Below are 72,089 nucleotides of genomic sequence, written 5' to 3' on the forward strand. Positions count from 1 at the left end.
CTGGGAGCCATTTGAGTTTCTTGAGTGCTGGGGAGATGTGATCCGATTTTTTGATGCCGGTAATCATTCTAGCTGCAGCATGTAGTGTTGTTTTGATCGGTGCCAAGTTCGATTTCGGGATGCCTGTTAGTATTGCGTTCCCATAGTCTAGTCTTAATAGTACCAGAGATTGAATGGCCAGTTTGAGATCCTTGTTGGGAATGTAGGGTTTGATCTTATTCAACAGTCTGAGGTTAAAGAAAGCACCTTTGGCTGCATTCTTGATGTGTTTTACCATGTTTAGTTTGGGGTCTATGATGATGCCAAGAGATTTAACGGAGTCGGCTAGAGTAAGATTTCCTTTAAGCGCATCGATTGCTTTTAGCCATTTGGTGATTTGAGGGTTGTCTTCCTTGTTCGAGATGAGGAGTGTCTCAGTTTTGTCTGGATTCAGAACATAATAGGTGTATAATATCAGATTATTCAAGAGCATGGGCACTGGGTACAACAGATCATGTACATCACTGGCAGCACGTGAGAGGGCAGAATGCAGTATCAGAACAGCAACAGGGCATTGTGGACAACAGAGCAGGCACATCAGAGGCAGCAAATGAGAGGGGCTAAGTGCATCAACAATCCATTGCACAGAACAGCTACATCATTGGCATCATATGAGAGGGGCTAAGTGCATCAGCAGTCCATTGCACAGAACAGCTACATCATTGGCAGCACATGAGAGGGCAGAATGCAGTATCAGAACAGCAACAGGGCATTGTGGCCAACAGAGCAGGTACATCAGAGGCAGCAAATGAGAGGGGCTAAGTGCATCAACAGTCCATTGCACAGAACAGCTACATCAGAGGCAGCGTATGAGATGGGCTAAGTGCATCAGCAGTCCATTGCACAGAACAGGTACATCAGAGGCAGCATATGAGATGGGCTAAGTGCATCAACAGTCCATTGCACAGAACAGCCACATCATTGGCAGCACATGAGAGGGCAGAATGCAGTATCAGAACAGCAACAGGGCATTGTGGACAACAGAGCAGATACATCAGAGGCAGCAAATGAGAGGGGCTAAGTGCATCAACAGTCCATTGCACAGAACAGCTACATCATTGGCATCATATGAGAGGGGCTAAGTGCATTAGCAGTCCATTGCACAGAACAGCTACATCATTGGCAGCACGTGAGAGGGCAGAATGCAGTATCAGAACAGCAACAGGGCATTGTGGACAACAGAGCAGGTACATCAGAGGCAGCAAATGAGAGGGGCTAAGTGCATCAACAGTCCATGGTACAGAACAGCTACATCAGAGGCATCATATGAGAGGGGCTAAGTGCATCAGCAATCCATTGCACAGAAGAGCTACATCATTGGCAGCACATGAGAGGGCAGAATGCAGTATCAGGACAGCAACAGGGCACTGTAGACAACAGAGCAGGTACATCAGAGGCAGCACATGAGAGGGGCTAAGTGCATCAACAGTCCATTGAACACAACAGCTACATCAGAGGCAGCATATGAGATGGGCTAAGTGCATCAGCAGTCCATTGCACACAACAGGTACATCAGAGGCAGCATATGAGATGGGATAAGTGCATCAACAGTCCATTGCACAGAACAGCCACATCATTGGCAGCACATGAGAGGGCAGAATGCAGTATCAGAACAGCAACAGGGCATTGTGGACAACAGAGCAGGTACATCAGAGGCAGCAAATGAGAGGGGTTACGTGCATCAACAGTCCATTGCACAGAACAGCTACATCATTGGCATCATATGAGAGGGGCCAAGTGCATTAGCAGTCCATTGCACAGAACAGCTACATCATTGGCAGCATGTGAGAGGGCAGAATGCAGTATCAGAACAGCAACAGGGCATTGTGGACAACAGAGCAGGTACATCAGAGGCAGCAAATGAGAGGGGCTAAGTGCATCAACAGTCCATTGCACAGAACAGCTACATCAGAGGCAGCGTATGAGATGGGCTAAGTGCATCAGCAGTCCATTTCACAGAACAGGTACATCAGAGGCAGCATATGAGATGGGCTAAGTGCATCAACAGTCCATTGCACAGAACAGCTACATCATTGGCATCATATAGAGGGGCTAAGTGCATTAGCAGTCCATTGCACAGAACAGCTACATCATTGGCAGCACGTGAGAGGGCAGAATGCAGTATCAGAACAGCATCAGGGCATTGTGGACAACAGAGCAGCTACATCAGAGGCAGCGTATGAGATGGGCTAAGTGCATCAACAGTCCATTGCACAGAACAGCTACATCATTGGCATCATATAGAGGGGCTAAGTGCATTAGCAGTCCATTGCACAGAAGAGCTACATCATTGGCAGCACGTGAGAGGGCAGAATGCAGTATCAGAACAGCATCAGGGCATTGTGGACAACAGAGCAGGTACATCAGAGGCAGCAAATGAGAGGGGCTAAGTGCATCAACAGTCCATTGCACAGAACAGCTACATCAGAGGCATCATATGAGACGGGCTAAGTGCATCAGCAGTCCATTGCACAGAACAGCTACATCATTGGCAGCACATGAGAGGGCAGAATGCAGTATCAGAACAGCAACAGGGCATTGTGGACAACAGAGCAGGTACATCAGAGGCAGCAAATGAGAGGGGCTAAGTGCATCAACAGTCCATTGCACAGAACAGCTACATCAGAGGCGGCATATGAGATGGGCTAAGTGCATCAGCAGTCCATTGCACAGAACAGGTACATCAGAGGCAGCATATGAGATGGGCTAAGTGCATCAACAGTCCATTGCACCGAACAGCCACGTCATTGGCAGCACATGAGAGGGCAGAATGCAGTATCAGAACAGCAACAGGGCATTGTGGACAACAGAGCAGGTATATCAGAGGCAGCAAATGAGAGGGGCTAAGTGCATCAACAGTCCATTGCACAGAACAGCTACATCATTGGCATCATATGAGAGCAGAGGGGCTAAGTGCATCAGCAGTCCATTGCACAGAACAGCTACATCATTGGAAGCACGTGAGAGGGCAGAATGCTGTATCAGAACAACAACAGGGCATTGTGGACAACAGAGCAGGTACAACAGAGGCAGCAAATGAGAGGGGCTAAGTGCATCAACAGTCCATTGCACAGAACAGCTACATCAGAGGCAGCATATGAGAGGGGCTAAGTGCATCAGCAGTCCATTGCACAGAACAGCTACATCAGAGGCAGCATATGAGATGGGCTAAGTGCATCAACAGTCCATTGCACAGAACAGCCACATCATTGGCAGCACATGAGAGGGCAGAATGTAGTATCAGAACAGCAACAGGGCATTGTGGACAACAGAGCAGGTACATCAGAGGCAGCAAATGAGAGGGGCTAAGTGCATCAACAGTCCATGGTACAGAACAGCTACATAAGAGGCATCATATGAGAGGGGCTAAGTGCATCAGCAATCCATTGCACAGAAGAGCTACATCATTGGCAGCACATGAGAGGGCAGAATGCAGTATCAGGACAGCAACAGGGCACTGTAGACAACAGAGCAGGTACATCAGAGGCAGCACATGAGAGGGGCTAAGTGCATCAACAGTCCATTGCACACAACAGCTACATCAGAGGCAGCATATGAGATGGGCTAAGTGCATCAGCAGTCCATTGCACACAACAGGTACATCAGAGGCAGCATATGAGATGGGATAAGTGCATCAACAGTCCATTGCACAGAACAGCCACATCATTGGCAGCACATGAGAGGGCAGAATGCAGTATCAGAACAGCAACAGGGCATTGTGGACAACAGAGCAGGTACATCAGAGGCAGCAAATGAGAGGGGTTACGTGCATCAACAGTCCATTGCACAGAACAGCTACATCATTGGCATCATATGAGAGGGGCCAAGTGCATTAGCAGTCCATTGCACAGAACAGCTACATCATTGGCAGCATGTGAGAGGGCAGAATGCAGTATCAGAACAGCAACAGGGCATTGTGGACAACAGAGCAGGTACATCAGAGGCAGCAAATGAGAGGGGCTAAGTGCATCAACAGTCCATTGCACAGAACAGCTACATCAGAGGCAGCGTATGAGATGGGCTAAGTGCATCAGCAGTCCATTTCACAGAACAGGTACATCAGAGGCAGCATATGAGATGGGCTAAGTGCATCAACAGTCCATTGCACAGAACAGCCACATCATTGGCAGCACATGAGAGGGCAGAATGCAGTATCAGAACAGCAACAGGGCATTGTGGACAACAGAGCAGCTACATCAGAGGCAGCGTATGAGATGGGCTAAGTGCATCAACAGTCCATTGCACAGAACAGCTACATCATTGGCATCATATAGAGGGGCTAAGTGCATTAGCAGTCCATTGCACAGAACAGCTACATCATTGGCAGCACGTGAGAGGGCAGAATGCAGTATCAGAACAGCATCAGGGCATTGTGGACAACAGAGCAGGTACATCAGAGGCAGCAAATGAGAGGGGCTAAGTGCATCAACAGTCCATTGCACAGAACAGCTACATCAGAGGCATCATATGAGACGGGCTAAGTGCATCAGCAGTCCATTGCACAGAACAGCTACATCATTGGCAGCACATGAGAGGGCAGAATGCAGTATCAGAACAGCAACAGGGCATTGTGGACAGCAGAGCAGGTACATCAGAGGCAGCAAATGAGAGGGGCTAAGTGCATCAACAGTCCATTGCACAGAACAGCTACATCAGAGGCGGCATATGAGATGGGCTAAGTGCATCAGCAGTCCATTGCACAGAACAGGTACATCAGAGGCAGCATATGAGATGGGCTAAGTGCATCAACAGTCCATTGCACCGAACAGCCACGTCATTGGCAGCACATGAGAGGGCAGAATGCAGTATCAGAACAGCAACAGGGCATTGTGGACAACAGAGCAGGTATATCAGAGGCAGCAAATGAGAGGGGCTAAGTGCATCAACAGTCCATTGCACAGAACAGCTACATCATTGGCATCATATGAGAGCAGAGGGGCTAAGTGCATCAGCAGTCCATTGCACAGAACAGCTACATCATTGGCAGCACGTGAGAGGGCAGAATGCAGTATCAGAACAACAACAGGGCATTGTGGACAACAGAGCAGGTACAACAGAGGCAGCAAATGAGAGGGGCTAAGTGCATCAACAGTCCATTGCACAGAACAGCTACATCAGAGGCAGCATATGAGAGGGGCTAAGTGCATCAGCAGTCCATTGCACAGAACAGCTACATCAGAGGCAGCATATGAGATGGGCTAAGTGCATCAACAGTCCATTGCACAGAACAGCCACATCATTGGCAGCACATGAGAGGGCAGAATGCAGTATCAGAACAGCAACAGAGCATTGTGGACAACAGAGCAGGTACATCAGAGGCAGCAAATGAGAGGGGCTAAGTGCATCAACAGTCCATTGCACAGAACAGCTACATCATTGGCATCATATGAGAGGGGCTAAGTGCATCAGCAGTCCATTGCACAGAACAGCTACATCATTGGCAGCACGTGAGAGGGCAGAATGCTGTATCAGAACAGCAACAGGGCATTGTGGACAACAGAGCAGGTACATCACTGGCTACCCAAGTACGTGTGTCAAGCGACCCGTCACAAGGACAATAATAATGTCAGGGTGGTTACATTCGTCAATCTACACACAAAGTAAAATGACATGTGAGTGATGGCAACTAAACCTCACACCACAGAATCAGGTGGACTGCTTGAACTACTCGCCTCGGACACACCGCCAGCACCAGCAACAGGAGTGTGAGACACACAGCCACCGATCTACTGACTGACACATGAGCCATAGACCCAGACACACCGCCAGCACCAGAAACATGAGTGTGAGACACAGCCACCGATCTACTGACTGACACATGAGCCATAGACCCAGACACACCGCCAGCACCAGAAACAGGAATGTGAGACACAGCCACCGATTTACTGACTGACACATGAGCCATAGACCCAGACACACCGCCAGCACCAGAAACAGGAGTGTGAGACACAGCCACAGCTGTAGTGACTGACACATGAGCCCTAGACCCAGACACACCGCCAGCACCAGAAACAGGAATGTGAGACACAGCCACCGATTTACTGACTGACACATGAGCCATAGACCCAGACACACCGCCAGCACCAGAAACAGGAGTGTGAGACACAGCCACAGCTGTAGTGACTGACACATGAGCCATAGACCCAGACACACCGCCAGCACCAGAAACAGGAATGTGAGACACAGCCACCGATTTACTGACTGACACATGAGCCATAGACCCAGACACACCGCCAGCACCAGAAACAGGAATGTGAGACACAGCCACCGATTTACTGACTGACACATGAGCCATAGACCCAGACACACCGCCAGCACCAGAAACAGGAGTGTGAGACACAGCCACAGCTGTAGTGACTGACACATGAGCCCTAGACCCAGACACACCGCCAGCACCAGAAACAGGAGTGTGAGACACAGCCACAGATCTACTGACTGACACATGAGCCATAGACCCAGACACAGTGCCAGGACATGTCCCTGTACACTGACCAACAAATACCATGCCTGCATCTGACACATGAGAATGGCGGACAGACACAGTGCCAGTACCTGCAACAGGAGAGGGCATAACTGACACAGTGCTACTACATGATGCATGACAGCGTACAATAGACACAGTGCCACTATCTGACGCATGAGAGTGAACTGCAGCTGACTCACTAGGACCACTGAAATGATGAGCCGCAGGGCTGTATGGGCCAGGAGGCAGTGTGGCCCTGGGAGCTGGGGAAACCTGTACTGGAGCGACATCTGGGTGGTCATGTGTCACTGGTGTGTGCCTCCGTTTTTTTGTGAAATGTTGGGCCACCCAGGACCTGACTGGACTGGTAAGTGGAGTGGCATCATCAGATATCAAAGGTGTATCATGTGCTTGTGGTGGTCTGCTCTCTGGGGACGCGCTGGGCCCTGCCTGCCGTTTGCTGTGGGCCTGCCTTCTGCCCTCTGCATCATGTGTAATGGGGGATGCAACAACAGTGTACTCCTTCCTCTGCTTCTGCGGGGCATGGATGGGAGTAGAGGTATGGGGGGACTCCACCGCTGATACATGTGTTGTACGTTCCTTAAACATCATCCTCAGTGCAGCCAGGGGTGAAATATGCCTGTCCTTGATGGTGCTCGTGTCCATGGGAGAACCCTTGGCCATGGGATGTGCCTTGGACGTAGGAGGTTTCCTGTCCCTGGAATGTTCCTGATCCCTTGGCGGTGCCCTGTCCCTGGGTGCAGACTTGTCCATTGTAGTGTCCCTCTCCTTGGAAGTGTCCTTGCCCTTGGGAGTGTCCCTGCTCTTGGGAGGTGCCCTTTCCTTGGAAGTGTCCTTGGGAGTGTCCCTGCTCTTGGGAGGTGCCCTTTGCTTGGAAGTGTCCTTGTCCTTGGGAGTGTCCCTGCTCTTGGGAGGTGCCCTTTCCTTGGAAGTGTCCTTGTCCATGGGAGTGTCCCTGCTCTTGGGAGGTGCCCTTTCCTTGGAAGTGTCCTTGTCCTTGGGAGTGTCCCTGCTCTTGGGAGGTGCCCTTTCCTTGAAAGTGTCCTTGTCCTTGGGAGTGTCCCTGCTCTTGGGAGGTGCCCTTTCCTTGGAAGTGTCCTTGTCCTTGGGAGTGTCCCTGCTCTTGGGAGGTGCCCTTTCCTTGGAAGTGTCCTTGTCCTTGGGAGTGTCCTTGCTCTTGGGAGGTGCCCTTTCCTTGGAAGTGTCCTTGTCCTTGGGAGTGTCCCTGCTCTTGGGATTTGCCCTTTCCTTGGAAGTGTCCTTGTCCGTGGGAGTGTCCCTGCTCTTGGGAGGTGCCCTTGGCTTGGGAGTCCCTTTTGTGGGGGACGCCTGTGTAGCATGTGAATCCATTTCCCCCAACACCCCTTGATGATCATGTGTGTCAACTGCAGTGTTGCTCACGTTGTCTTCGGAGAAAGATATACCAGTCCTAGGGGATGGTGTCTGTGCCTTCCGTGCCCTGCCTTGCTGCCTGTGGCTGCTCCTAGTGTAATAACCTGAATAAGAGGCCTGGTCTGACGACTCACTCTCCCCTGTAACATCAAGTGGTGTGGATGGTGGTACAGAAGTAGCACCCTGTCTATGCGACTGTACGATGGCTGAGGACACAGTGTTTGCCAATGACTGAACTGTTCTGTGGAGACCAGCAACATCGCCATGCATCCCCTCTATGAATGCCACCACCTGCCCCAACTTCCTATCGTGGTCTTGGAATGCATTGATCATGTTGGTCTGCCCTACACACATCTGTCGCAGCAGATCAACAGCCTCAGCACAAAGTGCACTTTGTGTCACAGGGGCAGGCTCTGCGGTGCCTGCACCAAAGGCAACTCTGCTCCCCCTCCTCTGGCGAGCACGAGCAGTACATGTTGCAGTGGGTGGCAGTGTGAGCCCTGTGTGCTGTGTCCCGACTGAAGGTGTCGATTGCCCACTCCCTGTCTGTGACAACGGTTCTGACTCACCAACACTGTCTGAGGATGAGGACGATGGTGTCTCCACATGTGAGGCCTCAGGGACGGTTCTGTCCCCCTCTCCGTGGCTGCTCTCTTTAGTCTCAGTCTGCGTCTGTGTCATCTCGGATCCGGATGCATTGCCACCACTCATCTCCATTGTCTGTGTCTCAGTGCCCTCGGCCAAAGCTGGAAGAGAGAGGGAAGAGATGTTAACCTAAGTGACACACTCACGTACTGAAGGTTTAAAAGTCACACCGTTTCTTACAGTCAATTGACATGTAGCACCCATCCTGTACACGAACCACCCCTACCACACATCCTCACATCATAGATCCGTGGGTGTCTGAGAAACATGTACATCATACAAACAGGGCAAGTGCATGCAGACCACCACACATGTCATGCCATGGGACACCAGACCTCAACGGCATGTCCTGGAACCCTCAAATACAAATCAACTGGTATGTCCACCTGGCGGACATGGGTGCTACCGCTCACTCCGCTAATGACACCAACATGCAATATATGCAAATGATAAGCCCCACGGATGTCACTACTGTGTCTGAGCACGGAAACATGCATTCACTCACAAGTTACAGACACATACAGTCTGCTTATAGCTAGTTTGCTGTTGATCCCCTCTCAGCCGGGTGGACAGGTCAGGATGCGTCACAACAATTATGCGGTGCATTAGAGGTGTCATGGTCCGTCGGGCAAGGCGGACTGTTCTCGGAATGATCCCCAGTGTCATCTCCGCAATGTTCTTGCTGAGCCTGGATATGTCGTCCCAGCGCTTGTGGCAGTGTGTGTGTCATCTATTGCACACCCCCACTGCCCGTACATCGCGTGCTATGGTCCTCCATACGGCCTTGCGAAGGTGCAGCTTCACCTACCAGGATGGGAGACAAGAGGGTAACGTCAGTGGACTGTTTCACAATAATATACATTGCAGAAACACGTATCTTCATGCAGCTATGCGCAGTACAACACATGTGAAGGTCCCGCAGCACACCGCCAAACTTGCAGAAGCAAGGAGACAGTGACCACCTCATGCCCACCAACATGTTACCCACTTCACTTACCACCTGTCCGGGGGCACCGTAGAGCCGTTCATAGTGGCTGAGCACACCGTCCACAAGGACATCCAGCTCCGCTGCGGTGAAGGGACGAGACCGGATCTCTCGCACTCTCGACATGGCAAGGTCCAGGACTGTGGCACTACAGAAGCAGTTGTTGGATAGCTCAGAAGCAGCAGGTGGCGGTGACGGTCGCAGGCAGCAGTTCTTGGATAGCTCAGGAGCAGCAGGTGGTGGTGACGGTCGCAGGCAGCAGTTGTTGGATAGCTCAGGAGCAGCAGGTGGAGGTGACGGTCGCAGGCAGCAGTTTTTGGATAGCTTAGGAGCAGCAGGTGGAGGTGACGGTCGCAGGCAGCAGTTGTTGGATAGTTCAGGAGCAGCAGGTGGAGGTGACGGTCGCAGGCAGCAGTTGTTGGATAGCTCAGGAGCAGCAGGTAGAGGTGACGGTGGCAGGCAGCAGTTGTTGGATAGCTCAGGAGCAGCAGGTGGAGGTGACGGTCGCAGGCAGCAGTGGCTGGAAGCAGTGAATGTGTGCAGGAAATCTTTACACATATATAGGGCCCTGAGCTCATATCAGTGGCACACGTCAGCAGCAATTGGTTTTCCCTGGATGCTTCATTCAAAAAGAGCCAATGACTCACATTGTTGTGGCGGTGCATGTCTTCCTCAATTTTTGAATGCGCTTACGCGCAACGCGTAATCTGTTCCCATTGGCTACATGTGCACGGACCGTCACGTTCACACACCGGCTACCGCATGTGCGCGCTACCGCGACGGTGCATCATTTGAAAATTATTCACTCACTGGTGCCACTATGGCGGTGCACGCTTTCCGCGGGGGAGGTGCAGGCCAACACATACATTTGATGATGCAATCTGGAATGGCAGTTGAGAAACACCCTTACAGTGTTATTGCAGCACCCAGTGCCAGTCCAGGCCGGTCACCCACCGCCAGTCCAGCCCGGTCACCCACCGCCAGTCCAGCCTGGTCACCCACCGCCAGTCCAGGCCGGTCACCCACTGCCAGTCCAGGCCGGTCACACACCGCCAATCCAGGCAGGGCACCCTCCGCCAGGACTGGGCGGTGCCTGGACTGACGGTGGGTGACCGGCCTGGACTGGCGGAGGGTGACCGGGCTGGACTGGCGGTGGGTGACCTGGCGGAGGGTGCCCTGCCTGGATTGGCGGTGGGTGACAGGACTGGACTGGCGGTGTGTGACCGGCCTGGACTGACGGTGTGTGACCGGCCTGGACTGGCGGTGTGTGACCGGGCTTGACTGGTGATGGGTGACCGCCCAGTCCTGGCGGAGGGTGCCCCGCCTGGATTGGCGGTGGGTGACCGGCCTGGACTGACGGTGTGTGACCGGCCTGGATTGGCGGTGTGTGACCGGCCTGGACTGGCGGTGGTTGACCGGGCTGGAGTGGCGGTGGGTGACCGGGCTGGACTGGCAGTGGGTGACCGCCCAGTCCTGGCGGAGGGTGCCCTGCCTGGATTGGCAGTGGGTGACTGGCCTTTACTGGCGGTGTGTGACCGGCCTGGTTTGACAGTGTGTGACCGGCCTGGACTGGCGGTGTGTGACCGGGCTTGACTGGCGGTGGGTGACCACCCAGTCCTGGCGGAGGGTGCCCTGCCTGGATTGGCAGTGGGTGACCGGCCTTGACTGACGGTGTGTGACCGGCCTGGACTGGCGGTGGGTGACCGCCCAGTCCTGGCGGAGGGTGCCCGGCCTGGACTGGCGGTGTGTGAGCGGCCTGGACTGGCGGTGGGTGCCGCAATAACACTGTAAGGGTGTTTCTCAACTGCCATTCCAGATTGCATCATCAAATGTATGTGTTTGCCTGCACCGCCACCGCGGAAGGCGTGCACCGCCATAGCGGCACCAGTGACTGAATGATTTCAAATGATGCACCGTCGCGGTAGTGCGCACATGCATTTAGTGGGGTGCAACCGGGATGGTCATTGACCATACAGCATATGTCATGCTTAATTGCTGTGTAATCGGTCATCTCCTGTGTTGGTGGAAGGCTCCCCAGATGACATATGTACACACACTGCATGTCTCCGCACACATGTAATCTTATTAGTTCTACGTGTGTGTCAGGACATGTCCGGAATGCTGTAAGATTTTTGATGTGTAGTCTATGGACCATGTCCACGTGCGACATTCATGTCCATTTGTTGCATGTGTGCTCAGACTGTAGACTTTGCCAGTGGTTAACAAAGACTAGTGTTGTGGGCCAAAGTTGCGTCAGATGTGCATTGCGAAGTGTTGACGTATTGGTCTTGTGGACACACGTGTTCATTTCTACACATCTACACAGTACCGCAAGGGTGTGTACACACATTCATTAGCTTTTGTGAGTGTGTGGTTTGTGTGTGCAAGTAACAATGATGTGTGTGTACATGTATCTGTGTATGCTTGTCTGTTGTTGTGTGCCCATGCATGTCAGCTGAGGGGGCATTGTATGTGTGTTCATGGGTGCATGAACACAAGTAGGGTGTGTTCCTATATCATGTTGTTTGTGCACGTACATGTGTGTCTGTGTGGACGCTTACCCACATATGGGCCCTCAGTCATGTGTTGCTGCAAGATGTTTTAACATGTGTGCACGTTAAATTGTACATGTTAGCCCACAGGATGTTCTTTGTGGCTGTACATTGTGTGTGTAGTTAGCTGCCTTATATATTGTTCCGGTCACACATATCATCACTGTCTGCAACATGTATTATTAGCATTGTGGTGCTCAAGATGTGATAGTGTTGCACAGCTATGCGTTGTTGGTCATTTGACATCTGCTGCCATCTACTCCCACACAGGAGGGCTCCAAATGTACATCGACCATACACTGTGCTGGAGGACATGGTTGACGAGGAGGTGATCCGCAAATACCGGCTTGACCGACTAAGATTGCAGGAGCTTGTCACACAACTGTCACCTCATCTACAACCACGCAGGACATATCCTGGAGCTTTCACACCCACAGTAAAGGTGATGGCGGCACTTCATTTCTTTGAGACTGGCACTTTCCAGTACACAGTTGGTCATGCGGGAGGGATGTCACAAACCATGTTCAGCATGGTTCTGCGGGATGTCCTGAATGCCATGATGCTTTACAAGGATGATTACATCCATTTTCCACGTCAGGCACAGTTGGCAGCAGTCAAAGGGGACTTCTATGCCCTGGCCCAGTTACCACACGTAGTGGGTTCAATTGATGGGACACATATTGGTCTCATACCACCCCAGGCACGTGAAGCTGTATATAGGAATCGGAAGCACTACCATTCGATCAACGTGCAAGTGGTGTGCCTGGCTGACAACATCATCTTGCATGTGTGTGCCAGATTTCCCGGTTCCGCCCATGACTCCTCCCACATCATGCGGAGCAGCATTGTCCCCCAACTGATGGCTAATTTGCGTCCAGAACGTGCGTGGCTTGTAGGTGAGTGTGCTGAAAGGACAATTGTGTTGTCAGTGTGTTGTGAGGACAATTGTGTTGTATGTGTGGCATGGTGTTTCCACAAATCCTGGTGATAAAATTTGTGTCTGTCATCACCCCACCTAGGCGACTCTGCGTACCCAAACAGGCCATGGCTGCTGAGCCCCATCAGGAATCCTACTACCCCTGGTGAATTGCGTTATAATGATGCCCATGGGAGGACACGTCGAGTGATAGAATGCACTTTTGGACTGCTGAAGTCTAGGTTTCACTGCCTTAACAAAACCGGAGGGGCCCTGCCATACTCACCAGGCAAAGTATGCAAAATCGTGATTGCCTGCTGCATGCTCCACAACCTGGCCTTGCGCAATAACATTGAACTGATCATGGACCCTGAAGACCAACAGGTTGCTCGGCCTCCCATCCCACCCATGTCGACTGATGAGGATAGTGGTGAGGAAGAAGGTGTGGACCAGAGGCGTCGGCTCATTGATCGCTATTTCCCTTGAATGTGAGTAACTACCGCTTGTACAGCCAGACAATGCGTGATGTATGTTTGGTGGTGGAGTGTGGATGTGGTGTGTCTATGCTGCCTGTTCTGGTATGTTCTGTTTGCAAATGTGTGTGTTAGATGGGGTACATGCTATGCTCCCTGATGTGTGTCCTGTGATCCACTTACTTGGTGATGAGTGTGGTTTGTGGGATGTTGCAGTACAGTGTGTTGTGATGGGTGTGAATCTCTTTCCTGACCTGTGTTTGTTGTTCTCTCATTATCCCTAGGTCACTCCCACAGAGGCATGATTCTCAACAACATTGATCCCTGCACCTGGTAACTTTACATTCTAAGACAATCATGTGATTAAAACATGGAGGCCACACATCATTGAGTGTTTACGTGATGTTTATTTACAGGTTGAGGATTGATGTTGGTGCATATTTACAAAGAAGTGTTGGTGGGGGAGTGAGAGTTGAAGGTCATGGCAGATGAAAACACCGTGGGGACACCACAATGTGTTATGTCCAGCTAGTCCAACAGACGTGTGGCAATGGTTGGCATTGTGGGACAGGATAGTTTTCAGGGTGAATGGCAGGCTTAGACAAGGGTGAAGTCATTGGCGCCGCCTCTTAGAGCGGGTAGATGGAGCAACACCACTGCTCTCACCTGCATCCAGCCTCGGACGGCCCCTCCGTCTTGTAGCCGGAGCGGAGACAGCTGTGGGGGCAGGTTGGTCAGGGGCCACCTCCCTGTCCGTGGGCTCAGGTGTGGGTGGTGGTGGTGTTGGGGAGCGGTCCCGCTGGGCACTAGGGTGAGGGGGTGGTGGTGTGGCGCGGGATAGCCAGTCCCTCCACAGAGCAGTTGCTTGGCCCATGATGTCCACAATTTGGCCTAAGCGGGTATCAATTGACCGCAACAGATGACTGCTCTCTTGTGAGTCTTGGTGGGCCCGATCAGACTGTTCCTGCGCCCGCTGATAGGAGGCATTGACTTTTGCGATGGCTTCCAGGGTTTCCGCGGCAGGATGGGGTGGGTGTCCTTCCCCACCTCGACGGACAACTGCACTCCTGGTTGTGTGCTGTGCCCTCACCTGTGTCCTCTCACATCCACTCTCCCTGCTTGCCTGGGATGTTGATGGTCCATCATCGGCTGATGGATCAGGCAGGGTGGCACAGGCAGGAGTGGTGGTGGTGGTGGTGGCTGCACAGCTCACTATGGCAGGTGATGGTGTGGTGACACAGGCCGAGGTGGTGGAGGCAGTGATGTCCTGGGAGCCTGATGGCCCTGGAAGTCTGCTTGGTCCCGCATCGTCCTCTGCGTCTGAGCTGGCAATGGGCTCGTCCCCAGAGAGTCCGTGCTGTGAGGGGGGCAACTGGTGCTGCCGGTTGCTGCTGTCGCCAGTCAAGTTGCAATCACCTGAGGGACAAGATTATCATGATCAATGCTGTGGATATGACATGTTTTTGGTAACAACATTACAAATCAATTACCTCTCTCACACACCCCACGCACTTCCACCCCACCCACCGCCATCCCTCCCTGGGGACATGGGGGCCTGTTGGGCGTTGTAGTGCTGGTCTCTCACACCCCCCACCCACCGCCATCCCTCCCTGTGGACATGGGGGCCTGTTGGGAGTTGTAGTGCTGGTCTCTCACACACCCCACCCACCGCCACCCTCCCTGTGGACATGGGGGCCTGTTGGGAGTTGTAGTGCTGGTCTCTCACACCCCCCACCCACCGCCATCCCTCCCTGTGGACATGGGGGCCTGTTGGGAGTTGTAGTGCTGGTCTCTCACACCCCCCACCCACCGCCATCCCTCCCTGTGGACATGGGGGCCTGTTGGGAGTTGTAGTGCTGGTCTCACACACACCCCGCCCACCGCCATCCCTCCCTGTGGACATGGGGGCCTGTTGGGAGTTGTAGTGCTGGTCTCTCATACCCCCCACCCACCGCCATCCCTCCCTGTGGACATGGGGGCCTGTTGGGAGTTGTAGTGCTGGTCTCTCACACACCCCACCCACCGCCACCCTCCCTGTGGACATGGGGGCCTGTTGGGAGTTGTAATGCTGGTCTGTCACACCCCCCACCCACCGCCATCCCTCCCTGTGGACATGGGGGCCTGTTGGGAGTTGTAGTGCTGGTCTCTCACACACCCCACACACCTCTCGCACTCCCCCCTACCCACCGCCATCCCTCCCTGTGGACATGGGGGCCTGTTGGGAGTTGTAGTGCTGGTCTCTCACACACCCCACACACCTCTCACACTCCCCCCCCACCCACCACCATCCCTCCCTGTGGACATGGGGGCCTGTTGGGAGTTGTAGTTCTGGTCTCTTACACCCCCCACCCACCGCCACCCTCCCTGTGGACATGGGGGCCTGTTGGGAGTTGTAGTGCTGGTCTCTCACACCCCCCACCCACCACCATCCCTCCCTGTGGACATGGGGGCCTGTTGGGAGTTGTAGTGCTGGTCTCTCACACACCCCACACACCTCTCGCACTCCCCCCCACCCACCGCCATCCCTCCCTGTGGACATGGGGCCTGTTGGGAGTTGTTGTGCTGGTCTCTCTCACCCCCCACCCACCGCCATCCCTCCCTGTGGACATGGGGGCCTGTTGGGAGTTGTAGTGCTGGACTTTCACACACCCCACACACCTCTCGCACTCCCCCCACCTACCGCCATCCCTCCCTGTGGACATGGGGGCCTGTTGGGAGTCGTAGTGCTGGTCTCTCACACCCCCCACCCACCACCATCCCTCCCTGTGGACATGGGGGCCTGTTGGGAGTTGTGGTACTGGCTGCTGTGACAACATGCAAGGCTGGGAAGGTAGGAGGCAACATTTGTGTTTGGTCATGGTGGGTGATTTTGTGGCCAGGACATCACATTTGGGTGACTGTGTGGTCCACATGCATGGATTGGGGCCAGGGAGATGTGTGTTGGCAGTTGTGCATGGCAGACCATAGCAGTGTGATCGTGGTCATTTGTTTGTACTTACCAGCCTCTTCTCCCTCCTCGATTCCTTCCAGGCTCTCAGGGTGCAGTATGCCCAGCACCTTCTCCTCCCATTCAGCAAATGGTAAGGGCTCCGGGGGAGTACCGCCGCCAGTGTGGTGTGCCCGTAGGTGGTTCTTCGCCCTGATGCCTTTCACCCTTGCCTTGAGGTCGTGCCAGCGCCTCTGGATGTCGTGTTTGGTGCGTGGCACAGTCCCTGACGCATTCACTCTGGTCACTATCCTGTCCCACATGTGGTTTTTGGTTGCCAAGGTTGTCTGCTGGACTAGGTTGCCGAAGAGCTGTGGTTCCACACGGATGATTTCATCCACCATGACCTTCAACTCAGTGTCAGTGAATTTTGGATTTTTCTTTGGTGCCATGGTGTGTGATGTGCAAGGCGTTGGTGTGGTGGGGTGGGATGTGCAGGTGTGTGGTGTGTAGGGATGGTGTTGTGTTGATTTGTGTGGTGTGTGTGTTTGTGAGCAGGTTGTATGTGTGTTTGTGTGTGTCTGCTGTTCGTGGTAATGTGGCTCTTGCTTGCAGCTATGCTGTGATGCAAAGGACTGTGGTAGTGGGAGGGATTAATTTTATACTCTGTGTGGTGGTGGTGTCCCAATGGTTGTTGGCAATCAGGTGTTCTGTGGGTGTGGTGATTTAGGTGCATTTTTCGGAGCTTGGGGGGGTGTCATTGGGGCGTGTAGTTGCTGGGGGTGGGTATTTCAGGTGGTTGGGTGTTCTGTTTAATGTATTTTCTATTTACTTCCGTCTGCCATTTTGTAATCGGTTTGACGGCAGGGATGGTGTTTGTGTGGTCCTTCCGCAGTCATGGTCCGTTATTGGAGGTATTGTTTCCGCGGCGGTGGAGGACGGCGGGGAGTTCCGTTGGAATGGCGGCATTATCCTAATCGCGCGGACGGACCCTCCACAGGTATAGCGGCGGTTGGGCCTGTTCCCGCGGTCATGTCCGCCCGGACGGTGTTTGATGTGATCCGTCCGCCGCGGTCGGAGTTTTTTTACATGAATATCCTAATCGTAACCGCGGATTCTCCGCGGTGCGGGCGGGAGTGATTTTGCCGCGTCCATGGCGGACGGTACCCGTTTCCCTTCACCATCCTAATGAGCCCCCTAATTCAAAGTAGTGACATTTCATTGGTTACTTTATTGCACATTGGTTCAGAGACCAAAACAAGGATAACAATTTATTCAAAGATCATTACAAAAACGATACTGCTAAATTGTAAAAGTTTGCAATGCAAAGTTATTGATGTTTTTCCGGTGTTTGAAGAAATAAGCGGGTGGGATGAAGGTTTGGTTCAACAGCAAAGAAATGGGGGGGGGGGTTAACTCATCTTATTCCGGTAACAGTGAACCAACCCCTGGTACATTTCTAGGGGCTGAAAGCCCACTTTGGAATTGAATGGGGGACCGGTGTCATTCAGGCAATTTGTTAATACTTATGATGAATGCACAAAAGATGAAATTAAAAAATGTAGCTGGTTACAGAGTGTTCTAAATAGAGCACTCACGCCTAGTTTTTCCTTGATGCCCCATAATTAGCAATGAGCTAAAGCCCTCTCCTTGAATGTAGTGGGAATAAAAGATACTAGAGCGAAACTGCATTTTCTATGTTCGTTAAATAAGACATGATTTGCCTCCAGGAGACTTAGGGGCCCATTAGGATGGGGGTGGATCGCCCCTGCCAGGCTGGCGGTAGCCACCGCCGACCTGGCGGGGGCGATCCGCCCACTATCCGTCCCGGAGTGACTCCCCGCCATATTAGTATGGCTGGGAGGTCCGCGGCGGACGGAAAGACCGTCTGCCACTTTCCCGCCCCGGTCGGAAAGGGTTTCTATGGTGGCGGTGTCTATAAGACACCGCCAGTCATATTAGGATGGGCTTTTTTAAATGCCTTTCCATGGCGGCATGCGGAGTCTGCATTGGGGGCCCGATGCAGGCCCCCATGGACTCCGGGAGAGTGGGGGGGTGCACATGGGCAGCAGTTCCATGCACAGCATGGCAGGCACCGCGTGGTGCCTGCCATGCTGTGCATGGAAGTGCACTGCATGCCTTCCTGCGATTGTGGCAGGCGGTGCTGAGTGCACCGCCCGCCACAATGATAGGAATGGAGGATGCGCACACCACTGTGGCTGGCGCATCCTAATGCCAGGCATGGGACCCCCGCCCTTATGGCGGGCGGTTCCTGGTACCGTGAGGATTGCAGGCGGGCAAAGTCCGCCCGCCATCCTAATGGGGGCCTGAGTGTGATGCGGAGTTTCAAGGAGTTTCAATGTGAAGATTTTTTCATCTTACACTGAAAAGCTAGGCCATGAAGGATCACACAAAAGAGGGGGTCGAGATTCTTCTGACTAAAAAGATCAACTGAAAATATGCGTGCTCCAGAGGTCCCTCTAATCTCTTTTTGGCAGCAACATTGTTCCATTCCGGTGGGGAGATAGGATCATTAACCCTTTTATTGGTAAATGTCTATATTCCACCTAATGCCTCCTATTACTCGTTTGTGCATAAGGTATTTACATTTATCAAAAATTTCCTATATTAGGAACAGACCTCACACGTAATATTGGTAGGAGACTTAAACTACAAAATGTCCAATCATGCTCTAAATCAATTGTGTGATGTTGAAAAAGAGGAAGCATAGCGCATATCTCCATAGCATTCCAGACTAATGTAAGAGCTGATCAATTGAGCAGCAATGAATGCTAATTGCCAATGGGAGATTACCATCCAATCCCCAGCAAGGAATACGCATAAATCTCCGAGGAGGGAGGTGATTTTGAATTATGTGGCTCTTGTATGCTTCTCATTCTTTTTGTTGGGTGACCTAAAAATGATTGAGTTCATTCTTAGCAACCATCACTTGTTGGCCTTTTCCCTGGGAATAGACACATCCCCCATTTGTCCTTGGACGTTCGATGGAGCGTCCTCTAAATTTGATTTAAAAAAACAGGGAGAACCCAGTGGGACCCCAGAATGATTTCTATTCTAAAAGCCCTGTATTTAAAGGAATCCCCAGGGTATGGACCTGGAGTCTTTTTTAGTTTTGTGTCCTAACAATTTAGATACTTGGGTGGGTGATGTATTGAATGGTTTTAGCATGATGGACAGAATGCAGAACAATGTCATACATTCACCCCAGTACAGAGTTCTGGGCCTAAATCCATCTTTTTTTTGCTCACCACACCAACCCAGATCAGACATGGCCATATGCAAATCAGCCTTGACCCTGTGCCTCATGGGAACAGTCCAGCCCGAACTGCCAAGCCAGACGACCGCAAGATTGACGAGACGCTGTCACTTCGTTCTCGGCTTTTATATAAACTAAATTCCTAAAAATCATAAGGGAAACTTGGATGACAAACTGATTTTTTGAAAATACTCAAGTACGAAGTTAGAAAACCACTATGAAGTTCTGTTAAATAGAGATTTCTAACAAGCCCTGAAGAAGTCCGCTAACGGACGAAACGCGTTGGCTATTGGTTTTAAAGTATTTCTTATGAATAAAGAATCTTTTCTACTGAAGAAACCTGACTTTGGAATCCTTGGGAGAATGTTTGGAGAGACAATGGAACAGCTTGTAAAATGTTATTGATACTGTAATAATCACTGTTGATGTGTGCGGGGTCACTTTGCTTTTTTGAACTGCCAAGCCATGTCTTCCCTGGACCGGAATCAAGCATCCTAGGACCGGTTTCTGACTATCAGCCGTCATCAGCCAGGATAGCTTGACTCCAATGGTGTGGAGAGCACAGGACTCACGTCTGAGCATACCCGTCCCACTCGGGGTGACAAATGCAAAAACAACAGTTGATGGACAGAATGCAGAACAATGCCATACATTCACACAAGTACAGCAATCTGGGCCTAAATCCATCGTTTTTTTGCTCACCACACCAGCCCAGTTCAGACATGGCCATATGCAAATCAGCATTGTAAATGCGGTGCATCCATGGTGGCGCAAGGAGTTTCAAATGTCACGCACGGCAAGAAAAAAACACACACATGTAAAATTTCTTTGGCATCTAGGTGCCCAAAAAATAAGAAGTTGTGAAGTCCTACACCCTATTGGGGAAAACAATGTGCTGTAATTTGAGGGACACGGATTATGTTGAGAACAACATGTGAAAAGCGCAGTCTCAGGCCACGGGTTTGGGAGCTCTCTATAGGGTGACAGGCAGAACACGTTTTCCCTATCTTTTAGAGGTCTATTGAGCTAGAATATCTGCCTCACTGCTTTATGCATGGGAGCTTATAGATGTTCCTTAATGGGGTGTTTTAAATAAAATAGAAGGGCAACGGTTAAGAAACCTTACCTCTTGAAATACTTTGATTTCAGCGACAGCATTAAGGTAGAAATGTGAGTAAAACGCTCCTTTGCTCAGGGTCCGGAAGGGATGGTTTGCTGGGTGGATAGCCTGGAGAGGATTGAAAAGGACACACTAAGGTACTTTCTGAAAAAATAATTCTTGTAGATAAAAAGAAAAAGACATTAGTCAACAACAATATTGTATATGCTGCACCCCAGCTTGGACTAGATCCAAACTTGGCCGTTTCACTACCTGTGTCACAGCTAAAGGCTAGTCTAAAACCGGTCTCATGGGCCTTAAGCTTTTGCTGGGATAGTAGGTGCGCCTTAAAAAGAGGCGATATCAAAAAATAAAAGATTCAATTTTAATGAATAGAGTACAACCTTATGTAAAATTATATTTGTCCCACTGAGTGAGGCGATTTTGGAGTTTTTTGCGGCTAGGCATGTTCCCTCTGAATTGTCTTACAGCTAAATGGTATGGAACCTCTACAGAATGTAATTTATGCCAGAATGGGACTCTAGACTTGAATAATGTCTTATTTGTCTGCCTGGCTCCTTTATTGTATTGTAGAAAATGTCTGAAACCTATATTCTTGAAGTTGTCTATGCGAACATCCTCTGAAGTTTTGCAGTCACTTTATGAACCCCAATGACATTTTTTGTTATAGAATTTTTAACTTTTTAAATAGTTTTTTAAATTTGTACTGATTTTACTGTATATTCAGGATTGTTGTCTTGATCTGGATGGCCTTAAAATAATTGTATGAATTTGAAGGTTTTAGAGAATCCGAACCTGTACTTTTTAGATATAATTTTTTTTGAATGTTGTCTTTTTATGAGGATCTCTTTAGTGTATCGTAACATGATTAAAATAAAACTTGAACATTTTAAACTTGAGTTAAAGGTTCCTATTTAAAATTTGATCCCTTATACTCTTTGAAACAATCAGGTGTCAGGTTGTTCGATTCAGAGAAGAACTTACCTTTATGGTTAAGAAACAGTATTTATTTTTCCATTTCCATTTGCAGAGAATCTGTTAATTTCTCAAAAACCTCCAAGATATTCTTTGCCAATTTCTAAAATCACTTGCAGAATTCTTATCCCTTTTGTTTATGATTTTGTACCCAAAAGAGACGTTTAATCTCACCAATTTGGTATAAGAAGATATCAAATTTACTTATAGGACTTATTTTTTAAATATATGGAGAAATAGGAACATTCAAAGGATCCACCAACTCTTTCATGCAAACACTGTTATTTCCTTTCTACAGTTACAACTTAACGACACCTTTCACAATTCTTGTTTACTGCAGTATGAAAAATTTACAAAGGCTTTAAATTATTCCCAGAATTTTCCACTAATACCGAAGATGCTATTCCTGCTATTAATTCAGAGTAGTATCAGAGTCTGTCTCCCCTTAAAACATCAAAGACTTAGCTATCTGTCACGCCCGGGCGGCATACTATGCCTCTGAGTTTTCAAACAGCCCCAACCCATCAAAATTAATATTCAAGGTGCTCAAAGATCTGATGGGTAAATGGGCCACCTCGCTAGCTATCTGCACGGACTCCCACTGTGAAAGCTTGGCATCCTTTTTTGTGGAGAAGGTGCAGGTAATCTACCGAGGGTTCATGCCATCTATGCAAGGTGACGAGCCCGGGGCTGTAAGAATTCCGGACTGCGAACCTTTGTCCTCCTTACCTGCTTTGTCGGCTGAGGCGTTTGATACTCTGAGCCTTAAAATCAAATCTGGCTCTCCTCTAGACCCTTTGAAGCCAGAGCTTATTACTCTTCTCCCGCCCCTATGCCGTGAGCCTATATTGGACCTGATCAATCGCTCACTAGCTGAGGGCGTGGTTCCGGCCTCGTGGAAGCAAGCAGTGGTCAGCCCCATTCTGAAGAAACCTAGTCTCGACCCTCTGTTACCTGAGAACTACCGCCCCATCTCCCTCCTGCCCTGGACCGCCAAGGTCACTGAGGCACACGTGAATTCCATCCTGTCTGCCCATCTCTCTCGCAATAATATTCTTGACGAGAGCCAGAATGGTTTTCGCGCTCAACACAGCACCGAAACTGCGCTGCTCTTTATGAGCGAACATCTGCGTTCGGTGCTGGATGCGGGGCAGACAGCGGCGCTCCTCTTGTTAGACCTGAGCGCCGCGTTCGACACGGTGTCTCATGACATTTTGTTGCGGAGGCTGGAGGAAGTGGGACTTGAGGGGAAAGCTCTTCACTGGTTCCGCTCTTTCCTCTCGGACCGGTTTTTTAAAGTAGCCATTCCACCTGGTCAGTCCTCTTTCAATCCTTTGGGACTAGGAGTACCTCAGGGCTCTGCGCTGAGCCCCACTTTGTTTAACCTGTATGTGAAACCGCTGGCTGCTGTCGTCAGACAAAGTGGCTTAACCATGACATCGTACGCCGACGACACGCAGCTGGCGGTGACACTCAGTGGGGACCCTGAGGTGACTGCCCCCAGGTTTCGCGCAGGGCTCTTAGCCGTGGCGAATTGGATGCGTATTAACTGTTTACAGTTAAACGCTAAGAAAACCGAAGTCCTGATCTTAGGAAAGCAAGCGGAACTGTGGGGAGATCAATGGTGGCCTCCTGAATTGGGGGTGACTCCCATCCCAGCGGCCGAAGTGAAGAACTTGGGGGTCTGGCTGGACTCCAACCTCTCCTTCACCAGCCATACTAAGAAGATCGCAGCTACCTGCTATGGTATTCTGCGAGGACTGAGACCAGTCCTCAAATTTTTCGACCCCCCTACTCGGCAACTGGTGGTCCAAGCCGCTATTCTTTCTCGGCTGGACTATGGGAGTGCTCTGCTGCTTGGTGTTAATCAGGCCGAGGCCACCAGACTGCAGAGGGTGCAGAATGCCGCTGCGCGGGCCATTGTGGGCCTCCCGAGGCGGTGCTCTGTATCTGCAGTTTTAACCTCCCTTCACTGGCTGCCGGTCAGACAGAGAATCAAATTCAAGGCGCTCTGTCTGACATTCAAGATCCTGAAATTCTCGTCACCTCCTGCCCTGACGGGTCTTGTTTCCCCGTATGTCCCCAGGCGGTCTCTCAGGTCGGAATCTCTCTATTTAGCGAACACGCCTAGATTCAGACTGAGTAGAATGGGCGGCCGTTCATTTCGAGTTATGGCGGCCGGATTATGGAATTCCCTTCCTGTCCATATCCGTGCCCTTGATAGCCTGACTCTCTTCAGACGTGCGATGAAAACCTATCTGTTCACCTCTACTGACTGATCCTCCTTCTTTTCAGCGGTGCTTTGTTGTGTTGTGATACTGGATCAGGCGCCAGGACGCCCCTTCGCTGGGGCAGCTGTGCGCTGAATAAAAGTTATTAACATAACATAACATAACAATTTCTCCTTGAATGGTTTTCTTATATCGAAGTCTAAGTGTAAACTAAGTTGAAAGTTGGATTCGAAGGTTGAATTGTCTATAAATGAATGGATGGCAAATGTGAAAACATTTTAAGCATGTCTAGATAAGCTACCATAAAAAGAGTTTAACTTCCTTTCCTAATAAAGGTTTTACTACCCTATTTTTTTAAACAAGATGAGTGCTTCAAACTCCAATTAGTGTTGGTTGGGAAATTTGAAAGATGGCTCATTGCTGCTTTTTGATTGTTCTAAAGTGAAACGATTTTGGTCAATGTTATGGAAGAACATTACTTGTATGTTTAATAAGCAAGTTCATTATTATGTTTCAAATTTTTTACTAGGTAGTCTTATTGATTATTACCATACTTTACCAGATAGGAGGAAATGTGTTGACGTTTTTATTTCATTTCCCATTCACCAAATAGCTACAAATTGGACAACAATTCCATTCATTCTTTTGATGCATGGGGGTATGGTATCTCTTTTAACTATAAACTCGATACTTCAGAAACCTTCTACTACAGGATTTCTTTTACTGATTATCTTCCTAGTGCCTGTAGTTATTCATCTTGAACCATATGATTAAACAGGAAATTTCAAAATCTCCATGAATTATTATTATTGCTAAAATTAATATGCTTCTAAATTTAACAATGCATTAAATATGATTCGCATTTTTATTTTCTTGCAGTGTTTTTGACTTTATCTTTATGATATAGAAATGACATCAGTGTAGGATTTTGTTCAAGTAAATCTTTATTACATCTTTATTATAAGTAACTGATTCATTCAAGCTGTATTGTAATACTTTTTTCAACATGTTTCTTATTCTTCAAAGTTTTATCTTTTTCTGTAGCTTATTGCTGTGTTAATCAATTTAATGGCATTTTTTCAAACATAAAAAAGATAATGTGACTATATGTGACATGGTCCTTGGCCTTTACTTCAATTTCAAGAACTCCATTGACACACCTTGTTGTTTATTATGGTCTATGTATACTGAGCCAAATACTTTCCTATACTGTATATATTTTCCTTAGTTCTGGATAGTTAGTTGATTTCTTCTTCTAGCATTCTGTCGGCATCTACACTATGCTCTAAAGGTGATGTAAACATTTTCTAGCTTTGCAGTTCCTTAACATATTGTAATGGGCAGTGTGGTCTAGATTGTGTCAGTTAGCTTTGAGTGTGTACTCTTACACCCTGGAGAGCCTCACAGTGCTATTATGTAAGCTTTAACATATGAGATCTGTCTAGAGGAAGTGGGCAAAACATTGATTAAAGACCCAGATGTTACCAGCTTCCTAAATTACAATGGTTTGCTTTCTAATGTATATTTGAATACAACAGGCGCGGTGCGTCCATTGGGGCGTGGGGGCGTAGCCCCCCTGCCCGCAGGAGACGCAGGAGACGCCGAGGGAGAACTGACAATGCATGCCAGTTGACTGACATGACATGGGGCAGCAGGCAGCGAGTGCGCATGAGTGGGGACGGAGGGCGAATTTTCGCACCGTGCCCACTCATGCGCACTTGTGTTTTTACTTGTTAGCGCATGCCCATTAGGAGTCCCTTGGTCTCCTAATGGGCAGGCAGCGGGCGAGGAGTAACCGTGCCCTAAGCCACTCCTGGCGCTGCAGCAGCGCCAGGATTGGCTTAGGGGTTGCCACTCCAGTGGGATGTACGTTGTTACAACGCGGGTTGTAACAACGCATACCTTTAGCACGCGGCCGCTACAACGCAAGTCATTACCACGACTTGCGTTGGAGGGCGCGGATTTAGGGTTTTTATAATTTTATATTCCAACACCAGTCCCCGTGGATACTAGGGAAGGTGTTGGAATATAAATTTATTAAATTCCTTATCCCACAGCGCCCTCCAGCGCAAGTCGTTGTAAGGGCCACCTGGTAAAGGTACCGCGTTGTCAAAACTTCGTGGTAAACGTTGTTTACCACTCCAGTGCTGCTGTTCCTGTTTCTTTTTGAAGACGTGGCGCCAACGCGGACCAGGAGCAGAGGCGGTCAGGTAAGTTTTCTAAATTTTATCCTCCCTCGGCACCTCACCCGCGACCAACCCCCCTCCCCGCGCGAGTACTGCGAGCCGTGACTGCCTGTCACAAAACGCTCACCTGAATTGTTAATGTTTCCCTATACCGACTCTCAGCCCTCTCTTGTATGGAGGGAGCGTGAGCGGGCCCCGTGATCCCTGCTATCTGGAGCACTCTCTGAGAGTGTTCCAATAAAGATAAAAGCTTTTAGAGGCCAGGAAGAAAGAAACGTTAGTCTCTATCTATCTATTTTTCTCAGTTGTTTCAGCTGTCCTGGCATAAGTCTAAGTCTTTTTGGCCACAACAAATCATCACTTACATTCATCATCTCCCCCCTCTTTTTAGTTGTGTTATGGTCTTTTTTAAGCAAGTTCACGGTTTATAGGTGGAGGATAACAATTGTTGCAACTAGTGGTAGAAAGCTTATAATTCTTATGGATATTTTGCTTTCTTATGCACTTTTAGAGCGGGGCCTCATATTCCCGAGCGGTTGCCGGGTGAGGTGAGGTCCACTTCCTTGCAAAGCTTGGTGAGTATTTACAGACATAAGAAGTGTGTTCTGTGAATGAGTAAGTAGACTCTACCGTTGGACGGGATATCTCTTGATCCCGTTTTTGGTGTGGTATACACATGTTTTGCTATGAATTTGTGGTATATATTTGTAATGCACATAATCTTGTTTATATTTTCAGGATTGTGAAAGGAAAATACTTTCTACATATGGACATTGGGGCTCCAAGTTCATGGTAGCTAATTGCATTTTATTTATGTTTTCACTTCACTTTGTTATAAATCACTTTTTGTGGCAGTAGCTCTAATTCTTTGGTCCTGACGAAAGCCTGACGACACGTCCATTGGGCTGAAACATGTTGACCACCTGCACAGCGCCATAGTGTAGTCATTAGCTTCAACTACCTGGCGTGTTTTTAACTTTAACACTCGGACTCTCTTTATTAAATGTGTTCTTGTCTGAGTCGCTAATTTTAACAATTTCTCACCACAGCACTGCACATACACTTTCATCACCACTCTATGAGTGTAAGTTTGGCACGAGTGTAAGATCTTCATCCACTCCCGCACCATCAGTTGATGGCTTGGGCGGTAGAGTCGGGTGCTCCTACAAATATCCCATATGATGAAACTCCGCCAAGTTAGGGTGGTTTGATGGGAATATCTCGGCCAACTGCCACTCTATTATCCACTTCTTTTGTAGTTGCCTTGTGTTACCACACGTTCTAGACCTTTTCATCCTCCTTGGTATATAAGTGACTGTTGTTGGAGAGGGGATGATAGGTCTTTAAATATATCTCCTTTGACCCTTCTCAAATTTTTTTGGTTCTTGGTTGTGGAGCAACTATGTTGCGGGTCGCTACAGTGGTGTGATTTGAATCTACCTCATACCTTTTTGCTCTTCCCACCTATTTTTGTGACTTGTTGGCTTGACCATGGCCGACTTCATGGGGCTGGCTTTTGATGATGAAGCGATGAATTCTATCCTAGAGAACAACCCGAGTCTGCTGGACTCTCTACCTGATATAACGGTCGCAAAAAAAGACGACTGGACAACGTTATTAAACCTAAAGAAAAATCTCTCCCGTATTTCCATACATGGTATAATCATGGCAGAGTATCTCCGTGGGAAATTCTCGCCGACAGGCTTGATTGTGACTAATACCCCACGCCTTTTCTTGACAAATAAAGACTTTCTGCGCGACTGGTCGCTCATCGCATGGCGATGTACGCGAGACTGGCTAATCTTGATAATAAACACGGCCAAAAAAACAGCTGACAGTATCCTCATTGAAATACAATTGCTTGAGGGACAGATCAAGACCACACTTACGTCCCCCATTTTCAAAAAACAACTAGATGAGACTAACAAGGTCAGCAAGGACTATAATGATAACATTCTTTTTTCAAAACTTGAAAAATGCAAGAAAGATCTTGCACGGTTCTCTATGACCAAAATCTTCCCCTACACCAGTGATGATTGGGTAGCTCCTGACTTCAATAACAAAGGGAGGAGGTACGGGTCTAATTATTCCTCCTCAGCTTCAGATCCTGATTCCGATTCTGACAATACAGGGGCGGGAACTACTCAGTTCAAGAGAGGGGGACAATATCGAGGGCCAAATAGAAGGAAAGGCAACAGAGGGTTCTATCAGAATCAAGTACAGTGGTGGCCACCCAACCCATGGGGTTTCCAACCACCTTTCACTCATCCCATGCCTACTTTTCCATCACATCCCCAATTCTATCAAGACCAGTCTTTTTTAGGACAGGGACGAGGTCGCAACTACGGGAGGAGGAGAGGACCACAACAGGTCAATTGGGAGTCAGACCAAACCTTCCCTCAAACCAGGAGTCGCAGAGCGGCCCAGGCAGCACAAGTAACACCCACAACATCAGGAACGTAATAGTTAACCTGAGTTCGAGAGACCTTGTACCAGATGAAATATCTGTACTAGAAAGGGGTCTAGGTTTCGTCCCCACTAATAAGGGAGATGCCTTTGAGACACGTTGTGAACTTGCTAAGTTCTTTAGAAAGGTGCGGCTGCACTTTTTCTTTAATAAAGATGGCACTGACACAACTGAGCGATTGGAGCCGTTGACCAACACTGGCCTACGTCCTAAGTCTGTTTTTACACCTTTGGGACACCAGGTTCCTTCCAAGGTTTCTACATTTGAACAGGCCGTGACTCATGATGTCATGGCTCTGTTTCAGAGTGAACACCGGTGCTTTCAGAATTTGTCTAAAAATGAGAAGATTGCCATGGCCCGCCTTGCAGCCGACCAAAAGATCATCATTAAGCCGGCAGACAAGGGCGGAGCTATCGTCATTTTAGATACTACCTCTTACCAGCAGGAGTGCTTGAGGCAACTTACCAACAGTGATTCATACCAACGCGTTGCTGTGGACCCTACTCCTCGTCTACTCACTGAAATTAAGAGCATGGTGGAGGAAGCGAGTACTGAAGGGTGGATAACACCACATGAGGCCAGATTTCTAGTAACAGACAAACCTGTTATGCCTGCTTTCTACTGTCTACCCAAGATTCATAAACCGATACGGCCTCCCCCGGGCCGTCCCATCATCTCCGGTATAGGCTCTATTCTGGAGCCCTTGTCTACCTTCGTAGACTTCTTCTTACAACCCCTTGTAAAAGAGATGCCCACCTATTTGCAGGACACGGCTGATGTCCTTAGATTACTGCCAGAGGTGAGGTTTGACATCGACGCTGACCTACTGGTCAGCTTTGATGTCGAGTCTCTTTATACTTGTATCCCACAGGTAGAGACCCTTGAAGCTATCAGATCTCTCCTTGAGAGACGTGATTTGCAGAGCATCACTCCTGTCAGTTTTATCATGGAGTGTGCGAGGATAGCTATGATGGAAAACCACTTCAGATTTGAGGACCAGATCTACCTACAGACCTCTGGTACCTCCATGGGCAGCATTTTTGCCCCCAGCCTCGCCAACCTATATATGCACCTCTTCGAGCAGAACATCGTGCTCAACCACAGCAACCCGTTTTTCCACCAGGTGTTGCTGTGGAAACGGTATATAGATGACATCCTTGTGGTGTGGGGAGGCACTGTTTTAGAAGTGGAGGCTTTCCATGAGTGGTTGAACCATCAGAACCAATACCTCAGGTTCACCATAGAGTGGAGCAAACAACAGTTGCCCTTTCTGGACATCCTGATTTTTCCGCAAGATGGCCATCTGGGATGTGAGCTCTACAAAAAACCAATGGCGAAGAACTCACTCCTGTCCTACAACAGCCATCATCCGCGCGCCTTGCGGGACAATCTCCCTGTGGGACAGTTCCTCAGGGTTCGCAGGAACTGCTCATCAAGAGCAGCATTTGACAAACATGCTCGGATTTTATCCAGGAACTTAGAGGACAGGCAGTATCCACGCCATCTGGTACGTTGAGCTTGGAAGCGGGCCTCTAATAACAACAGGGACGCCCTACTGGAAACCAAAACTGCCAAAGAACCTTTGGATAGACTTACGTTTGTGAGCACCTTCAGTGTCTTGTCAAACCGAATACAGAAAACTGTGCAGAAACACTGGGCTATTCTCAACACCGCTGATACCACTATTACTCCACCATTGTTTTCTTTCAAACGAGCTCGCAGTATAAGAGACAGCTTGGTGCATACTAGACCAGTCATGAAGAAAGTTGAACATCACAACACACTCTGGAACACCCAGCCAGTGCGTGGGCATTTTCCGTGTGGTTCTTGTAGTGCCTGTCCACAGACCTATAAAACAGACCAGGTCGACATAGGCACAGGGACACCCTGGATACTCCGCAAACACACGAACTGTAACACAGAAGGTGTTATATATCTGATCACTTGTCCGTGTTCCCTACAGTACATAGGACACACTACTAGGAAAATGAAAGTACGAATAAGTGAGCATAAGAGTACTATTCGCTGCCACAAGCAATCGACTGGCCTCACTAACCACTTTCTTGAAAAGAAACACAGAGTAGAAGATCTAAAGTGGGTGATTTTAGAACATCCTTATATTCCACCCCACATTAATGATAAATCCAAATTCCTGTTTGTGAAGGAGCAGAAGTGGGTGTTCAGGCTCCGTAGTGACAGCAAAGGGTTGAATGATCCCATTCCGTGGACCTCTATTTGATGAGGGATCTTAACATCATTCATTCCACTATTAACTAGAATTTTCTAGTAGTTATGTATTTTGTATAGGAATATTTGCAGTCTGGCTGGTTCATCCAGTCTGTCACACACTGACCAGTTCCAGGTGGTGAGACAGTTATTAATAATATTTTCTCTAGCATGCCTCTCTATGAGTTTGTTGCACATACACTCATTGGTTGCAGGAAGGATGGTTAGCTTTCACCCTGTATATATCCTCTTCCTGACCTCTCATACATCGAGGTTTTTGTAATTTTTCCGGTAATTTTTCCGTCTATCTATATAATTTATTATATTTGTTGATGGCGGTTACCCAATTTTCTAGTTGTATTTACATTGTTCATGGGCACAGCGCGTCTGTATTTACGTGCCACCGCTGCTGTGTTTACACTGATTTGTCACCATGCGTCTGAACACTTACAGCGCAGGCTCACATGATTAGTCCCTCTCCTCTCCTTTCTTAAAGCACATGCGCGCATGGACAGCGGGCTCTCTTGGAGCGCATGCGCGCATGGATAGCGAGCTCTCTTAGGCTGATATCACGGCGCATGCTCCCCCGCACCACTATAGCGGGGTTTCTACGCGCAGGCGCATTGCGATTAAAGACGCGGTTTTTGGTAAACAATCAGCGCTAATTAATAAGTAAACTACCAATTGACGGTAGTATTTAAAGCAGGCTTCCTGATCCGGTCGGTACCTCCACTTCCTCTCGGACGCCTGAGAGAGGTAGCGACGGACAGGTAAAGCAAGACTTTAAGGTGTATATGCTGACAGTGTGCTGCATTGATGTAGATTGTATGCCCACGCTGTTGCTCTCTGCTGTCATGTGGTAGCGCTTTGCTTACCTCTGTTAGTCTCTATCTATCTATTTTTCTCAGTTGTTTCAGCTGTCCTGGCATAAGTCTAAGTCTTTTTGGCCACAACAAATCATCACTTACATTCATCATCTCCCCCCTCTTTTTAGTTGTGTTATGGTCTTTTTTAAGCAAGTTCACGGTTTATAGGTGGAGGATAACAATTGTTGCAACTAGTGGTAGAAAGCTTATAATTCTTATGGATATTTTGCTTTCTTATGCACTTTTAGAGCGGGGCCTCATATTCCCGAGCGGTTGCCGGGTGAGGTGAGGTCCACTTCCTTGCAAAGCTTGGTGAGTATTTACAGACATAAGAAGTGTGTTCTGTGAATGAGTAAGTAGACTCTACCGTTGGACGGGATATCTCTTGATCCCGTTTTTGGTGTGGTATACACATGTTTTGCTATGAATTTGTGGTATATATTTGTAATGCACATAATCTTGTTTATATTTTCAGGATTGTGAAAGGAAAATACTTTCTACATATGGACATTGGGGCTCCAAGTTCATGGTAGCTAATTGCATTTTATTTATGTTTTCACTTCACTTTGTTATAAATCACTTTTTGTGGCAGTAGCTCTAATTCTTTGGTCCTGACGAAAGCCTGACGACACGTCCATTGGGCTGAAACATGTTGACCACCTGCACAGCACCATAGTGTAGTCATTAGCTTCAACTACCTGGCGTGTTTTTAACTTTAACACTCGGACTCTCTTTATTAAATGTGTTCTTGTCTGAGTCGCTAATTTTAACAATTTCTCACCACAGCACTGCACATACACTTTCATCACCACTCTATGAGTGTAAGTTTGGCACGAGTGTAAGATCTTCATCCACTCCCGCACCATCAGTTGATGGCTTGGGCGGTAGAGTCGGGTGCTCCTACAAATATCCCATATGATGAAACTCCGCCAAGTTAGGGTGGTTTGATGGGAATATCTCGGCCAACTGCCACTCTATTATCCACTTCTTTTGTAGTTGCCTTGTGTTACCACACGTTCTAGACCTTTTCATCCTCCTTGGTATATAAGTGACTGTTGTTGGAGATGGGATGATAGGTCTTTAAATATATCTCCTTTGACCCTTCTCAAATTTTTTTGGTTCTTAGCGGGCGAGGAGTAACCGTGCCCTAAGCCACTCCTGGCGCTGCAGCAGCGCCAGGATTGGCTTAGGGGTTGCCACTCCAGTGGGATGTACGTTGTTACAACGCGGGTTGTAACAACGCATACCTTTAGCACGCGGCCGCTACAACGCAAGTCATTACCACGACTTGCGTTGGAGGGCGCGGATTTAGGGTTTTTATAATTTTATATTCCAACACCAGTCCCCGTGGATACTAGGGAAGGTGTTGGAATATAAATTTATTAAATTCCTTATCCCACAGCGCCCTCCAGCACAAGTCGTGGTAACGACTTGCGTTGTAAGGGCCACCTGGTAAAGGTACCGCGTTGTCAAAACTTCGTGGTAAACGTTGTTTACCACTCCAGTGCTGCTGTTCCTGTTTCTTTTTGAAGACGTGGCGCCAACGCGGACCAGGAGCAGAGGCGGTCAGGTAAGTTTTCTAAATTTTATTCTCCCTCGGCACCTCACCCGCGACCAACCCCCCCCCGCAACCCCCTCCACGACCCCCCCTCCCCGCGCGAGTACTGCGAGCCGTGACTGCCTGTCACAAAACGCTCACCTGAATTGTTAATGTTTCCCTATACCGACTCTCAGCCCTCTCTTGTATGGAGGGAGCGTGAGCGGGCCCCGTGATCCCTGCTATCTGGAGCACTCTCTGAGAGTGTTCCAATAAAGATAAAAGCTTTTAGAGGCCAGGAAGAAAGAAACGTTCTCACAGATCAGAACAGGCAGTCTCCGAGCCCGGTATTCCTCAGATGAAGTGCTCATAAAACATTTGTTAGCAATGACTTGAAACTGGGCCCTTCTGTGTAAACAGTGCTCCAGAGACAAAGAGTGAATTACCACTACAGACGAATTACACTTTATGAGATGTTTGTATTTGAGCAAACTGTGTGCTGGCTGCCCTTATGTAAGATCACAGCATGTATAATCAACTGGGCGGTGTGAGAAGGGGAGGAAATATCAGCTTACTCGTATGAGTCTGTGGGCATGAGAAGAGAAAGAACACCCAATGCATACTGTTATTTCTCAATTTTTCAGTGGAGCTGTCGAGTGCGTCACAGGCCAGGAGAGCTAAAGATGGCGCTCAAGGTGGACAAAGGTCCGCACTATCGACACGATTTTTATTATTCTTTTGTGGAAGGTTTTTTGGTCTGTGGACCTTATACAACTCACGTTTGATGCGCCCAAGTTCAGTTTAGGTGTGCAGAAGAAAATGTAATATGTGAATGTAAATTACATATCACAGAATTAGGATTTGTATACATTTTAAAAGCGGTAGTAATAGGAGATGCACCAAAAACTAGAGATGGCCCTCCTTTTGGAACGTATGCAGTGAAGGGTGAGCGATGTCTGTGTGAGTGCAGGGTGAGCAGTGTGCCTGTGTGAGTGCAGGGTGAGTGATGTCTGTGTGAGTGCAGGGTGAGCAGTGTGGTGTGTGAGTCCAGGGTGAGTGATGTCTGTGTGAGTCCTGGGTGAGTGATGTCTGTGTGAGTGCAGGGTGAGCAGTGTGCCTGTGTGAGTGCAGGGTGAGTGATGTTTGTGTGAGTCCAGGGTGAGTGATGTCTGTGTGAGTGCAGGGTGAGCAGTGTGCCTGTGTGAGTCCAGGGTGAGTGATGTCTGTGTGAGTCCTGGGTGATTGATGTCTGTGTGAGTGCAGGGTGAGCAGTGTGCCTGTGTGAGTCCAGGGTGAGTGATGTCTGTGTGATTCCTGGGTGAGTGATGTCTGTGTAAGTGCAGGGTGAGCAGTGTGCCTGTGTGAGTGCAGGGTGAGTGATGTTTGTGTGAGTCCAGGGTGAGTGATGTCCGTGTGAGTGCAGGGTGAGCAGTGTGCCTGTGTGAGTCCAGGGTGAGTGATGTCTGTGTGAGTCCTGGGTGAGTGATGTCTGTGTGAGTGCAGGGTGAGCAGTGTGCCTGTGTGAGTCCAGAGTGAGTGATGTGGATGGGTGAATGCTGGCTTAGTGATGTGTCAGGGAAGGGTGAGTAATGGGTCTATGAGTGCAGGGTGACTGTGCCTATGTGAATGCAGGGAGAGAGATGTATCTGTGCAAGTGCAAAGAGACTTGTCTGGCTACTCCCAGAGATGTATTGGCCAAGCCATCTCTTTCTCAAATGTGCTTGAGAATGCACCATTTGCCCACTCTTTTTTCAAAATCTTCTCGTGGGAGAACCCCCCCGAACCCCCCATAGGTGGTTGGGCCTTGCTCGTTTGCCACAGTGGAGTATTTACGCCTCACCACTTTCAAATGTCACCAGCCGCCCCTGGAATACAATGTAGTTCAACAAGATGTCTGTGTTCTTATGGTTCTGCCTCTTAGAATGTCTGGGACAACAAGCAGACTCGTAGAGAAGGCTTTAGTAAGAGACAATGGTAGATGGTGTTAGAGATGGTGTTAGTAGCATCTAGAGAGGATGGTAGATAGTGTTAAGTGCAATTGAAAGATCTAGTCATCATCATCATCATCAAATAACTTTATTCACATTTGGTAAATGCATAAAAGTACAAGTAATTTTCACAGCATAATTTGATTGAGGAATAATTAAAAACAGTTCAAAATTAATTTTATACGATTTCCTTTTAAAATATAAAATTCACACGATGCACATTTCTAAAACTAGCAGTTATTCATTATAGAGGGGAATATTTACATTAGGCAATTTAAGATGGCATCATCCTCACGTAGTCATTTCCTTAGTGTTTGACAATTTCTAGTCAAATAGTACACCTGCTTGGGTCTTAGGTCAAAGGAAATATTGAAACATTTTAAACTTTCAGATTCCAAGTGAGCAGACCTGTTGAAAGCTATATAAAGACTATGATCCGCACGCATTAGAGGTTAAAGAAACAATTCCACCAAATATCTTGATTTGCACATTCCTTTATTCTATAAATTTAGTTCTTCAAAGTAGCCAACGTGTTTCGTCCTGTTTGAGGACTTCTTCAGGGCTCATCCTCTGTCCTTTAAGTAATATACGTTTTCTTTTTTCTTCAATAGAGACCACCTCACAATATCTTTTCTGTGTCACTAGGATATTCTAGTCCCAGTACGAATAGTGTATGTCCTAATTCCTCCTTCTATATTACTCAGTCGGAAATGTGGCAGCGTCAAGAGCTGCACTCCCGTGTTTGAACTCCAAAATTGGGCAACGATTGGTCGATATTACTCCTAGGGTAAGTTCAGGTCATAGTCGACTCGTAAGTTGTTAAAAGTATCTCGGGCAAAGTGTCCCTCTGTCTAGATCAACAGCGTCAACACGTTTCGCTTCAGCTAGCATCCAGGTAAACGTGGAAACTTGCCTGGGAACTATATAAGTACAAACTCCACAGTACTGGGTCGGCTGAGTAGTGCAGTATTTCAAATCAGGACCCAAGCATGGAAGATAAAGTTATAACATGTACTGCAAACAACACTGGATCACAATCAGTGAATACAAGGTAACCTGAGGAATCATGGGAGCCATGGGGGCAACACCAAATGTGCATGAACGAAGTTGGGTGCAAACTAATATGAAAGAAAAAAGTCAGAACAACCACTGTTGCAGACACTTAAAGTCAATGAGTCTAATGAGATGTCATCTGATGATTTCACTTTCTCCTATGAATGGGCAAGCAGTTGGTAAACTAGCAGACTCCTGTAGAAGTCTTTAAAGACAATTGTGGATAGTGTTAAAAGCAATTGAAAGATCTAGTCAACATAGTGCACCTGCTTCACCTCCTTAGGTTTTAGTTCAATTGAAATATCCAAAATTTAGAAAATGTCCAGGATTCAAGTGAGTAGAGCCATTGTAGGGCCCTCCCATCTATAAACACCTATGCAGGCGAGTGAAGGAAACAACACAAAAGCAGTATGGATTTGGGGAAATCAGGGAAAATAACAACCACTGTTGCCAGACACCCTTCCTCAGTCCAAGTGAGTCTTTATAGGGCTCTACTCTACCTATTCTGCCCTGGAGGTTACCCCTGTAACGGTTGGGGCAGCATGTATTTAGTAATGACCTGTGAGTGCCTGCCCTGCATGACTGCAGTTTCCATTGACCACCCTCCATCTCCTCCATGTCTGAAGTTTCTCAGGCCTTTGCTGCAGTATTTATCTCAGAGATCTGACAGATCATATCTAAATACACTGGTACATGCTGGAACGAGACTGCAAATCAAGAGAGACTCAGTAAGTTGCCGTGTTGAGCCTCCGTCAGACCAGGATACCAGACAAAGAAACCAGGACAGAGGCAGTAATCTTGTCTGACCACATTGGGGATGGAATACAAACGAGCAGAAAAAGGGACAATTAGCAGAGACAACTGTAGAGAATTATTGTGCACAAACTCAACAAGTGCAGTTCATCGACCCCAGGCATTCAGATAATCCATCAAAAACAGATAGATTCAAATGTCATCCTAGCGTTCTGCAGATGTTAGCTGGTAGACTCAGAGTGTTTACAATCCACTTGTTTTCATTATTTCTTTCCAAAAGAGGGCTGTGAATTTGGTTCATTTATCAGAGATGATTATATTGATTATATTGGGAAAATCAGGTAAACAAAATATGTGCACTAAAAAGATTACAGCTAGCTCTACCAATACTGTTAATTCCGTGAGTAGAATAATGTACACCATCTTTCAGAAGTAGTACGCTACTACCAAAAATATATTAAATCCACTGGGTAGATGCAGCTCCACAATACAGACCTTTGGAATCATTTTCCAGGGTTTAGTCCCAGTGGGGAAGGGTAGCAAAGATTATATTGTCAGTTTGCAAGAGGTCTTGTATGGGTGCACAGTGTGTGCTCAATCATTTATTTATTTAACAATTGCTTTTTATAAGGCCACTAAAAATATTGACTTACCAACTCTAACATCTTCCTTTGGCCCAGATGTTCATCTGCAGGAAAATTGTGATGTATTTTCCTAACTACTTATTGAGTAGTACTGCAGAGAAGATATAAAGCTTCCCCTCAATTTAACACTTCCTTTACCGGTGACTGGAACTTTGTGTTTCGCTACATTGTCTGGATCATTCTGAAAAACTGTAAGGATCTTCTTAGATACTTGTTGTTGTATCATGGATGTAAGATGATACGGAGGGCACTTGAGCTTCTTCAGTTTATCTTGAGAGAGCATAAGCCTTACCATGTATATTTAAAGACCTGTAGGTGGCTACATACTTGAATCATGATACATTCAATAAGGATACAGTAAATTCTTATGGTCGGTCCAAACTATGATCTTGAGGTGTTTTGCTAGATGTTTTCTGTCAGAAATGGTCTAGTGTCCTTCAACTTCTATGTGTGTGTGGGAATAATAGACTGCAGGATGCAAAGCTTGAGTCTTGGAATCACATTTTCATAACACACCTCCTATTACAAACAAGGATGTAGGGGAGAGAATGTAGCCTAACGGTTAGGTCAGTGGATCTAAAATCTGGGAAACCGGCTACGAGGTTCGGCAATGACTTTCAAGATCCTGTGATTCTGGGCAAATCACTTAATCTCCCAGTGCCTAAAAAAATGAATGTATCCTTATGTAACGCAACTGGTGCTCATGTAAAGTGCTCTGATAACTTTGGTTCAAGTTTGTGCTATATACAACCCTGGAAGAAGAAAAAGGATGCTGATGGTTCTACTAGAAAAAGGAAATAGTACATCAGAGTGTCTCAATCTTAGTGTGGATATAAAAGCTGCTTTTACTTTCAGAAATTCTTGTTCATGTTTTCTCTCTTCTTTATCAGATGGACAATGGGTTGAACAATGGTAAGTCTTGTATGTATTGCTAATTTTAAAAATATAAAACAGGGAAAGGGAAGGAGAAACAAGCACTGGATCGGATGTCTCTCTCGGAACGGAATCATCAATAGCTGGTAACAATATTTAGGAGGAATTGTACGTCAATGCACTAGTAGCAAGGTAAGTGGAAGAGGTATAGGCCACAAAGAGGCAGCATATCATAAGAGAGACTAAGGCGTACTAGTATTAGCTGTGGAAGTTGCTGTGGTAACTCCTAGCAAACCTCAATGCCAGACGAAGACCTCAGGATGCCACAGCAATGGGACTGAACAGGAGATGATGCAGTTAGAAGTAGAAAGGCCTGAAGATATCATGTGGAGTGACAAGCACAGTAACGGAGGGAAATAGAGGGATTCCTGTAACTGAGAGGACAAAAAAGGAACAAAACAACAAACATGAGGGACGCTTAAAAGGGAGCAAGCTAATGCATAGCCTCAACAAGAAACAACAAATTGCCATGTCAGAGTGGCTATAAATACTGACTCTATCACTGTTGCCTCTAATGTGCATTAGAACCGATAAATGAGTGTGCAAATGTATCAGTCTGTTTAGCTGTCTAGTGTTTAACTTTTCGATTTCACTTGTACTTTTTGCCATAATCACCAGCCCCAGTTAGCCCTATGCCTAAATCTATATCAAGCTTTCTAACCATAAAAATGCTGGCCAAAAAGACTCATCTTTGTCAACAGAAATTTGTAGAATAGAAAGACAATATTTATTTTTTGACCACTTTACAAAGTTAAGTATCCAACTTCTACCTATTTTGATTCTTTTGTAACATCAAAGGAACAGGGATTTAAATATATTCATAGTTATTAAATTTATCAAACGCAAGACAGTCTTCATTATCTTGATTTTTTAGGGGACTAAATACTTGTGTTCATCCATAAGACTTCCAGATTACTTACATTTTCAAATGTATTTCCCCAACTCTTCCTCTATATATGGAGGAATGAATAGAGAAAGCAAACAATCTTTTTAATGCATGTGAAAATTACTCCACAACCAAATCTAAAATATTTAAATGTCAAATCAAAGTGCCCCTTTCTGGTACGTTGCCAACATCTAGAGATAAAAACTGTCAAAATAAATTCTGTTCCTTTTCTCATTTTTCTTAATCTGTGCTCTGATTACTTTCCAGTACTCATAATTACTCATAATCCTAGTCTTCCTCATCACAGTTCTAACAGTACGTAGTCCTGCCTCACAACACAGCAATTATTTATTTACCCTAGCCAAAGAGTAAACATTTTAAAAAATAAATCTCTGAACTTTTAAGCCATGCTCTGCCTCCTCCAGAACCCATAAAAGGAGGATCCAAGCTATGGCCCTGATTTAGAGTTTGCCAGACAGAGTACTCAGTTGCCACAACAATGGAGTACCTTGCCTGCTATACTCTTTGTCCTCCCACTTGATTTAGAGTTAGGTGGACCACAAGGTTTACGCTGATGGCGTAAAATTTACTCCATAGGCATAAGCCCTGCTCTGAGAGCCCGAGGGTGTAGTAGCCATTGAATGTAAGCCATTATACAATATGCCCTATTTAGGGTGGGTGCTCAGATGTTATTTTTACTTTGCATCATCACTAATAATATTCTAGCAGTGAGGGACAGTAAAAAGAAACAAGCATTGCAATAGGCCTCGCAATTGTTTGAGTTAGAATTATTGTCATTGTAAACAGCAATGTCTTTTACCTCTGTTTTATGGAGTGTACGTATGTGGTACATATGTGGTCTGTAGTGGAATTATGTGGGTTGGATTAGAATTTTTTGTTCTGGAATTGTGTGGTGTGGAGTGGATTTCTGCAGTGGAATTACATGGCTCAGTATGCAGTTGAATTATGTGCATATTAATTATGTGGTATTGAGTATGCTGGAATTGTGTGTTATGGAGTGTACTTATGTGGAATGGTATTTTGCAGAGTATGATGGGATATTTACTTTTATAACCCCCGGGTTGATTAGCGTGCTATACAAATGCTGATTGATTGATTTTAATGTTTACTTCCAAACTCAAATTCACTGATGAACAGTAAAATCTGGACCTCAACACAAAATCTACCCTTCAGTGCTATTACCCATAGTGCAGTAGTGTAAAAATGCGATAGGTAGCAAGTCTCAGGCTTCCTAGAAATGCACAGTTCAATACCTTATTCAAGATCAGTGTTTAAGGCTGCATTGAAAACAATCAAAACAAGGTATTGCAGTAGTTATCCCCTGTTCTGCACTCATCAATAAAAGTTACTCATAGATAAGGGTGGGCGTAGTGGGCGTAGTGGGGCTTTATGAAGCTACGCAAAGTGGGCAAAACACTACGCCCACCCACGTACTTCGCGTAGCCCCACTACGCGCCACCCGCCTCCCTCCCGCCCTCCCTAAATGCTTACAATAATTTATGAAATAATTATAAAACCACTTACCTTGTCCTGCCGCGTCCCCAGGGCTCCCGCTCGTCATTGCGCCGCCGGCGCGCGCGTCCTGGATGCTAATGCGCATGCGCGGGCGGCCGCGCATGCGCATTATGCGCATTATACTTCATTGGAACAATTGTATGTGCTGAGTCGCCTCAATTGCGTGGGCTCAAAGTCGTCACTAGTATCGGGGTCTTTATGCCTTGTGTAATGAAGGCAGCGGGATCACTAGCAGTCATCAGCTCGTAAAGTGATTGTGAGCCCACGCAATTGAGGCGACTCACCTATATGAACAGCCAGGACTTTTTGCGAAGAGCTGTTTCAAACTAACCATAACGGGCGTCCTTATCTCGAAACTCAAGGAAAATCAAATACTATTTGTGTTCCCTTCATTTGAGGTGTTTACTCGATAAAACAACCAGAACCTCTGTGGCGAACTGACCAATACTAACTAAGGGGTCTTCAGATATATTGTTATTGTCCTGAAGATGGTCTCAATATTCAGTTCATAGGAGACCGAAACGTCGACTCACGCTTTTTCTTCATTGAATTCAATACATCAATTACACCAAGAAAGAAAAGCGCATACAATTGTTCCAATGAAGTATCTTCATTTATTTTTTGACAATATATGCTTCTTGTAACATTGTTAACATATACTTTCTGTACCCTTTTCTTTGATTTATAAGCTGTATTAAATACAAAAACTTTTTTATATATACCCTTTTGCTTTGTTCTTTGTATTTGGATCACTGTGTGACCATTGTAAACTCAATAGACAACCAGTGTTGCTTAATTGCACAGTAGACCAACATTTATTTGGGTCTTAAATCAGCGTTTATGTTATAAACTTTATTAACAAAATCCCTTGAAGGTACTTCTACCCTTTCATACTTTTTGCCCGAACCCTCAAGGGTATATTGGGTTGCTCGCTTCTTTTGCATAACCCACACAACTAGCCTTAAAAAAGGAAAACATGCCTGCCATTGCAGGGCCTGCGCACAGCTTGTTGTTGTTCTGTCAAGTGCATTTAATTGCCAGACCTTACCCTTCCTTTCTATGCACATCAGGCACCCCTATGGTAGGTCGAGGGTACCCCCCGGGCAGGGTGCAGTGCATGTGAAAGATAGGACATGTACTAATGTGTGTACTATGTCCTGACAGAGAAATAATCTCCATTTTGTTTTTCACTGTGGAAAGGCCATCTTACCCATAGGATAGAAGGTTGTGTAATATGTTTTCCAGCCTATCTTCCCAAAGGCTTAAGATGGAAAGGTGAAGTTTTGTATGCCTGAACTCACAATGTAATAACACATCTTTTTATGAAGGTGCTTTTTATATTGTGTGTTCAGAAGCCACTCTTTTAGAAGTGGCTGAGTTGTTGTGCTCTAACATTTCTGTGTGTCTCTGCCTGGCTATGGGATGACTGTCTGGATTTGAAAGCGATAGGATCTGGTGAATGTCTTGACCCTGGGGAGGAGGTGAGACAGCAACAGGCTGACTTGCATCTGGAGTGTAGGTGGAGGAGAAGCCCCTAGAAGTGAAGAGGCATGGGTTGCTGCTATAAAACAAATGTCCCACCTCCTGCTGAGTGATTGAAAACCCAGACCCCCACTAATCAAAGAAAGAAGGTTTCACTGTCAGGGAGGCTTCCAGAACTGGTTTGAACAGGGGTCAGGGCCCCTGAAACACAAAGACTTCAAAGCCATTGAGCGGTATAACTAAGAGAGCTGAATCCCCTGATCTTTGGAGAATGGCTTGATCAAGTGTGAGCAAGACTGGAGCTACTTCATGGTCAAGAGGACCTTTGCCAAGGAAGAAACAACCGAAGAGACTGAAGGACAGGACTGAACGTTGCTGTGTGATCTGGGGCTGGCCTGCAGTTTGCTGTTTTAACCACGAAAAGGCTAAAGGGACTTTGCTGTGTGCTCTCTCCCACTGCTTGAAAGGACTTTGCTGCATGCTGTGTCCTGAAGTAACTTATCCCCAAGGGCTAGACGTGAGGTGCTCTCTGTTTGGAAACACAGGAACACAAAAGTTTCTATGAGAGTCTCAACGACGCTGTGTGGGCATGTTTGTTGCAGCCTGAGACCCTCGTAAGGACTGCCCTGTGATTGTGGGCGCCTGGGGTCCAAGTGAGTCTCAGCGAAGCTGTGTGAATGTGCTTTGTGCAGACTGAGACCTTCATGCGCATCGGCCTGTGATCGTGGGCACCTGGAGTCCAAGCAAGGATTAGTGCTGCTGTGTGTGTGTGTGTGTGTGCTTTGTGCAGCCTGAACCCCTTTTGTGAGGATTGTCCAGTGATCGTGTGCACCGGAATCCGGATGAGTCTCATTGACTCTGTGTGCGTTATGCACCATGAGACCTTCGTGAGGATTTGCCTTGTTATCGTGTGCACCGGATCCAAGTGAGTCTCATCGACACTGTGTGCGTGTGCGCTGTGTACCGTGAGACCTTTGTGAGGATTTGACTTGTTATCGTGTGCACCGAAGTTAAAGTGAGTCTCAGCTGCGTTCTGCATGTGATCTTCATGCAGCCTGAGACCTGTGTGTGGAGTGCCCAGTGATCGTGCACTCGAAGCTTAAGGAAGACTCAGCGACGCTGTGTGTGTGTGCTCTGTGGCAGCCTGAGATCATCATAACTGTAGCGGCCCAGACCGGCAGTCCCGGAGGAGCTGAGTTGCCGGCCCGAGCCTGCTGTTGGCAATTCCCAAGGTTGCATTGAAGGCCCAGCTGCTGGACGAGGAGAGTGGGTTTGCTCCCCCCAGGTAATGTGTGTTGACTCCTGGGGTTGGGCATGGTCTCAGAGGGAGACGCTCTCGGCCTCTCTCTCGTGTCATCAGTGTGAGCCTCTGCTTCGGCTCGGATCGCGGCCATTATTGCCAAGGGAGTGGCAGTGCAGGGGCCGGAGTGCGGAGCTGCACTTTTTTATTACATCGTACCTGTGTTGGGGCTGACTGTAAGTCAGAAGGAGAGGCAGAGAGACCACCTAAGGCACAGTGATCGGCGCCTGTGTGTGTTACGCATTATTCCATTTCTGCATAACGGAGTACCTGTCTGTTGTATTACACATTGAGATCTCAGAGATCTGACAGATCATATCTAAATACACTGGTACATGCTGGAACGAGACTGCAAATCAAGAGAGACTCAGTAAGTTGCCGTGTTGAGCCTCCGTCAGACCAGGATACCAGACAAAGAAACCAGGACAGAGGCAGTAATCTTGTCTGACCACATTGGGGATGGAATACAAAGGAGCAGAAAAAGGGACAATTAGCAGAGACAACTGTAGAGAATTATTGTGCACAAACTCAACAAGTGCAGTTCATCGACCCCAGGCATTCAGATAATCCATCAAAAACAGATAGATTCAAATGTCATCCTAGCGTTCTGCAGATGTTAGCTGGTAGACTCAGAGTGTTTACAATCCACTTGTTTTCATTATTTCTTTCCAAAAGAGGGCTGTGAATTTGGTTCATTTATCAGAGATGATTATATTGATTATATTGGGAAAATCAGGTAAACAAAATATGTGCACTAAAAAGATTACAGCTAGCTCTACCAATACTGTTAATTCCGTGAGTAGAATAATGTACACCATCTTTCAGAAGTAGTACGCTACTACCAAAAATATAATAAATCCACTGGGTAGATGCAGCTCCACAATACAGACCTTTGGAATCATTTTCCAGGGTTTAGTCCCAGTGGGGAAGGGTAGCAAAGATTATATTGTCAGTTTGCAAGAGGTCTTGTATGGGTGCACAGTGTGTGCTCAATCATTTATTTATTTAACAATTGCTTTTTATAAGGCCACTAAAAATATTGACTTACCAACTCTAACATCTTCCTTTGGCCCAGATGTTCATCTGCAGGAAAATTGTGATGTATTTTCCTAACTACTTATTGAGTAGTACTGCAGAGAAGATATAAAGCTTCCCCTCAATTTAACACTTCCTTTACCGGTGACTGGAACTTTGTGTTTCGCTACATTGTCTGGATCATTCTGAAAAACTGTAAGGATCTTCTTAGATACTTGTTGTTGTATCATGGATGTAAGATGATACGGAGGGCACTTGAGCTTCTTCAGTTTATCTTGAGAGAGCATAAGCCTTACCATGTATATTTAAAGACCTGTAGGTGGCTACATACTTGAATCATGATACATTCAATAAGGATACAGTAAATTCTTATGGTCGGTCCAAACTATGATCTTGAGGTGTTTTGCTAGATGTTTTCTGTCAGAAATGGTCTAGTGTCTTTCAACTTCTATGTGTGTGTGGGAATAATAGACTGCAGGATGCAAAGCTTGAGTCTTGGAATCACATTTTCATAACACACCTCCTATTACAAACAAGGATGTAGGGGAGAGAATGTAGCCTGACGGTTAGGTCAGTGGATCTAAAATCTGGGAAACCGGCTACGAGCTTCGGCAATGACTTTCAAGATCCTGTGATTCTGGGCAAATCACTTAATCTCCCAGTGCCTAAAAAAATGAATGTATCCTTATGTAACGCAACTGGTGCTCATGTAAAGTGCTCTGATAACTTTGGTTCAAGTTTGTGCTATATACAACCCTGGAAGAAGAAAAAGGATGCTGATGGTTCTACTAGAAAAAGGAAATAGTACATCAGAGTGTCTCAATCTTAGTGTGGATATAAAAGCTGCTTTTACTTTCAGAAATTCTTGTTCATGTTTTCTCTCTTCTTTATCAGATGGACAATGGGTTGAACAATGGTAAGTCTTGTATGTATTGCTAATTTTAAAAATATAAAACAGGGAAAGGGAAGGAGAAACAAGCACTGGATCGGATGTCTCTCTCGGAACGGAATCATCAATAGCTGGTAACAATATTTAGGAGGAATTGTACGTCAATGCACTAGTAGCAAGGTAAGTGGAAGAGGTATAGGCCACAAAGAGGCAGCATATCATAAGAGAGACTAAGGCGTACTAGTATTAGCTGTGGGAGTTGCTGTGGTAACTCCTAGCAAACCTCAATGCCAGACGAAGACCTCAGGATGCCACAGCAATGGGACTGAACAGGAGATGATGCAGTTAGAAGTAGAAAGGCCTGAAGATATCATGTGGAGTGACAAGCACAGTAACGGAGGGAAATAGAGGGATTCCTGTAACTGAGAGGACAAAAAAGGAACAAAACAACAAACATGAGGGACGCTTAAAAGGGAGCAAGCTAATGCATAGCCTCAACAAGAAACAACAAATTGCCATGTCAGAGTGGCTATAAATACTGACTCTATCACTGTTGCCTCTAATGTGCATTAGAACCGATAAATGAGTGTGCAAATGTATCAGTCTGTTTAGCTGTCTAGTGTTTAACTTTTCGATTTCACTTGTACTTTTTGCCATAATCACCAGCCCCAGTTAGCCCTATGCCTAAATCTATATCAAGCTTTCTAACCATAAAAATGCTGGCCAAAAAGACTCATCTTTGTCAACAGAAATTTGTAGAATAGAAAGACAATATTTATTTTTTGACCACTTTACAAAGTTAAGTATCCGACTTCTACCTATTTTGATTCTTTTGTAACATCAAAGGAACAGGGATTTAAATATATTCATAGTTATTAAATTTATCAAACGCAAGACAGTCTTCATTATCTTGATTTTTTAGGGGACTAAATACTTGTGTTCATCCATAAGACTTCCAGATTACTTACATTTTCAAATGTATTTCCCCAACTCTTCCTCTATATATGGAGGAATGAATAGAGAAAGCAAACAATCTTTTTAATGCATGTGAAAATTACTCCACAACCAAATCTAAAATATTTAAATGTCAAATCAAAGTGCCCCTTTCTGGTACGTTGCCAACATCTAGAGATAAAAACTGTCAAAATAAATTCTGTTCCTTTTCTCATTTTTCTTAATCTGTGCTCTGATTACTTTCCAGTACTCATAATTACTCATAATCCTAGTCTTCCTCATCACAGTTCTAACAGTACGTAGTCCTGCCTCACAACACAGCAATTATTTATTTACCCTAGCCAAAGAGTAAACATTTTAAAAAATAAATCTCTGAACTTTTAAGCCATGCTCTGCCTCCTCCAGAACCCATAAAAGGAGGATCCAAGCTATGGCCCTGATTTAGAGTTTGCCAGACAGAGTACTCAGTTGCCACAACAATGGAGTACCTTGCCTGCTATACTCTTTGTCCTCCCACTTGATTTAGAGTTAGGTGGACCACAAGGTTTACGCTGATGGCGTAAAATTTACTCCATAGGCATAAGCCCTGCTCTGAGAGCCCGAGGGTGTAGTAGCCATTGAATGTAAGCCATTATACAATATGCCCTATTTAGGGTGGGTGCTCAGATGTTATTTTTACTTTGCATCATCACTAATAATATTCTAGCAGTGAGGGACAGTAAAAAGAAACAAGCATTGCAATAGGCCTCGCAATTGTTTGAGTTAGAATTATTGTCATTGTAAACAGCAATGTCTTTTACCTCTGTTTTATGGAGTGTACGTATGTGGTACATATGTGGTCTGTAGTGGAATTATGTGGGTTGGATTAGAATTTTTTGTTCTGGAATTGTGTGGTGTGGAGTGGATTTCTGCAGTGGAATTACATGGCTCAGTATGCAGTTGAATTATGTGGATATTAATTATGTGGTATTGAGTATGCTGGAATTGTGTGTTATGGAGTGTACTTATGTGGAATGGTATTTTGCAGAGTATGATGGGATATTTACTTTTATAACCCCCGGGGTGATTAGCGTGCTATACAAATGCTGATTGATTGATTTTAATGTTTACTTCCAAACTCAAATTCACTGATGAACAGTAAAATCTGGACCTCAACACAAAATCTACCCTTCAGTGCTATTACCCATAGTGCAGTAGTGTAAAAATGCGATAGGTAGCAAGTCTCAGGCTTCCTAGAAATGCACAGTTCAATACCTTATTCAAGATCAGTGTTTAAGGCTGCATTAAAAACAATCAAAACAAGGTATTGCAGTAGTTATCCCCTGTTCTGCACTCATCAATAAAAGTTACTCATAGATAAGGGTGGGCGTAGTGGGCGTAGTGGGGCTTTATGAAGCTACGCAAAGTGGGCAAAACACTACGCCCACCCACGCACTTCGCGTAGCCCCACTACACGCCACCCGCCTCCCTCCCGCCCTCCCTAAATGCTTACAATAATTTATGAAATAATTATAAAACCACTTACCTTGTCCTGCCGCGTCCCCAGGGCTCCCGCTCGTCATTGCGCCGCCGGCGCGCGCGTCCTGGATGCTAATGCGCATGCGCGGGCGGCCGCGCATGCGCATTATGCGCATTATACTTCATTGGAACAATTGTATGTGCTGAGTCGCCTCAATTGCGTGGGCTCACAGTCGTCACTAGTATCGGGGTCTTTATGCCTTGTGTAATGAAGGCAGCGGGATCACTAGCAGTCATCAGCTCGTAAAGTGATTGTGAGCCCACGCAATTGAGGCGACTCACCTATATGAACAGCCAGGACTTTTTGCGAAGAGCTGTTTCAAACTAACCATAACGGGCGTCCTTATCTCGAAACTCAAGGAAAATCAAATACTATTTGTGTTCCCTTCATTTGAGGTGTTTACTCGATAAAACAACCAGAACCTCTGTGGCGAACTGACCAATACTAACTAAGGGGTCTTCAGATATATTGTTATTGTCCTGAAGATGGTCTCAATATTCAGTTCATAGGAGACCGAAACGTCGACTCACGCTTTTTCTTCATTGAATTCAATACATCAATTACACCAAGAAAGAAAAGCGCATACAATTGTTCCAATGAAGTATCTTCATTTATTTTTTGACAATATATGCTTCTTGTAACATTGTTAACATATACTTTCTGTACCCTTTTCTTTGATTTATAAGCTGTATTAAATACAAAAACTTTTTTATATATACCCTTTTGCTTTGTTCTTTGTATTTGGATCACTGTGTGACCATTGTAAACTCAATAGACAACCAGTGTTGCTTAATTGCACAGTAGACCAACATTTATTTGGGTCTTAAATCAGCGTTTATGTTATAAACTTTATTAACAAAATCCCTTGAAGGTACTTCTACCCTTTCATACTTTTTGCCCGAACCCTCAAGGGTATATTGGGTTGCTCGCTTCTTTTGCATAACCCACACAACTAGCCTTAAAAAAGGAAAACATGCCTGCCATTGCAGGGCCTGCGCACAGCTTGTTGTTGTTCTGTCAAGTGCATTTAATTGCCAGACCTTACCCTTCCTTTCTATGCACATCAGGCACCCCTATGGTAGGTCGAGGGTACCCCCCGGGCAGGGTGCAGTGCATGTGAAAGATAGGACATGTACTAATGTGTGTACTATGTCCTGACAGAGAAATAATCTCCATTTTGTTTTTCACTGTGGAAAGGCCATCTTACCCATAGGATAGAAGGTTGTGTAATATGTTTTCCAGCCTATCTTCCCAAAGGCTTAAGATGGAAAGGTGAAGTTTTGTATGCCTGAACTCACAATGTAATAACACATCTTTTTATGAAGGTGCTTTTTATATTGTGTGTTCAGAAGCCACTCTTTTAGAAGTGGCTGAGTTGTTGTGCTCTAACATTTCTGTGTGTCTCTGCCTGGCTATGGGATGACTGTCTGGATTTGAAAGCGATAGGATCTGGTGAATGTCTTGACCCTGGGGAGGAGGTGAGACAGCAACAGGCTGACTTGCATCTGGAGTGTAGGTGGAGGAGAAGCCCCTAGAAGTGAAGAGGCATGGGTTGCTGCTATAAAACAAATGTCCCACCTCCTGCTGAGTGATTGAGAACCCAGACCCCCACTAATCAAAGAAAGAAGGTTTCACTGTCAGGGAGGCTTCCAGAACTGGTTTGAACAGGGGTCAGGGCCCCTGAAACACAAAGACTTCAAAGCCATTGAGCGGTATAACTAAGAGAGCTGAATCCCCTGATCTTTGGAGAATGGCTTGATCAAGTGTGAGCAAGACTGGAGCTACTTCGTGGTCAAGAGGACCTTTGCCAAGGAAGAAACAACCGAAGAGACTGAAGGACAGGACTGACCCTTGCTGTGTGATCTGAGGCTGGCCTGCAGTTTGCTGTTTTAACCACGAAAAGGCTAAAGGGACTTTGCTGTGTGCTCTCTCCCACTGCTTGAAAGGACTTTGCTGCGTGCTGTGTCCTGAAGTAACTTATCCCCAAGGGCTAGACGTGAGGTGCTCTCTGTTTGGAAACACAGGAACACAAAAGTTTCTATGAGAGTCTCAACGACGCCGTGTGGGCATGTTTGTTGCAGCCTGAGACCCTCGTAAGGACTGCCCTGTGATTGTGGGCGCCTGGGGTCCAAGTGAGTCTCAGCGAAGCTGTGTGAATGTGCTTTGTGCAGACTGAGACCTTCATGCGCATCGGCCTGTGATCGTGGGCACCTGGAGTCCAAGCAAGGATTAGTGCTGCTGTGTGTGTGTGTGTGTGTGCTTTGTGCAGCCTGAACCCCTTTTGTGAGGATTGTCCAGTGATCGTGTGCACCGGAATCCGGATGAGTCTCATTGACTCTGTGTGCGTTATGCACCATGAGACCTTCGTGAGGATTTGCCTTGTTATCGTGTGCACCGGATCCAAGTGAGTCTCATCGACACTGTGTGCGTGTGCGCTGTGTACCGTGAGACCTTTGTGAGGATTTGACTTGTTATCGTGTGCACCGAAGTTAAAGTGAGTCTCAGCTGCGCTCTGCATGTGATCTTCATGCAGCCTGAGACCTGTGTGTGGAGTGCCCAGTGATCGTGCACTCGAAGCTTAAGGAAGACTCAGCGACGCTGTGTGTGTGTGCTCTGTGGCAGCCTGAGATCATCATAACTGTAGCGGCCCAGACCGGCAGTCCCGGAGGAGCTGAGTTGCCGGCCCGAGCCTGCTGTTGGCAATTCCCAAGGTTGCATTGAAGGCCCAGCTGCTGGACGAGGAGAGTGGGTTTGCTCCCCCCAGGTAATGTGTGTTGACTCCTGGGGTTGGGCATGGTCTCAGAGGGAGACGCTCTCGGCCTCTCTCTCGTGTCATCAGTGTGAGCCTCTGCTTCGGCTCGGATCGCGGCCATTATTGCCAAGGGAGTGGCAGTGCAGGGGCCGGAGTGCGGAGCTGCACTTTTTTATTACATCGTACCTGTGTTGGGGCTGACTGTAAGTCAGAAGGAGAGGCAGAGAGACCACCTAAGGCACAGTGATCGGTGCCTGTGTGTGTTACGCATTATTCCATTTCTGCATAACGGAGTACCTGTCTGTTGTATTACACATTGCATAATTTCTGCATAACGGAGTACCTGATTAGTGTATGACGCATGGCATTATTTCTGCATAACGAACTACCTGATTGTCGTATGACGCATTGCATTGTTTCTGTATAACAAACTACCTGATTAGCATATTGCGTATTGCATTAGTCCTGCTTTACGAATTACCTCATTAGGGTATTACGCATTGCCTTATTTCTGCATAACGACATACCTGGTGGTTGTATTACGCATTGCATTATTTTACCGTGCAAAGTGCCTGATTGTTGCGTTACACATTTCATTCTTTTTACATTGCAGAGTGTCAAATTGCTGCGTTACGCATTGCATTATTTTTACATTGTAAAAGTGCCTGATACGAGCATTACGAACTGTATAACATGATATTAGGATTACAGTAGAATGTTTAGAAGTGCTCATTAATACCACCAGAACTTACATGGGCTGGCTGCCCAAATAACCGGCCAGGAGAAATAGTACACAACCTCATATGTTGGATTTATATTGTGTGGTCTTATCATATTTCTTTTTATATAAAGTTTATACTTGTTTTTTATAAAACTCGTGTGGAGTCTATTTGTGGTGTCATCATTGGGTTGTTGTGAGTGTGGTTGCAAATACTTTACACATTTGCCTTGAAGATAAGCCTGGTTGCTCATGCCAAACTAACGAGGGGGTGAGCGGGGCTATCTAAGAAGGTGACCTTCCTTTCCCTGATGTTGGAACGCGGGTCCCTACTTGGCCTAAGATACCTACCTCAGGCAACCAGGGATCCCGGGTCTAACAACCGGCAATTCAAGGATAGGTTGGAAATACTCGCATTTCTCCGCCAGGCCACTGTACTCATAACATACTGGCGGCACCATTTCTCAGCTGTTTGTCAACACTAATATTATGCGAGCGCAGACATACCAGCCCTTGCTGTAGTACTGATTAACACTTCGCCATGTTGTCAAATATAAAAGATAAATTTAGAAGCAGTGAGAGATTATTCCATAGATGAGCAGCATTGGGACTGGGTTGCCCTCCTGCAGGGAGGAATTATAGAGGCAGAAAAGCACAATTAACTGAGATGAGGAAGGAATTTGAAAAGGTAGAATCGAGATGGCATTAAGTAAATGGCCAACAGCGTGCCGGGCTCACACTTACCTGGCCATGTTTTGTATGTTTTAATGGACAGTGTAGTTACAGAGCATGTGCATGGGTGGGAATAGCAGTGAAGTGGGGAGAGTAAAAGTACAATGTTCTCGTGTTTGAACACAGATACAGCATTCTGGGAATCGTTGTTTTACAGTTGATCTTTCATTAAAGGGTGAGCGCGAAATGTTGATGTTTAAATTGTCAGTTAAGTGACTGCACACCTGAAGGCATTGGGAGGAGCTACACATGGTTGCGGGAGATTGCATTTGTTCAAACTGCCACAGTGAATGAAAATGTGCAGTGGCACTCGCCATAACAATTAAGAAATTCAGAAATGGAGTAAACTCGGGTCTCTGACTGATGTTTTTAAAGTTTTGCTTGTCACGGTAAGCGCAATTGCAATTAGTCTGTGTTAGTAAAGCTTCAGGACTGACATGGGGTTAATGGGGACAATGGCAGTAATCTGAGAATGTTAAGATATATGCTGTGTCTTTCTCTCAGAGAAGCAGTGAAATCGAATCGAGGCTTCAGTTTTTATTAATATGTGAACCAAGATGAAAGTTAAAGTTGAGTTTTTATGTGCATGCAGCGCTATTAATAGATAAATACAGTTCATTAGGTCATTGAGAAGCATCATGAGAGGCATTGTGTTTGTGCATAGATGTAAAGTGGTAAACATTTCCAAAACTAATGGTGCTTTGTTATTGGGTTTTTTATAGATACCCCTAATGAAGGGAAATCCTTTTTCACGAAATGCATTTGGTGCATCTGTAAATTAAATCGTGACATGTGAAAACACCTCCTGTTTGTAATTATTCTTGGAGCAAATTTGGGCATGGATAAAATAAATTGATTAAAAATGGAAAAAGAAGAAAAGGAATAGTATGAAAGAGTACATAAATTGAAGAATATATATTGATAAACTTGGTTTATTGGATTCATTGGAGTGACGGGCAAGGCTGTGCTGCGTGTAAAGTGATCTAACTGGGTCCCTGTTTATTTGTTTCTAATTCGCAAGCGCAATTGGACGGAGTGCGTACCTCGCATTGCACACCATAATAGGTCTGAAGCAGATAAACAGAGTTAAAAAAGACTGAAAAAACAAGAGTACAAAGGTGTGCATCTCACTACCACATATGTACATTGTATAAATGTTTCCGTCCAAAACGGCGAGATTGCACCCACGGTTGAGGACATGGATGAACAGTAAAAGCAAGAAAATGGCAATAACAACCATGGTAAGATTTTCCATCTAAACAGGAGTGTTGGATTCCAGATAGAAGCGACAAGAAACATGGGAATAACGCCTAGACGCAAGAGACTCTTTGTGTTTTTATATTGGAAGGGAGGATGTTTGGATTTAGTGTGAGAAATGACAGATGACACACTACCTGATTGTATTTTGGTTGTCCTCCTTAGGAGCGTTTGGTTCAGTTCACATGTTTTAATCAATTATTATTTAATACTACATAGCATTGAAGTGGGGAGAGTAAAAGTACAATGTTCTCGTGTTTGAACACAGATACAGCATTCTGGGAATCGTAGTTTAACACATGATCTTTCATTAAAGGGTGAGCGCGAAATTTCGATGTTTAAACTGTCAGTTAAGTAACTGCACACCTGAAGGAATTGGGAGTAGCTACACACGGTGGTGGGAGATTACATTTGTTTAAAAAGCCACAGTGAATGAAGATGTGTAGTGGCACTCGCCATAACAATTAAGAAATTCAGAAATGGAGTAAACTCGGGTCTCTGACTGAGGTTTTTAACGTTTTGCTTGTCACGGTAAGCGCAATCACAATTAGTCTGTGTTAGTAAAGCTACTGGACTGACATGGGGTTAATGGGGACAATGGCAGTAATCTGAGAATGTTAAGAGATATGCTGTGTCTTTCTCTCAGAGAAGCAGTGAAATCGAATCGAGGCTTCAGTTTTTATTAATATGTGAACCATGATGAAAGTTAAAGTCGAGTTTTTATGTGCATGCAGCACTATTAATAGATAACATACAGTTCATTAGGTCATTGAGAAGCATCATGAGAGGCATTGTGTTTGTGCATAGATGTAAAGTGGTAAACATTTCCAAAACTAATGGTGCTGTGTTTATGGGTTTTTTATAGATACCCCTGAAGAAGGGAAATCCTTTTTCCCGAAATGCATTGGGTGCATCTGTAAATAAAGTTGTGACATGTGGAAACCCCTCCTGTTTGTAATTATTCTTGGAGCAAATTTGGGCATGGATAAACTAAATCGATTAAAAATGGAAAATGAAGAAAAGGAATAGTATGAAAGAGTACATGAATTGAAGAATATATATTGATAAACTTGATTTATTGGATTCATTGGAGCGGCGGGCAAGGCTGTGCTGCGTGTAAAGGGATCTAACTGGGTCCCCGTGTATTTGTATCCAATGGTGCCTGCCACATTGTGCATGGTTGGGTAGAGGGGTCCCTTGGGTACCCCCACTGGACACATTCGGATGCTCCCAGGTGAAGAGGGGCCCACAATGGGCCCCCAAAGACTGATTCCAAAAGCTGTTTTGTTTTTATTAAACCGAGTTGGAACGGCTGTCCAAATCGTTCATCGTCATCACACTTCCGGAAACTATGTCCATTGAGCTGAATCATTCAGCTCCGAAAGACACGGACTGACCCAATGCCTGTCGATAAGTGTTCCGAATCAGATTCAGCCATTCCTAATGAGATCGTAATCGGACCCTAAGTTGCCACTTTGCAAATCTCCTTAAAAGATGATCCTTTAAATGGCAAGAGTTTGCCACCCCTTTAGTAAAGGGGCCATGACCTCTCTCTGCAGTGCTTAGTGTGTAAATCTCTAATCAGAAGTCTGGATCTGGTGCAATTAATTGTTGGCATGCTGAATAATGAGGCTGCATACTGTTAGCACAGCAAACTCTAAGTGCTATATTTATTTTTACATATGTTTTTAGGCAAATCTGCATTGGATACCCACACAATTGAGGTATCATTTTCATTGGGAGACCAAAGGGAACATTGAGTGGTAGGACATTTGTGCCAGTGCATTGATCCCAAACAGAAATGTAAGGAAAATGTAATTTTCTTTCAGTCAAATTTGAGGTTTGTAGGCGATTCTGGGTAGGAAAATGTTGGAGGATCTAGTTTTAAGAAATGTTTGGATTTGGTAGGTTTGCCTAGATGCCCGCCCAGCCTGGAACCATCTAAGTGTGTATCTATATCGCAAGAAAATCCCAAGGTTCAGCTACACTGGTGAAACACATGGGTACAGACTCCAATTTGATAGGTAAGTTATTTAATCCAACAAAACAAGATCCAAATGACGCGTTCTGGCCGCCAGACTGCCTGCGGCCTTGATCACCAATATATATATACATATATATATATATATTGATATATATATATATATCCAGACAAACACTCCGTTCATATGAACAGACGTACTAGAACACTTCAAGTTGCTAGTGCGCGAAAGTTTATTTGGCAGGGAACAACGCGTTTCACCTTACGGCTTGATCACGTTTCAGCCGTTGTACTATTGTGTGCCCATTTTATCCAACATAAAAAACAAACATAGGACTTTTCACCCCATACGTGTGGGAACAGAATACGATCATCGCGGCCATTCATAAAAACTTGATAAACATTGTAACATACAGCGATTTCAACTTTGTAAAGATAATGCACGCTATGCAATATTCTTTTATAATGGAGTAACATTAATTCATATTGTTAATGCATTTGGAGTTAACTTAAATATAAAACACCACCAAAGTAATAAAAAATGAACATGGCTGAAATCGTGAGTACAAAGCATACAATTTCTCATCCGCTGTTATAATGCAATATTTGATGATTCTAATTTCAAAATCGTTTGCAATATTGACATCAATTTCATTGCTGTTTGCCTGCTGTTCGATAAAGTTCTAATTTTTTTAACAATTTTTTAAATGTCCATGTGCCACAACAAAAAACCTTAAGACAGAAATTATAAACTGTCAAAGAACAAAAACGTCCGTGCCCCAGTGGGCATTGTGTTGATGAAGATTCAAAATCATTTACCATATTGACATCAGTTACATTGCTGTCAGCCTGTTATTCGATAAAGATCTCATATTTTGAACAATGTTTAAAACGCCCATGCACCACAACAAAAACCTTGAGACAGAGATTATAAACTGTCAAAGAACGAAAAATGTCCATGCCCCAGTGGGCAATGTGTTAATGAAGATCCCATGTATTATCTGCTACAAATTGCCCAAGTGAGCCCAACTTCACAATTTCAGGCTTCAACCCAACGCCGTATGTTTTAATCCGGTATCATGATCAGACTGTTGCCAAAAAATTACCTAAAAGTTAAAAACATAAAATCAGACACCTGAAAAGTAGACTGTAGATGATTTACATACTGTATGATTTAATTCAACAAGGTGCACAGCCAATTCCTCGCTGGAATTTAAACCTTTTGGGGTCATGCATTCAAAGGCAATTATATACCTTGACTTCAATTTGCGCAACACCAGTTCCCTGTTACCTCCTCGGATTCCCAAGTCAACCATATCTATGACCACCATCCGCAATAGATTCTCATTTTGAAAGTGGCAATCATAGAAGTGACGTGCTGCACGATATTGTTTGTTGTTGTTTTTCATAGCACGTACGTCCTCCATCACTCTCTTTTTAGCTTGATGTATTGTACTGCCTATGTACCACCTGTTGCAAGGGCAAATGAGTACATAGACACAATACATAGTGTTACACGTCAATGGTTTACGAATCACAAACTCTCTGCCGGTTGTAGGGATGATTAAGGTTTAACAATCCACACTCTTACTACATGCCTTACAGCTTCTACAGCATTTAAAGCCTGCCTTCCCCTTTCCTTTTTCTTTGCTGGTCACCAAATTGTGACTTAGTTCATCATTCAGAGATTTACATTTTCTGAAAGTGATCTGTGGATTAGCATTTAAATATGGTTTCAGATGTTGGTCTGTCAGAAGGACATGCCAATGTTTATTAAAAATCATTTTAATATCATGGGCCTGTCCTGGGAAGGTGGTTATGAATCTTACCTTCTTGTCATTATCAATTACTTTGTTAGGATTTAACAACTCATTTCTAACAGTAGCATCCGCCCTGTTACATGCATGTTTGATAGTAGTGTTCTTATATCCTTGCTCCTTAAATCGAATACACATCACTCCTTTCTCAAGTTCATAAGCAGATTCCGTGCTACAATTCCTCTTCGCCCGTAGCAGTTCCCCATAGGGTATACTGTCTACCAGGTTCCGGTGAGGGGCACTTCCAGCACTTAAAATACTGTTGCCAGATGTCTTTTTTCGAAACAAACTAGTAGTCACAGTTTGACCCTGGATTTCTTCTCGAACATCAAGAAACTCAATCAGTGTCTTGTGGATATGCTCTGTAAATACCAGGTTCAGATTGTTCTTATTTAATTGGCCCGCAAACTTCTTGGCTGTCTCTATGCTGCCATTCCAAATCATAAAAACATCAATCATGTACTTAAGCTACAGGACTACCTCGTTGTTAAACTCATTCATTTGCGTGGACACCTGCTCCTCCCACCAGCCCATAAATAAGTTGGCATAACTGGGGGCGAAGCAGGTGCCCATCACTGTGCCCTGTGACTGTCGGTACACCGTGTCATCAAAAATGAAAAAAGTATTGGTAAGGCAGAACTGAATCAATTCCACCAACATTTTGGAATGATGCAACAATGAAATGGATCTCGTTTTCAAAAAGTGCTCCACTGCTGATATCCCAAATTCATGACGTATACATGTGTCTAAACTACTCACGTCCAACGTGACTAACGTATATGAAGGTTCCCACTGGATACCACCAATAATCACTACGAAATGAGAGTATCTTTGAGATAGGCAGGGAGAGAGATCACAAAAGGTCTTAAATACAGTTTGGGTACCTCCACAAAAATGCAACTGATCCCCCAGGGAGACCCTTTGTGTCATCAATGGGTTCTCTACTGGAAAACACTTCACGCTACATAGATCACTATTATGACCTTTTGTGATCCCTCTCCCTGCCTATCTCAAAGATACTACTAATTTCTTAACGATTATTGATGGTGAAAGCAGAGGAGGCCATTTTTGGCCTGTTTTCCCCACCGGAGTCGAGCGCAGCCTTACCTGCAGTTGTCCTCGGCTCTGGTGGGAAAAACTGTGTTGTCAGAGGGCCACACGGTGCGCTGTTGTCAAAGATGCCTGGGGGGGGGGGGAGCAGGGAGGGATGCAGAAAGTCTTCCGCATCTGCCCCAGGGAAGAAAAAAAAAGAAACCTTTGGTGCTTTGGATATAAGGGTGTCGGCCTATGGACGTGTGCTGCACCAGGGAGGTACTGCATGCGTCGAACATTGGCTGATGCACGCAGGAAATGGGTTAAACAAGGTTGGATAAGGGACAAACCCTAGGGCGCTCCCAAAGAGACACTACTCTTACCCGACAAAAATGGTGGCATCCAGACCTCTTGGTATCTGTTTTCAAATACGATTTCAGCCATTTCAATGGTGTACCTTCAATGCCAATGTCGTGGAGACAGGCAAGCAGTCTGGAGACCTTGTCAAAAGCAGCAGACATGTCCAGCAGTACCAAGACAACTTTCCCACCTGTAATTAGAGTACATTTGATCACTTTGGAAAACTTCTAAAAGAGCAGTTTATGTACTACATTTGGCCTGAAGCCAGATTGACTGGGTTGAAGGAGTCTGTTGGATTCTAAGTAGTCGGAAAGCTGTCAAGAAGCTGAAAGAAGATCAAAAAGTGACAAATAAAGAATCTACATTACAGAAGAAAATGTCATGATTCAAATAAGTTGACAAAACTGCATGTACATCCAAGATATGCGGACTCTGTTCTTTTGAGGAACAATGAGTGGGACAAAATAGAACAGTGAAACCTTAAGAAAAAGAAGAACTGCTTTATCCTCAAAAAGCACGAAAAAGATCAAAAAATTGAGTTCATTTTGATTCTATGTCTCCCTGAGCAAATAGCCACCAAAAACAAAATGTGATTCTAAAGCTTAGAAAGTTGATTGCTGTAGTATGTGAAGGACCAAAGAAAGATCCTAAGGAGGAACTAGGCAGTAAATCATCGACTTTTAGAGGAAACATCTAAAAGTCAAGTTAGTGTTATAAAGAACCTATGCAGCCCTAAAGTCTGAACTAGTTGACTATTGACTTCTTAAAGTCAATAATTAAACATCTAGCAGAGAGCTATCTTTTCGAAAATCCAAACTGTAGGATGACTATAAGACAAAACTTGTAATTGTCAGAGACACTGCAGGGATTGGGACGAAACTAATAATGCAAGAGAGCATTTTCTTGACAAGGACAACGTAAATCTGAGGAAGTAATTTATTAAACACAAGACAATACCTGAAAGCTGGGAACGAGAAGTACAAGGCAGAAGCTGTGGACTGGAGTAGGTTGGAACAGACTGGGATAGGGACAGTGGAAATGAACTATGTAATGCCTAGAAAGAAAAAACTATACAGACCAGGCTTCAACTGAAAATTAACATTAAAAAGAAAACATGAAGGTACAAAGAGAAAAAGATTGAGAAACTATAGTAAGTGATAGTTTGTCTGCTTAAGGTAAGGGATCTCTCTGTGAGGATATAAGAGTTTACAACAGGTAGGGATAGAGTTATGGAAGATACCCACCAGCTCTTATGGAGAATAACTACTTGATGAGTATCTGTGCAAGAGCCACCAATCTCAGAATCTCACTGGCAACTCCAGTAAGGTTAATCAACCAGATTTCAATAGAACCACAAGAGAGGACAAAAGGAAAGTGAGCAAGGAACAATGAAAATAGGAACTGGGCTCAGGAAAACCAGATTCTAAAAACATCGACAGAACGGAACACAATGTCTGCAGAAATGGGAATACTGAAATCTAGGAAAGGAAAGCAAAAAACATACAAGGACAGGAATAGAACAATGAACACAGGATAAAGGATAGGAACCCAAGACTAAGACTGAGGGTAAGAGAGGGAGTGTGCAGACAGAACTTGAATTACTGGTACATAAGAGGAACAGAGAGGAAGCAACATCAAGGAACAGAAACAGGAAAGTCAACGTGACAAAAGAGGGATTAGGGAGCAAAATATATTGGGAAATCAAGGTGCAAAACAAAATCACTGGAACAAGTGGAGCCCCAGCAGAAAATACTTTTGCAAGCTGCTGCACACTCTGCTCACAAAAAAAAATTAATTGCTGGAAGCTCAAGGGAGGAGCACAGATGCCGAGTGTGAGCCAGGTGTGAGTTATCAACTAGGTCCTAGGAATTAGGAAATCACCAAAGAAGGGAAGGTTTCACAGGAACCTGGAAAAGGGAAGACTATAGATGCCAGAAGGCACAAGAAGGGAAACAGGAACACGTGGAACAGAGTGTGGAATGGAAACAGAGAGTGTGACAAGTCAAGGATGCAGGAAGATGAATTGAATTTCACCATCAGGATATGCTCAAGGAAAGGTTTAGCAAGAGAAGTAACTACATGTGCAACAATGTGCCAGGATGGTAAGGTGGAAGCCAATGTTGGAATGAAATATGGAGCAAGGTGTGAGATTGTGATGGAGACTGCTATAACATGGTCAGATCTAAGGCAGAACCACACAGGGCCTACATGAGTGCCACCTATGGCCAGATGGCAATCCTCATGAAGAACACAAGTTCTTGATATTCAGCCTAACATATACTTTCAGAATTGCTAGCGACATGCTTGCTGAATATACTTGTTTACCTCAGACAAACATCCCTTGGTGGGTGTCGTTAACCACTTTAGCTCCTAACCCATAAGGGAAGTCGACTTAGAGATGGCTCTGGATTTCACCGAGAACTGAAGAAGCGGGGAGTACCACAGACAACAAGGCGAGTATGAGGCTATTAACAGTACACCCTCATGATTGTCCTGAGTTACTAATAGAAAAAAGCAGTAGTACATCTAGCACTACACATGGCCAACCACCGGTACTGCAACACCTTCCCAAAGAAAATAATAGGGACTCAAAATAAAACCCCAGAGGAAATAATGCTAAACTAAATCAAAATATTTAAAATAGTTAAAAACATAACAAAATATAGACTAAGATTTTAAAAATCTATACAAATACTACACTTTTATCATTCAATATTAAAATAATTGAATACACTATTTTTTATTTAAAAAAATATGTACCAATGCATTTTAAATGAGCTCTAAATAATTATTTCTATCACCTTTAATAAGTAGTAAAGCATATTAAAATATTTTTTATTTAGGTGTTTAGCTGGGAATTCATTTTTTTATAAATACTTTTAATTTAATTTGGTATATTTGCATTAGTTTTAATTCAAAATTAATCTAATAGTGCTTTAGTTTTTTATTTTGTTCTACATTCAAAGTAAATATTTACAATACATTTAATATGATATTTAACCTAAAAATTAGAAATATATATTTTCAATTTAAATGCATTTTTAAAAATTTCCCTATACTTGATCATGTATAGTTCTCCACCCTGGAGCTCAGCACCAGACACAAGAGTATCTGGGTTTTTAGCAAATGATAGGCCTTCTTTCTCTTGTAGAGCAGCAGCGACCACCTATTAATCATCAGCTGCATTTCAGACATCAATGGTATTGTCTAAGGTGTAAAAGACTATTCTGCAACTTGGTCAGCAAGGGAAGAATCAGAAGCTGAAATGAGATGGGTAAAGAGAAAATGCTAGTTGTTCTTGCAACATCTGAGGGCGGAGTGCTGCTTTAGCCTTCCTGGTTTAACGCCGCACTCAGCCACTTCAGAAATGCAGGGCTGCTCCATATTTACAACAATATGGTGCAGCCCTGTGTTTCCCACTGCGCTGGCGAATAACTTAGCAACCTAGCGCCAACATAGGCACCCTTGCACCATAGTTCAAGGGAGTCTGCGTTGAGGGGAATATTTTTCATGTGCAGGAAGGTCTCCCTTCCTGCATAGAAACAATATTTAAATTATGTTTTGTAAATGTATGTGTGCTGCTTTCTGCAGTACACATAAAAGTTGCAAAACATCATTTTTTCTAGATTGTTTATGTGCAAGAAGGGTCACCTTCCTGCATATAAACAATCAATGGCAATTTGCAGTTTCTATGTGTGCTGCACAACGCAGCACACATGGAAGCAGCAAAAACAAGGCGAAAAAAAGCATTTCTCCTTGTTTCGCCTGTTTAAGACCAGGATTTACCTGGACTCAATTTTGGCGCTGCATCCTGTTTACGCCACCCTTGTAAATAGGAGGCAGCATCAGTGGAATGCCCACCGCAAAATCCATTGCCCTCCCCTTTCACGCTAAGTACGGCGTGAAATTGTGCCTTATTTACAAATGCAAAAAGAACAGGTGATGGACAGAATGCAGAACAATGTCATACATTCACCCCAGTACAGAGATCAGGGCCTAAATGCATCGTTTTGTTGCTCACCATGCCACTCTAGTTTGAACCCAGCCGTATGCAAATCAGTCTTGACCCTGTGCCTCATGGGAATAGTCCAGCCCGAACTGCGAAGCCAGGTCCTCCCTGGACTGGAAAAAAGCATTCTAGGACTGGTTTCGGGATTTCACCCCTCATCAGCCAGGATACCTTGACTCCAGTAGCATGGAGAACATTGGACCCATGTCTGGGCATACCCGTCTCACTCTGGGTGACAAATGCAAAAAGAACGGTTGATGGACAGAATGCAGAACAATGTCATGCACTCACCCCAGGTCAGAGATCTGGGCCTAAACCCATCGTTTTTTTGCTCACCATGCCACTCCAGTTTGAACTCAGCCATATGCAAATCAGTCTTGACCCTTTGCCTCATGGGAAAAGTCCACCCGAACTGCCAAGCCAGGTCCTCCCTGGACTGGAAACAAGCATCCTAGGACCGGTTTCGGGGTTTCACCCCTCATCTGCCATGATAGCTTGACTACAGTGACATGGAAAGCACGGGACCCACGTCTGGGCATACCCGTCCCACTCAGGGTGATAAATGCAAAAAGAACAGTTGATGGACAGAATGCAGAACAATATCATACACTCACCCCAGTACAGAGATCTAGGCCTAAATCCATCGTTTTTTGCTAACCATGACATTTCAGTTTGAACCCAGCCATATGCAAATCACTCTTGACCCAGTGCCTCATGGGAACAGCCCAGCCCAACAGTCCAGAACAGTCCAGCCAAGCCAGTTCCTCCCTGGACTGGAAACAAGCATGCTAGAACCGATTTTGTCACATAGCTGTGTCTGAACTGGGGTGGCAAAGTGAGCTAAAGAACGATTATGGATTTAACCCAGATCTGTGACTGGGGGTGAGTGTCTGAAAAGTTTCAGCGCTCCATCCATCATCTTCTTGTGTTTGCTTTGTTCACCATAAGTTGGCAGGGTATGCCCAGACGTGGGTCCTTTGCTCACTTTGCGACTGGATTCAAGCTAGCCTGGCTGATGAGGGCTCTTAGCCCGAAACCGGTCCCAGGATGCCTGTTTCTGGTCCAGGGAGGACAAGGCTTGGCAGTTTGGGCTGGACTGTTCCCATGAGGCACAGAGTCAAGACTGATTTGCATATAGCTGTGTCTGAACTGGTGTCACCAAGTGAGCTAAAGAATGATGATGCATTCAATCCATATCTGTGACTAGGGGTGAGTGTCTGAAAAGTTTTAGCGCTCCATCCATCATCTCCCTGTGTTGGCTTCGCCTTATTTACAAGGCAGCATTAGCCATGTTAAGTAACTTCCAAAAAGTCGCTGAAAATGACAGTGTGGTAGCGATAGGAGCTTGTAAATATGCCCCCAGTTTCCTGCCAATGAAGTATCACGCCTCCCTTTGAAATTATTTAAGACCCTCATCATCACAAAGACAACAGCTATGAGTTCCAAAGGGAACCACCTGAAGTCTGGTGTATCCCCAAGCGCTGAGCAGGGAGGTGACAAATCGAGCAGTAAGACCAAGTAAGACAGCCATTACTATTAGAGTTTATTCTGGACTGTAACATAGCATCTAAGTCCATGAAGGCTCTTTACACCTAAAGCACAGCTGTGTGGTTGTGGTAGCTCAGCAACTGCAAAGTATTAAATTGTAGATTGCTGAAGCATGCTTGCATAATTCAAAATACATAAACAGATTAAAAAACGTACCTTCTGGCAAAGAATAGGCATTCCGTCACATGATATTGATAATATAAAAAGAAACAGGAAGTGACGGTGTGATTTCTTCGTTTCTGGTTTCTGGAGGAGGTGGGTGATAGCTTAAGGGTTCAGACATTTTTTCCATACAGAGTATCATTTTTACCTAGGATGGTGAAATAATTTCTCTATGGGATGGTAGAACCACATACTTTTAGGACTGTGACAGGAAGATGGATGAGAAAGTAACTCTGTATGCATACTCCTTTCTATGTTTTCCTCAAACTAGTCAGTTACCCAAATATTTGTGTAAAAAAAAAAGTAGGTCAACATACCAAACAGTTACTTAAAGATTTGAACTTTGGGTCATCAACTCTATTGCTTCTCCAACAGGTTCTGTTGATAATTTCAACATTGGAAGACATATGCATATTTTTGCCTGTTGTCTGGTTCCTTGCCTTAGGGTGCCTCCAGCATGTGCCTCTCACACCACTTATGAACTACTGATATCCTAGCGTAATACTGTTTCTCAAATGCGATGATGCGCAGGGCATCAGACACCCTTTTTCAGGCCCCCTCTTTCTTGAGGGCCTCAGCAAAATGTTGGAGGCACTTGGGTCCGTACAGGATGGTCAGTGTACTTGGGACTCGTTTGCAATAGCTCTGTCCAGGATGGAGAGACACCTGCGTACATACAGTAGGGCAGTGTCTGCTACTAACAACACAGCTCCCAGCATATCAGGCACAAGTTGATGTCAGTAAGTCAAAAACAGCACAAGCACTAAAACGAGTCTGCTGATTTATTTTGAGGGGCTCCACCACTCATTTTCTAGACTATGTTACCTTGTGCTTACCATGTGTCCTTCATGACTCAGTCATTTTATGATGCAGGCGTTTTATTGATTTGATTATGCACAGTTTTCTCGAAACTGTTGCAATGTATAAGACACTGATATACTTGACTTGAACTTGACACTTCTTGACATTTGACTCCTTCCCTGGTGAACCACTGTCGTTTGAATTTGCCGCACCATCTTCACTATGATGTGCACTAACTTAACACCTCCCTCATTGGCTGTCTTTGTCCCAGTCATTTGCAGAACACTTCTCCTTGCCAACTGCTTAGCCGATGAAAGATTATTCTCTAAATGCCAACACTCCAAACCAGGAAGTGTTGGCAGCCATCTTGTGCCTCGGTAGAACCGAGGCACAAGAAAACAGAAAAAGAAATGCGAAAAACGAGAAAAGGGGGCAGGGTAGAAACACCCTGACTCCCTAGGCCTGCTTAGGGGGTCGCACAAGGACCCCCAAGGCCCCCCAAAAAAATGTCTTTTTTTTAAAATCGCGGGATGCACGTAGGGTACGCATAACCTGCCGATCCCAAAAACAATTTAGCACCCGGTGGGGACTAAATCCAGGGGGCCGTATGAAAATAAAGTGTGGGGGGGCCAATCCCCCCACACTGCCCCGGGAACCACCACCACCCGGGGCAAAGTATGTATTAAAGCGGGGGGCACACAGATCCCCCGCAGCCCTGGGGAAAGCCACCCCCTGGGGCTTAAATGTATAATGATGGGGGCCTCTAAGGCCCCCCGAACCCCGGGGACCGCCACCCCCGGGGCTTTAACATGATGTTCTTTTAAAAAAATAAAAACCTGTGTGGGGGTCTCAAGCCGTCCCACACGCCCCGGAGACCGCCACTTCCCCCGGGAACTACATAGTCTCGGGGACCACCACCCCCCGGGGCTTTTAAATGTTAGGAGGGGGCTGCGCGGCCCCCCACCTGGAGCCTTGTGTTGGCCCTGGGGACCCCCACCCCCCCAGGGCTGGCTCCTGCAGTGTCCCTGGCGTGCCTACCCCCCGGACACTGTAGTTTGCTATGGTAGGGCGGGAGCCTCGAGGCTCCCGCCCTACCATAGCAAACTACATTGGTTTTTGGAAGAGAGAGCAGGAACCCTGCTCTCTCTTTCAAAAACAAAAGCCGATTGCTTTTCTACATGGGGAGCAGCATGTTAGCTGCTCCCTATGTAGAAAAGCAATGCCGTCTCCTCGCAGGAGGTGGGGAGCGGGCAGGGACCGTGGGGGGCTTAAGGACCCCCCACGGTCCCCAACGAAGAGGGCCAGGCCCCGGGGATGGGGTCACCGGGGCGAGTAGTGGCCCTCCCCAAATAATCGAAACATTAAAAATAAAAAATAAAAAGGAGGCAGGCCAGCCCCGGGGGATGGGGTCCCCCGGGACTTAAGTGGCCTATAAATATTTTAAAAAATGTGACCATGGCCCGGGGATGGGGTCTCCGGGGCCTAGAATTCGCCACAGGAGGGGGGGCCATGCGGCCCCCTTCCCATTAAAATTTTAAAAAAAATATTTGGGGGGGTCAGGCCCTGGGGGATGGGGTCCCCAGGGCCCAAAAAATGAAAAAGAAGGGGGACTACACAGCCCCCCTTCTTTAAAAAAACCCATAAATTAAAAAATCGTGATCGGGAGAAGGCCACGCCCCCTCCCTGCACCACTCTCCAAACGCGCCCCCTGGTGCTTTTGCAGAGGGGGAAGTAATTCCCCTTGAATACTGGGGGTCCCTGTGGGCCAAGTAGCCTCCAGGAACCTCCAGTATGTGACAGGGGTCTGCGTTGAAGAGAGATGCAAAAAGGGGCATGGCCTCATTACACCTCTCTGCAACACAGCCCCCTGGCGCATACTGGAGGTTCCTAGTGAGCTAGTTGGCTGCATTGCAGAGAGGTGTAATTTGGTCATGCCCCTTTTTACACCTCTCTGCAATGCAGCCACCTGGTGCATACTGGAGGTTCCTGGTGGGCTAGTTGGCCCCCAGGGACACCCAGTATTCAAGGGGATTTAGTTCTCACTCTGGAAATGTGCCAGGGGGCTGTGTTGCAGAAAGGTGTAGTGAGGCCACACCCCTTTTTACACTTCTCTGCCACGCAGTCCCCTGGCTCATACTGGAGGTTCCTGGTGGGCTAGTTGGCCACCAGGGACCCGCAGTATGCAAGGGGACTAAATCCCCCAACTTAGAACACTCTACGGGGCGCGTTTGCACAGTGGCGAAGGTAGGGGGCGGAGCTTGAGGTGATATGTGTGCAAACATGCCCTGTGGCGCGTTTTAAGTTGGGGAATTAATTCCTCTTCAATGCAGAGGTCCCCTAGGGGCCAACTAGCCCACCAGGTAACTCCAGTAAGCGCCATGGAGCCGTGTTGCAGAGTGTTGTAAAGAGGGGACGTGGCCTCTGAACACCTCTCTGCAACGCAGCTCCCTGGCGCATACTGGAGGTACCTAAAATCAGCTGAACTACGAATTCCAATTTACTCACCTGTTATAAGGAGAGACCTCAGTGCTGCATCTTTCAGCCCACTACTGATCCTGAAAAGTAATTCTAATCATACTTACAGTAACTTGAATTTCCTTCCATAGGCTAACATTGACTGGTTTCATTTGGAAACTCTTCTAAGTGTGGAGTTTTAGAACTTTAAAATATTCACCTAAATCATCCGAACTACGAATTCCGATTTACTCACCTGTTATCAGGAGAGAACCCAGTGCTGAATCTTTTAGCCCAGCACTGACTCTGAAAAGTAATTCTAACCATACTTCCCAGTAACTTGTATTTCCGTCCATAGGAATCTATTGTCTGGTTTTCACCAGAAAAGTTTCTAAGCGTCTATTTTCACAAACTAAAATGATTCCTTAAAAATCGCCTGTATGACTTAAACAAATTCTTCCAACTGTTTACAGGAGATGCACCAGTGCTGGATCCAGGATCCACCATTGAGTAATCTAGGATCCAGTCATGTGGTTAGAAAAGTAATCCATAAAAAAACTAATTGGATTTAACTAGAAAAACACATTGAGGTTAATGCTGCATTGTGTTTGAAATTATGTTGCCCATTGCAACAACTGTAACTACTGTACTTAAAAGTCTGTTGCCTATTTGCAAAGTATTTAAACTAAACTAATTCATTCTGAGAAAGTATATTTTGTAATGTAATGTATAATGTAATTACAATGTAATTTAAAAAATGAAATATCTAAAAATAAATAGTTTAAAAAATGTAGTAAATCAGTATAAAAAAAATATAACAATTGATACATAAAAAAATGGTAATTTACAAAACCTTCGAAATTCACTGAAAAAACCATAGGTTTCAGGCCTGCTATAGTTAGGAATCAGCATTTAAAAAACCTTTGAAATTCACTGAAAAAACCAAAGGTTTCAGTCCTGATATAGTTAGGAATTAGCATTTAGAACACCTTAAAAATTCACTAAAAAAACATAGGTTTTAGAGGTGTTATAGTTAGCTGGACATTTCACCCGTACAAAACCATTGAAATTCCTCCGATATAGTTAGTTGTTCAGTGAATATATATATATATAAATATATATATATATATATATATATATATATATATATATACACACATAAATATATATATATATATATATATATATATATATATATATATATATATATATATATATATACACACATAAATATATATATATATATATATATATATATATATATGAAAATCTGCTCCTAGCGGTTCACTTAGCGCAGCCACATCAGCACGCCAGCAACGAAGGAGACGGACCAACCAGGTACAGCAAGATGGTTAATTTATTTTTTCACAGAGAAACAGCTACGCGTTTCGGGCCGACTTGCCCTTGTTCACACTGTAATTGTACTGAAAAACAATTGCGTTTTTTATATGCTTTTTAGAAAGTGAACATACCTCTAGTGATAGCGTCATAAGTCACATGATCATAGACATAGACAAAAAGAAAAAGAAAGAATATATATGTGTTAACTCTTTCCACTCGTTTATAAACCATTATATATAACAGTAAAGGGTTAAATCCAGGATAAACTCAAAATTCAATCGAATTAATATTTCAGCAGCGAAAATATTACTGTATAAATACATACATATTATATATAGCAAAAAATTGGTTGTCGACGAGATTGTTCCATTGTTTAGTCCATAAAGTGACTGGTGCAACATTTAAGAAAGCAGCAATTGAGATAAAGTGCATGTAGGAATGTGCAAAAGATTGTGCAAAGAAAGCAAAAAGTGCATACTGCATAGTTAAGAAGTCATTCAATGTCGGCAACTATGTATTCACAGGTCCCTGTGCTAGTTGCATTAAAATGTACTAAAACTTCCTTAAAAAGCAGTAAAACCATGTGCATGTGTATGTAAACCATGAACCTTAGCAAAAATATGCATTGGATCATGTGTTGACATAAATAACAAGAAGAAGAATCATCATACATTTATAAATACATATACATATATCTAAAAAATGCATAAATAGTTTAAGTAGAAAAAGTAGTAGAAATGTTCAATTTGAATGAAGATATCATTATCTGAAAATAGAGAAGAAAAAAATTTCAAAATGATTGTGTAGAAGTTAAAAAATCTGTATATATAAATAGATAAATAAATAAATATCTCCATATCAAAAAGTATTTATAATATTTCTCTATATATACATCATTATTTTTATCACATATATCAAACTAGATCAGAAAAATGAATGAATGAACAACCATAGCAGCATCTGAAGGATACATAGAGAAGACAGATGTATAGAAACTGGTAATGGTGTGACATTCAATAATAGGGATCCTAACTATTGAGTGTGGAGTAGCTATACATATAGTGGATAACATGGAAGAGAGCAAGAATCAGAAATATGCAGTGGATTTATATATAAGGATGCATCTCTTCCGTGGTGTTTAATCCATTAGGCCATCTACTATCGAATTCTAAGATCATTTTAGTTTCCAACTGTCTAAGCATAAGATCACGACCCCTCCTCTTCTTAATGAAGGGATAGCTCCCACCACAAAGTACTTAAGACATGACACATCTTTGTTATGGACAGACTTAAAGTGGCGGGCAACCGGATAAGCCGGATCACTATGGATGATGGCTCACAAGTGCTGCAATATCCTGACGTGCACCTGCAGCCTGGTACTACCAACGTAGTTTAAGCCGCAGGTACAAGTCAGGACATATACAGCATGGTTCGTTTTACAATTGTAATTGCCATTAATGGGCCTACCTTCAGGACAGAAAGGGGTCGAGTAACGAGAGGTATTTATTCCAAATTTACAGGCTCGACAGCTAGAGCATTTACGAAAACCTCTAGCCGGCTGAAGCCATATTTTCTTCTGCTTCAGCTCAGGTGCTGCCTTATCCAAGGAGGATCCCATATTTTGAGCTCTTCTGAAAGTGATTACAGGGGACTGAGGAAGCGTAGGCCCTAAGATGTTATCACTTAATATTATGGGCCAATTCTTTTTCATAATCGCTTTAAGTTGTCTATCCTCTTTGCTCAAGGTAGTTATCAAACGTGGACAGTCGGAATTAGAATTGTGTTTGACAGAGATAGCTTGAGTATCACTTTCTTGTTCATTTTGTTTGAATAAACTTTCTCTGGTTCTTAGTTTGGACTCATCAATGGCCAATTTAAGCATGTTGTCAGTGTATCCTCGTGCTTTAAAACGGACAATCATTTCATTTAGACAAAATTCAAAATCAGTATTGGTGCTACATATCCTTTTTAGTATTAAGATTTCCCCATATGGGATACTGGAAATAGTGTGTCTTGGATGCATACTGCTCGTGTGTAAGGTAGTGTTACCGGCAGTAGATTTTCTATGTAGTGTAGTATGAATAGAAGAATTGGATACATACATTTCTACATCCAAGAATTGCATTTTCGTAGCATGAATATGGGCTGTGAAGTTCAAATTTAAAGAGTTACCATTTATCTCTCTAATGAACTCATCTGCTTGTTCACTACTTCCTTCCCATAAAATAAAAATGTCATCAATATATCTTAAGTAACATCTGATATGTTCTTGCATCCATTTGTTGTATTTTGTTGCGAGGACCTGTTCCTCCCACCAACCAACGTGTATATATATATATATATATATATATATATAAATAATGCTTCCGGTTTTCCGTTTTTACGGATTTTTACAGCTAAATACAGACACAAAACAATTTGTTTTCTGTCTGCATTTAACTTTAAAAGTGGATAAATACAGAAAATGTTGCTTCTTTTAAGTGACTCTCCGTGCTTTCTTTCATGAATTATTGGCCAGCAGCTGAGCAGGTGGACAGCATGGGAAATTAAAAAACTGGATTCAATGTCTTTAAATAATGAAATATGTTAACATATATTTATGGTATAGTGCTAATATCTACCAGGGTATGTATTGTGCAATATTTGGCAGCCTAAATACCTAAAACACGACAGACATCAAAGTGTGAGTACGCGTCTGTCAGTTAAACAGATATGGAAATGTACCGTTTTACGACTACATTTACACGCAAACACAAAATAAATATGGATAAATACAGACGGAAATGGCCAAAAAATATATACCATAAAACCGGGAGCCCTATATATAAACAAGCAGAGAACGAGCAGACAAGGGCA

Source organism: Lissotriton helveticus, chromosome 3_1, assembly GCF_964261635.1.
Source record: "Lissotriton helveticus chromosome 3_1, aLisHel1.1, whole genome shotgun sequence".
NCBI lineage: Eukaryota > Metazoa > Chordata > Amphibia > Caudata > Salamandridae > Lissotriton > Lissotriton helveticus.